The sequence below is a fragment of the Juglans microcarpa x Juglans regia genome, chromosome 3D (assembly GCF_004785595.1).
Source record: "Juglans microcarpa x Juglans regia isolate MS1-56 chromosome 3D, Jm3101_v1.0, whole genome shotgun sequence".
In the NCBI taxonomy this organism is placed as follows: domain Eukaryota; kingdom Viridiplantae; phylum Streptophyta; class Magnoliopsida; order Fagales; family Juglandaceae; genus Juglans; species Juglans microcarpa x Juglans regia.
The window spans coordinates 36,345,643-36,417,731 of NC_054598.1; the positions used below are offsets into that span (position 1 = coordinate 36,345,643).

The 72,089-nt window shown below is 35.8% G+C and overlaps 3 protein-coding genes and 2 pseudogenes across 3 annotated transcripts; 2 read left to right on the top strand and 3 right to left on the bottom strand.

Annotated features, from left to right (window-relative positions):
• The first annotated feature begins 30,304 nt into the window (after positions 1 to 30,304).
• On the top strand, positions 30,305 to 31,563 carry LOC121255280 (DNA-directed RNA polymerases II, IV and V subunit 11-like). Its single transcript, XM_041155552.1, has 4 exons — positions 30,305 to 30,357; positions 30,442 to 30,531; positions 30,612 to 30,689; positions 31,458 to 31,563. The coding sequence occupies exons 1-4, from the start codon at positions 30,305 to 30,307 to the stop codon at positions 31,561 to 31,563; spliced, it is 327 nt and encodes a 108-aa protein (XP_041011486.1).
• Positions 31,564 to 32,399: 836 nt separating this feature from the next.
• On the bottom strand, positions 32,400 to 34,242 carry LOC121255281 (annotated as a pseudogene).
• A 2,715-nt stretch (positions 34,243 to 36,957) lies between these two features.
• Positions 36,958 to 38,317, top strand: LOC121256618 (glutathione S-transferase T3). Its single transcript, XM_041157460.1, has 2 exons — positions 36,958 to 37,459; positions 37,594 to 38,317. The coding sequence occupies exons 1-2, from the start codon at positions 37,025 to 37,027 to the stop codon at positions 38,182 to 38,184; spliced, it is 1,026 nt and encodes a 341-aa protein (XP_041013394.1). The 5' UTR covers positions 36,958 to 37,024; the 3' UTR covers positions 38,185 to 38,317.
• Positions 38,318 to 38,542: 225 nt separating this feature from the next.
• LOC121255282 lies at positions 38,543 to 39,805 on the bottom strand. The gene is made up of 2 exons (XM_041155553.1): positions 39,614 to 39,805; positions 38,543 to 39,466 (listed from the first exon to the last, which is right to left on the bottom strand). The coding sequence occupies exons 1-2, from the start codon at positions 39,803 to 39,805 to the stop codon at positions 38,543 to 38,545; spliced, it is 1,116 nt and encodes a 371-aa protein (XP_041011487.1).
• A 2,461-nt stretch (positions 39,806 to 42,266) lies between these two features.
• LOC121255283 lies at positions 42,267 to 44,728 on the bottom strand (annotated as a pseudogene).
• Positions 44,729 to 72,089: the final 27,361 nt, after the last annotated feature.

The window sequence follows — 72,089 nt, forward strand, 5'->3', positions numbered from 1 at the left end:
GTATATTCTTGTAACTGCTGCATTAACTTTAACAAATTTGTAGCTACTGCATAGTTTTAGGCAAATTGATGTACATTGCCATAAATAGATTTTCCTAGCTATGTATATAAGTAAGCTCTTATTACATCAATAAAGTGTGTAAAAAATTCATTGAAAACAGCAGTGTTATTTCCTTTATATGGTATCAGAAGAGCCATTCTCTCAAGAGCATCCGATCCCAAATATGTCGTCCTCCTCATAATCCATACCACTCAATACCCATACCATTTCCGGCACTGATAAATAACTTATTGCCCTCAATATCACTGCCCAAATCAATGGAAAGTTAACATGACCCTCCACTTTTCCTCAATGGTGTGCTCAATTCGATGCACTCCTTATTGGCTATGATTTGCTTGACTATGTCAATGGCATATCTTCTTGCCCTCCTCCCGTCGGCACTTCAACTACCGATCTCAACAAAACTCATTGGGTTCGACAAGATAAACATCTCCTCAGTGCCATCCTAGCCTCTACATCCCCCACAATCACACCGCTCATAGCCACAGCAAAAACATCACACGAGGCTTGGAATAAACTCAACACGTTATATGCTAGCCATTCAAGAACAAGGGTTATGCAACTCAAGGAGGAACTCACCTTGATTCAACGTGGAAATAGGTCAATTTCTAACTTTTTGCATGCTGTGAAGGCTTTGGCGGATGAAATCGCCATCATCAATCATCCAATTTCTGATGACGATTTAACCCTCTATGTCTTGAATGGGTTAGGGCCTAATTTCTGTGAGATTGCTGCACCGATCTGAGCACGGGAGAAGTCCTTGGTGTTTGAAGAGCTGCACGATCTCTTAGTGGGTCATGAATCCTACCTTTAGCGTCTGGAAGTTGCTACTCAACAAATGGTGATGACGAAAAACTTCACAAACAAACGCCAACCTTCATCTGGAGTTGACTTCTCAAAGAAGTCTTATAAACCGAACGAGCCTCACCATAATGAAGGCCAAAACTCAGCCCGCCAATCAAATGGCCACCAACGTGATGGACGTCGCTCCAACTATGGGTCTGGCAAGCCCATTAACAACCAGAAACGTTACACGCTGCATTGTCAGTTTTGTGAGCTAATGGGCCATACCGCAAAGCACTGTCCTCAACTCCAGTCCAAAGATTTCACAGTCAACTACATAACCTCTTCTAATAGAAAAGACAAAACTTGGCTCCTGGGCTTAGCGGCCTCTCACAATATAACGGGTGATCTTGCAAATTTGTCCATTCACAATGAATATGATGGTACTGATGAAGTAATTCTTGGTGATGGTTCAGGTTTGACTGTCTCACAAATTGGTTCTTTGGAATTACATTCACCCAACAGCACTTTTATCTTGAGTGATACTCTTTGTGTTCCAAACCTTTCCAAAAATTTAATTTCCGTTCATCATCTTACCAAACAAAACAACGTTGTTGTTGAATTTCACCCTTTTCATTTCTTTGTGAAGGACAAGATCACGGGGGTGATTCTACTTCGAGGAGCATGTGAAAATGGTGTCTACATTTTTCTGGAATCAATGATGTCTCCCACCTCCAAAATGGTTGCTAATGTGCATGAACGAACCTCAATTGATCGGTGGCACAAGCGTCTTGGGTATCCATCACTTCGAATAGTTCAACATCTTGTTACGAATTTTTCTCTTCCTGTTGTCAAAGAAAAAAATATTTCTCAATTATGTAGTTCATGCTCCATTAATAAAGCACATCAACAACCTTTTCATACCAATAGTCTTCAAAGTCATGCACCACTTGAACTTATTTACACTGATGTTTGGGGACCTGCACATTATACCGGAATCGATGGATCTCGTTATTACCTCATTTTGGTTGACCACTTCACAAAATACATGTGGTTCTATCCAATGGTTACAAAATCTGGGGTGTCTACAATTTTTCCTCACTTCAAAAAATTTGTAGAAACAAGCTTCCAAACCAAAAAAAAAAAATTGTCCTCTGATAATGGTGGGGAATTCATTGCATTAAAATCCTTTTTATTGGTCAATGGTATTGGTCACTATACCACCGCCCCACACACTCCACAACAAAATGGTGTCTCCAAGCGTCGTCACCGTCATCTTGTCAAAATGGGTCTCACTCTTCTCCATGATACATCGCTACCTTTTTTATATTGGCCTCATGCTTTCCAAACAGCATCCTATTTAATCAATAGGCAACCCACTTCTCTTCTACAAAATCGTTCTCCTTTTGAAGCTCTCTTTGGTCAAAAACCAAATTACCTCAAATTAAGAAAATTTGGTTGTCTTTGTTGCCCACTTACCCGGCCCTACAACACTCATAAAATGCAGCCAAAATCCTCACCTTGTGTGTTTATCGAGTACTCTCAAACCCAAAATGCCTACAAATGTCTTAACCGTAAAACTCACAAGATTTACATTTCTAGGCATGTTCTATTTGATGAACCAAACACTCCCACTTTGTCTTCTACCAAACCGAAAACCCAAACACTAGAATCTCACAATGTCCCTCTGTTCTTCGATGCCCAGGTGACACCCGTGCCCTCGCCAACGCCGTCTGCCCTGTTGCCCGCATCAACGACTCTTAAAGGTGTAGCCACCGTCAATGTATCCTCCTCAGGTAATCTCGCCAACCCTCTATCTTCTTCTCTTCCGATTTCATCTGAAAATCTACGTCAAATTTCATTGGACTTGAATTCTTCATCTCCTACTTCTAGTCCCAACACTTGTTTGCATGATTCACACTCACTGCTTCCTCACTCCTCACTTGTTGAGCAAACAATAGGACAGGCAGAAAATTCCCAAAACCAGAATGCCCAAATTCCCTCAAACCCACCTGTTCAACGTCTTCACCAAATGACCACTTGGTCAATGAACAAAATTTTTAAACCCAAACAACTCAATTCTGTGTCTAAACATCCACTCTCTGAGACCATTGAACCAACCTGTATGAGTCAGGCCTTATCTCAACCACAGTGGCGTGATGTAATCTAGTGGGCTTGGGATTTAGTGGGCTTACATCTCTCATGAAGCATGAAACTTGGGATTGAGTACCACTCCCTTTGAACTATAATCCAGTGGGCTGCAAGTGGGTGTTCAGGGTCAAGAGAAAACCTGATGGATCAGTGGATTGATTCAAAGCCCGCTTAGTTGCAAAGAGTTATAATCAATATCCAGAGCTTGATTACAAAGAGACCTTCAGTCCAGTAGTTAAACCAGCCACCATTCCAACCGTTTTGTCTATTGCCATTGTGAATGGTTGGGATTTCAGACAAATGGACGTTAATAATGCCTTTTTACATGGTACATTATTTGAGACTGTATATATGATGCAACCCCAAGGTTTCAAAGATCCATCTAAACCCAATCATGTTTAGGCTCAAAAAGGCAAATATGGCCTCAAACAAGCTCCTAGGGCTTGTTACACTACACTGAAAAATGTACTGCTTGAGCTTGGGTTTGAAAATTCCAGAGCTGATTTGTCTTTGTTTATTTATCGAAAGGACTCTATAATCTGTTATTTCTTGGTGTATGTCGATGATATTGTGGTTATAGGAAATAACAAAAATTTTGTGGCTTCAATCATCAAGAAACTGGGAGATCGTTTCTCTCTTAAGGATATGGGTTTACTTCATTTCTTTCTTGGTGTGGAAGTTGTACCTACTCAAGCCGGACTATTTCTCTCACAACATAAGTACATTCGAGAGTTACTATCAAATACCAACATGAATAGTGCCAAAGATGTCTCAACTCCTCTTTCAACAACTCAGTCTCTCAAGTTACTTGATGGCACAACAAATGTGGACATCACAGAATTTTGAAGTATCATTGGCAGCCTGCAGTATCTTTCTTTAACGCGCCCAAATATTTCACTCGCGGTTAACAAGTTGGCCCAATTCATGCACAAGCCTACCACCACTCATTTCACAGCAACAAAAAGGCTTCTTCGGTACTTAAAGCAAACCATCTTCCATGGTATATATACAGCTCACAAAATCTAGACCTCCAGCTTTAATCACCTATTCCGATGCCGATTGGGCTGGAAATATTGATGATCAAACCTCCACACCTGCCTATATTAGCTTTTTAGGCCCAAATCCCATTTCATGGAGCTCAAAAAAACAAAGAACAGTTGCAAGATCTACCACTGAAGCTGAATATCGAGCCCTTGCAAATGTGGCATCCGAGACAATGTGGCTTCTTGGACTTCTTCACGAGCTAGGTTTTCCACTAAAAGCAGCTCCCCTATTACTCTGTGATAACCTTGGTGCTACGCATCTAAGTTTCAATCCAGTCCAGCATTCACGCATGAAACACATATAAATCGATCTCCATTTTGTTCGTGATCTGGTTCAACATGGTTCTCTCCAAGTTCGACATGTTCATACACAAAACCAATTGGCTGATTTGTTGACAAAGCCATTGTCAAGACAAAGAACTAAAATCTTGAGATACAAGATTGCGCTTGCTAATGGAAGCTCAATCTTGCGGGGGCGTATAAAGACAGATTGCAAGGATCAAGGCAATGATTGAACAGAGCACATCTAGCCTACGATCAAGCAAGATCATTCAAATCAATTTTGTATATTCTTGTAACAGCTGTATTAACTTTAACAAATTTATAACTACTGCATAGTTTTAGGCAAATTGATGTACATTACCGTAAATAGATTTTCCTAGCTATGTATATAAGTCAGCTCTTATTACATCAATAAAGTGTGTGAAAAATTCATTGAAAACAACAGTGTCATTTCCTCTATAGAGTGGTGGTTACAAAACCATTGGTAGTTACTAAAAGGAAATAGGTCCTCTCTCTACCCATTTAGGAAGTATTGTACGGTTTCCATCATTTATGAGTGAATGTAACTTTTCATTTAGAGAAAGGGTTAAGAGAGAGAAACTTATCTCATGGAGAATTCTACATTTTCAGACCAAGAATTAATTGAAGAAATCGCTATGAATTCCGGTATGTTATTTATGTTTATGAAAATCATGATAGTCAAGATCTTGGAATTTATGAAGCATTAAGTTTTACGCTTAATTTTTATTTACATGTCATCCATCTTCCCGAACGTCGGCTTTCCCAGCTGTATAAAGAGCTTATGGGCTCAACAAGGAAACCTCAATACTACATAAATCAGTGAGAATACCTCTAGTACTCAGGCCAAAGCCAGAGAGGAAAACCGTATGACAAAATTATAATTGATCAAACCCTTTGGAATTCTATATGTAACATCAATTAAATTATATATAGTTGATCAGCAATATCATATGATTCATTGGGCCGACAGAATTGATCGAAGGCTCGATTAGCCCCCTTGTAAAGCAAGCTATATATATATACGTGCAGAACCAAAAATATATGATCATTAGGAAGATACAGCAAGCTGTTTGGATTTCAATATATATCAACATATATGGCCATTTATAAGAGTAGTACTGTCATATTGATCACCATTTATATATATGAAGAAGATCGATCAAGGTCATTTTTATATAACTGTACGTGCGACGATCTACTCAATCGTGAAATTCAAACAAGACTGTCATGATCATGATCACTTTCAATAAATTGTCAAGTCATGTTTATATTTTTGTAACCAATTTGAGAGCTCCATGTTTGAGGCAAGTAGTTTTTAGTCGATATGGATGAAAAGGTTTTGGGTATACTAATATAATTAAAACCTACTGTCTCCAATCCCTGTAGCCCCTGCATGCAGTTGCTTGCATGGATAGAGAGAGAGGAAGGAGGAGGCCGGAAAGTAAACTATAGCAGGGACCTCTCTAACCCTAACGTACGGCCACCAACTCTTTTGAAGTTGTGGATCAGAACCTTCTAGGTCATAATGTTTTTAACATATAGCTAGGGTATTTGGTTTGGAGAATCACACATTCCATTTGTACCTCTATATCTCTTCTATTATATAAACGGCTATCGAGCAGCTACAATAATGAACAGTGAATTCTTGTTGATCCGTGTAAAAATTTTGTGTACTGTATTGTGTCTTTTTTGTCGTTCTTTTTTATTCCTTTGTGTCCGTTTTTGTGAGGATGTAAATGTCTTTTGAGTGCCAGCAGCTTTACCTTCTCTTCTCTCAGTCTTTCTACTTTCATGTTTCTCTTCCCTCTTCATTTTCTATTTCTTCTTCTCACCGAAAGTAAGCTTTTTCTCTCTTCTTCTTCTCTCTCTCTTCTCTGCATCTTCTTTTCGACTTCATCTATGCGTCATCTCTCTTCAGGTAGGTTTGTGGCTATTTTTCTACTATAAGTCCAGTTAAGCCCCCCGTTTGTGGCTATTTTTCTGCATAATATGAAATACAAATTGACACAAACAACTCTCCAAAAACCAAACTCCTTTCCTTCTTTGTCTCTTCATCTTCTCTTTTTCTCTACGTCTTGGTGAATCCTATCTGTAATCCCCTGATCTACTGAACACTGGTTCACCAAAGCCCACTGCTGCCTGCGATGCGGATAAATGTGCTGGTTTCATTGTCAAATGGGAGGCCTTGGTGTCGTCGTTGTCTTTGTGTAAAATAATTTTGAAGCTTTAGCTTTTGCATGTGCTCTTGAGTGTGTTTGAAATCTGAGTTTTTGTTTGAGTTGTGCATTTTGGTGGTTTTATTTTTTGTTCTAGGGTTGGTGGTGGATTTAGGTGGAGCTGCCATGGATGCTGATAAATCAAAGGCGGCCGGCACTGCACTACATTGGAAGAAGCTCACGATGAATATTAAGCGAGAGATAAGCTCTCAGATGTGAAATTTCATTCACCAACTAGCATACCATGGATAGTCTTGTAGCACCAGAGTTGATCTCTCTATTCATGTATGTAAATATCTTGCCTTTTCGGGATTTTATATTTTGAAGAAATTTGTGTTTTTTATTGGGTTTCTAGAACTGATGGTCTAATTTCAGGCACAAGCATCAATCTGTGTAAGCCGAAATATGAGATGGTGGGAGAAGAACCAGAAAGAAAAGAAGAAAAAAAGAGTAAGAAGACACGGAAGAAAAGAAAGAAAAAAAAGTTGCTTTCGGTGGAGACAGATGGAAGATGATTGAGTTAATGGAAAACCTCTTTTGGTGGTCTCGGCAGTTTCTGTGGGTAGTTAAGTGGTGGTCGGCAGCTTGGTTTCGGCACTTTGGTTACTATTGAGTTCTTGGGCAGGAAGAGCCTTCGTGGTAAGAGTTCCACGCTGTGTCCGTGGAGACTTGGGATTTAAGAGATGGGAGCCACCTATTAGGAAAAGCCAACCTCCACAACAATTTCAGTGCATCCTGGTGCTCCCCACGAGAACCATCAAAGGGACTTCAAGCCTTTACTATAGATTTCTAAGCCTTTCTTCCTACAAGGGACTAAGGGTGGGTGGAAGCAGTTTATTGCTTTGTCCTCTTTGGATGTTGGAAGAAAAAGCTAGAAGGCATCCAATTAGAGACCCGGATCCAAGGACAATATTTGCTAGAAAAATGCTAGAAAGCACGCCGGTCATGAGGCGTGAAACACACACCCTCCATGTCATCAATAGTAAATGTCTATTTTGCCCTTACTTGAATCCTTTACTTTCGTTTTGTGCCACCAGAGACCATCTCATTTCTCTCCATTTTGTCTCCATCACATAATGCAGTGCCATTAACTCCCATACCAAGTGCAGGAAGGAGCTGAAAGCAGCTTCGACGGAACCATTCTGAAACTCATACAGTTGGACTATGTAGAAGATGATCCACAAATGAAAAGATGTCTGGACTCTGAACTAAATTCTTGTGGACAAATTCCAGTTCAATATAAATTTCTTAGAAAGGCGATGGAAAGATCTTGAGCCTGCATGATGATTAATCTTCAATTTTGATCTATTTGTTTTGGTTATAGAATTTCGCTCCTACAAAGAAATTGAAAATATTATGAAGCGAAATGAAAAATAGGACAAGTAAAATAATTAAATTTAATTATACCTGATATGATGGATCCTCAAACATGTCACAAAGTTTTTCCCACTCAGAAGGTCGGACATCCTGAAAAGGATGTTGGCGTGCATCTTCCTTATTCTCAAACTTATTATAATGCTCAAGACACCTCGCTTTATATTTGTGAAATGCATTACCCATAAGCTCTTCCATAGTTTTACGCTCCTCTCTCCGACCAAAATTTAATTCGAAATCATCCTTGAAAAAAATAGTCACAAACACATTCTCATTTATAATATTCTAAATTTAAGTAAAATATAGAAATTTATTCTGCTAAATCAATATTTTAAACATTACCAAACAACGCTTCTTGATAAGCTCTTTAACATCTTGGGGGACTTTCTTCCATGAAGTCATTGCCAAAGGTGCGTAAGTTCGTGTAAGAGCACCCACATGCGATGCAAGCCAAGTTGCTGGTTGTCCTTCGCCCCCAGTATGTTCGTCAGGAATGTTAACCTTGATCTTACCCACCTTCCGATATTTTTCGAACGTCACCCCTCTAGTGGTGCCTCGACCTTGACGAGATTGTACTGTAGACTCTATAAAAAATAACATTGTAATCAATTTCATTTATATGTCTATTATAGGACCTTAATTAATAACTTTTATGAGTATTAGATTTTTACCTTGTTCTGTAGAGTCAATCTCTAATGGTGAGTCTGAAGGAGAGCTAGGAACAGGTGGAGATGGGTTGCGAACTTCCTTCCTCTTTGGCGGCATAATTTCAAACTACTGATACATTCAATAAGTAAAATATTTGTCATCAAGTGTAATGTTAACACATAATTGGTCAATCATAATTTGTATCAGTTTCATTTGACAATTTGCTCTCATCATCTGTAGATACTTCAGATGATTCAGCATTTTCCTCAACTGTCGCATCAACAATTTCAGCCTTAATATCTTCTCTATTTAATGGAATCATCTAATACTGGCTCAAATCCACAAACAAATTTAAAGCGGGTTGACTCTCTTAGTATGCTTCTTGAGTAGAGGAGTCATATTCTTCTTCATCTTGTCCTTCCGCCTGAGGGATAACATCATATATATTTCTTGGAGAATATTTTTATACTACTCGCCATTGATTTCCTAACTTAAAGTCATCCAAGTAGAATACTTGAGATGCTTGAGAAGCCAAAATAAAAGGATCATCTTCATACCATTTTTTTGATGTATTAATACTAAAAAAATATTCATCATCACAGACTCCAGTACGAGGATTGCTTAAAATCCCACCAATCACACTTAAACAGATACACCGCAATCTCTCCCAAATATTTCATTCCATAGAAATCAATATTTTCTCCATCATGACTTCCTTCGACTAGGATACCACTATTTTGGGTTTTCCTATAACAATCTCGATCCATTGTGTGATACCTACTTCCCCGATAAATACATGCAGAATATCGAGCAGCGCGTCTGGATGGGCCACGTGCCAATGCATACAATTCATCCGATATATCATTTAAATTATTAGCATGCATTTGTACAACCTACATATTGAGTAAAGCATATACTATATCAAAATTGAAATTAATATTTTTTCATTGGTTATTGAATAACGCATATGTAATGTCATTACCCGTTCTTCAAACCATCTCGGGAACTCCTCTTCATGTTTCTGGTTTATATCATTTACTCCCAGTTCCTTGAGCACATTAATATGATCACTGAAATTGATGATTACCACAAATTTTTTATATTTTTAGACTTTTTTAAAAGTAAATGAGGGAATTTAAATTAAGAAAAAGTTAAAAGTTACTTCAAGTAGTTCTCTATCTCAAGACAATTGTTCAGCACGTACCACTGAGCTTTCTCGAACTCTCTACTAGTCATAACCACGCACTGCACCAATTGGACGAACTTGTTGGGAAAACACAAAAAACACATTCCGTTGTCTTGCTCGGTCAACGTCAAAGTTTCTTTCTGGCCGATCAAACCGAGTGTTAACTCCGTGAAAATATTTGGAACAGAAGGTATGCCACTCATCGTCAATATATGCTTCTGCAATTGATCCTTCTGGACGGGCCTTGTTACCCACTGTACGTTTCAACTTTCCAAGAAATCGTTCAATGGGATACATCCATCTATATTGAACTGGTCCTGCAAGCCGAGCCTCACGTGGCAAATGAACGGCTAGGTGAACCATGACGTCGAAGAATGATGGTGGGTAAATACTTTCTAGCTTACACAATATTATATAAATTTCTCGTTCCATTCGATCCAAAGCTTCTACATTCAACGTCCTAGCACATAAGTCTTTAAAAAATGCACCCAACTCAGTCAAAGCCACGCACACATCTCTGGTCAAGTACCCACGGATACCAATAGGCAAGATATGCTGTAAGAAAACATGACAATCATGACTTTTTAATCTAGTTATTTTCCAATCATTTGTTCTCACACACCTTGTTATATTCGAGGCATAACGGTCCGGTAATTTTATCTTAATTAGCCACTCACAAAATGTAACCCTTTCATTCCTTGACAATGTATACCACCCAATCGGCATGTAGACAGACGAACCATTTTTTTGCAATTACATTTCCCGTCTTATTCCCAACCGCTTCAAATCCTTCCTTGAGTTTATTGTATCCTTTGTTTTTCCTTCAATTGACATCAATGTTCCCAATACGGATTCGCATATATTTTTTTCAATATGCATAACATCAAGGCTATGCCGCAATTTTAACTTCGACCAGTACGGGAGTTTGAAAAATATACTCTTCTTTGTCCAATTCAACTCATTCATTGCTCGTTTTCTCTTTCGTTGTCTTTTACCAAATTCATTACATCCAACATCTATAAATTGTGCAAGTACATCTTCGCCAGACAAATATGGTGGAGGTTGGCCCCATTCAACGGTTCCATCAAACATTCTAGAATTTCCACGCCATCTATGGTCACAGGTAAAAATCGACGATGACCCATGAAACATAATTTCCTCCCTTACGTAAGCCATTCAGATTTGGTATGTTTGTTACAAGTTGGACATGCCATTTTCCCCTTAGTACTCCAACCTGACAAATTTCCATAAGCGGGAAAATCATTTATTGTTCACAACACTACAGCATGCATCTTGAACGACTTGCCTGTTGACGAATCAAATGTGACAACCCCATTCTCCCACAAATCTTTTAATTCTGCAATCAATGGCTGTAAGTGTATGTCTATATCATTTTCCGGTGACCTCGGACCTGGGATGAGCAAACTCATCATGAAATATGGATCTTTCATACACTTCCACGGTGGTAGATTATACGGCATAAGTACAACTGGCCAAGTACTATGACTAGTACTCATGTTTCCAAACGGATTAAATCCATCTGTTGCCAACCCAAGTCTTGCATTACGCAGTTCTTCAGCAAACCATGGGTGTTCCTGATCAAATTCCTTCCACACTTGGGAGTCAGCAGGATGTGACAAAATATCATCGTTCCTTACTTTGTCTGATGAGTGCCATGTCATGTCTACAGCCGTTGCGTGTGACATAAATAATCATTGTAATCTAGGTATCAATGGAAAGTGGCATACGACCTTTTGCGGAACATTTGCCTTGTCCGATGTCCATCTTGACTCGTGGCATATAGGACACTCGTTCAACTGCTCATTCTCTCGCCAAAATAATATGCAGTCATTCTTACATGCATGTATTACGTTGTAATCAAATTCGAGTCCTCGTTTCAACTTTTTTGCTTCATAGAAGTTACGAGATAAAGTATTGTCTGTCGGCAGTGCCTCTTTAAACAGCTCAAGTAACATATTGACTGCCTTAATAGATAATCGACACATTGATTTTATGTTAAGCAATCTTACAGTAAATGACAACTTACTGTGTCTTCTGCATCCTGGATATAGCTCACGTTGTGAATCATTCCACAAGCGTGCAAAAGTGTTATGGCCCCCATCATTTGAGCTTGATGTGTTCGTGTCACCTTCATCCATAAACATTCCCGCACTGATGTCACCTAACATTTGCTCCATATCCTCATCGTATTCATCTCCAACAATCTCTAGTTGTACATCTTCATCGATCTCTTCTTCTTCATGTGGAGCCTCAAATGAAGTTGGATATGGTTCGCCGTGTAAAACCCAACCAGTATAACCCTTATCAATACCTTTGACAAACAGATGCTCTCTCACCAAGTCTATCTTATGAGAGTGCAAATTCCTGCATTCTCTGCATGGGCATCTGATACGCCCATCACTATCACATGTACCCAATGCAAACTCCAAGAATTTCTTAACACCTTCAGCATATACATTGTAATTCTGACCCAATCGATATCTAACTCTCATCCAACTCTTATCCATGCCGATTATATTCATTACAAACAATCATATGTGCATCAGCAAACTACCATGTATCATGTACCAATCAATGAGTATGCCACCTTTCACCGGGTAGTTGGTCCTATCCCTTTCGGGATTGTAAGATCATAGTCGCTAACCTATGATCTATTATCTATCACGTCCAACAAAATTTCGGCAGCATCTCCCCATAGTTCTCCAAATATGCTCGTTTGGTTGTGTGCACTGACGATTAACACGACTTTGCACCATCACCGAAACTGCATATCCGGAGAACAATGTATGAATCTACCAAAATCATAATGTTGGACGACAACAGATATAGTTCTATAGTTTGCAAGAATGATCTTACAATCCCAAACTGTCCACTCTGGACAATTCAAGAGTTATCAATCAAGCATTCATCAGGATTGATAACTCTTGAACGGGTCTAAGGTTTATTTTGATGAACAAATAATGCAAGATATGTTAACATATGTCAAATAATAACATATTATTTATACAACAATACAACAAAAACATAATTAGTAGGTATTATTTCAAGATTTATTCCAGATTTTAATTTAAATATTAGTTTTATTAATTTAGAATTAAGTATTTAAGTATTATTAAATCTTAACTATTTGTATTTTAATTTAAAGATTTAGTAGTATTTTAATTTACAAACTTCATTTTATTAATTAAGAATTAAGTATTTAAGTATTATTAAATCTTAACTATTTGTATTTTAATTTAAAGATTCAATAGTATTTTAATTTACAAACTTCATTTTATTAATTTAGAATTAAGTATTTAAGTATTATTAAATCTTAACTATTTGTATTTTAATTTAAAGATTTAGTAGTACATATAATTTACAACTATCCGGAAATATTTATATTCTAAATGTAAATACATTGATGTAATGTTTACGTTCGAACGATTCTAACCTATGTTCGAACATAATGAATACGTTCGAACGGTAATCCTAAACCGTTCGAACGTATTCATTCCAGTTTTCAGTCGTCTTCAACAACGCCAAAAACCCCATTAATCACAAACTCACAGCAACACAAACAACAATATCAAAGCATACGAATTTCTAACATTGCAAAATATTAAGATCAAACCATGCATGAGAATATAAAAGGTATACCTGAATTTTTGGAGATGAAAAGGGAAGGAGATGGTGATATGTCGTGTGAATAAGCTCCATTGCAAGTAGTAATCTGAGAATAATTGAGTGAGATGGAAATTTTTTTTGAGTTTGGGGGCTAGTTTGAGGAAAAATACCTCTAGTACGCGAAGGGGGTAAACTTCGGGCGACACTGAGAAGGGCGCGCGGGAGGAGAGCGACAATATTATAAGATTTATGTCCTAGATTTTCACGTTCAAACGTATAAATAATATGTTCGAACGTTATTGAATCATTCCCCCTCGAAAATTATCCGTTCGAACTTTTATTTTTAACTGTTCGAACGGTATTGTAAATGTTTATTAATAGTTTTTTTTCATTATACCTTTGAATAAAAGAACAATATTAATATATATAGACATATTAGATGATACTATAGTTTAATTAGCGGGATATGTTCCCACCACTGCAATAATCCGTTCTAACTATAACAAATTACGTTCGGATGGTAGTCCATCAGTCTTTAATTGGCGGGATGTTTTCCCACCATAGCAATAATCCGTTCGAATGTTATTTTATACGTTCAAACGCCAAATATGTGTCGGAACGGTTTACGAGTACCGTTTGAACACATCACCTTTATGTTTAAATATAATTTTTTTCATCATTATATGAAAAGTACTATAAGATCATATTTATTAGTTATATATACTATCATATGTATAGTAATCTATACTAAATATCTTCTGATATAGTATAGTATACTAGAGTATACTATAAACATATAAGATGATATCTATTAATAATATATACTATCATATATATTAGTAATATATACTATAATATATATTATACTATACTAAATTAGTATAAAGGAAAATATATTAGTAATGATTACGATATGATATATAATAATCTATACTATATATTATCCTATATTAAAGTATAGTGAAAAATATTAGATCATATGTATTAGTAATATATCCGGAGAACATATATATAGCCTCCAATATACTAAGGTCACATAATAAATTATAAATAAATTTATAAGATAATAGTATATTAGTAATCTATACTCTATATATATATATATGCTGTATAGTATCATATATAACTTATATAGTAAAGTATAATGGAATATATAGTATGATATATATTAGTTAAATATAAACTCATACCATATAGTTCTATATGCTATCATATATATATATATATATATTACAACCTCATATATAACACTTTGATGGTAAAGTATTATGATATATTACTATTATACTATAAAAAATACATATAAGTTATTATGTTTTCATTTAAAGTATTCTACTATCATAATATATATTATAATATATTATAATATTACATATATATTACAGTATATATAATCTACTATAATAGTATATATATTATATTAATTTATATGATTATAAATATAATATACATTTAATATAAGTTTTACTAAACTTAAAACAAATTACGTTCGAACGTGAAATATTCACGGTCGAACGGTTTTATATTACCGTTCGAACATAAAATATTAGTTTTTATATTACCGTTTGAATGTTAATATTTAACGTTCGAACGGTTATGCACATATAAGTTATCGCAGGCAGAGATTTCTCTCACGCCGCCGTCCCCATCGTTTGAAAAAGCGAGAAAACGTTTGAACGCACTATAATCACCGCCGTCTACCGCCTTAATCAGTACCTACGTCAAACACTCTCCCTCCCAAGTGAAGGTATGCATTTTCAAACTCATTTTACCGTTTATTTTATAATTTTATGGATTTATTCGTTTTTGTTTTTAAAAAATTAGATTTTTTTCATCAATAGTCACCGTAGAATATTATAAATCTACCGTAGAATGTTTAGAAATGAAGAGTACTACATATTTTGTCGAAGAAACCACGGAATCGATGCTATTTTAGGTGTTTTCATGGCCGCTGAGTTGACTCAGCCATAGCCGAGTTAGATCTGGTTTCCGTTCGAACGCGTTCGAAAGATTTAACCCTTACGTTTGAACCATATATTAAGCGTTCGAACGGTGTTCAGTTTCCGTTCGACCATATATTATATTCGTTCGAACGCTTTATATTAAATTCGACCTATTTTGTTTATATTAGATTATTAAATTGTTTTAATCGTTTTATTGAATTATTCTATCAATTAATTTATTAAAGTAGATAATTTTGTAAATCTTTTCGTCATAATTAGATTTTATCACTAATGTTGAATATATATTTTATTTTTAAAATTTCAGGTTCATAATAATGTCTTATCGGGACCGTAAACGTGATAGATCAGGAGAACCTTCCATCCAAACAGTTCGAGAGAGAACTGTTTTACTTGAGCGATAGGTAAAACTGTCTGATTTTGTAGCTCTTAAATGGGAGAGTCATTCCCTCCCATCAGTATTCAACGATCGTGGTTGGGCACCAATCTTAGATCAGCAAGAAGAAGGAATGGAGCTCGTTTCCTTCATTGATATTGTTACTCAGTTCTATAAAGAGCTCGGTGCTGCCAGCCCAAACGATGGAGGGGCATACAGGATCTGTGTCCAAGAAGATCCTATTATATTTTCAGCGGACGGACTCGCTGCATATCTGGGTATTCCTAGGCTTCTTGATGCCTATCCAAACCTACCGCCTAGATAGTCTGATCCTTCAGATGATGCAACTATGTCTCAGGACGAGGGACCAGATTACACAGATGAGATCGATACACTTGCTGATCATGAGGTCAGGGATTGATTGTTGGTCCAGATGCTCCAGTGTACGAAGGGACTAAGAGTATTAGGCAGGCAGATTTATCTTCTTTCTTCAAGATTATGAATTTGATCATTGCCAACAATATTAACCCACGGCAGCACAAGACCGAGGTCGGCATGGATCGAGCGAGATTTATGATACGGGTCGCTCGTGGGATCCCGATCGACCTCGTTGGTTATATATTTGAGACGATTCGATCAGAGGCACAGTTCATTACGACAGATATACTGCCATTTGGGATCCTCATCACTCGTTTTTTGCTACATGCCAGGGTCATGTCTGAACCTGCCGAGCTTTCCTGATTTCCGATGGCACCGATCAATAGCACCACCCTGTCACGGAGCACGGGACACTCGAGATTTCATTTACGTGGGGCTGTTCCTGAAAGGGCTGAGATTAAGAGAGATGCACAGTCGGGAGATACTGGAGTATCGGCTGGTGAGACATCTACACAGGCTGAGGCATCACGCACATCTATTCGCGAGGAGATGGCTGACATATTGCGTGCTGAGCTCGGCGTACACACATCAGCAGTGATTGATGCAGTGCATACTGCAGTGCATACTATCATGTCTGAGTTGCGTACAGAGATTATGGCTACCATCTCTGGGTTACGTACAGAAGTTAATGAGTTACGTACATCGATTAATGCCAATAATGCAACTCAGGTCACGCTCAGTACTCGACTGACACAAGTAGAGACACAATTAGCTGCAGTCGAGAATGTGTGTAGAGACCTCGCATCACAATAGTTTCTATTTTGTATTTATATTTTCTTTTATTATAGTTATGAACAATATATATGGTGTTTTGATAATTTTCTTTATTTGTAAATTAAATATAAAATCTTTTCTGGAGTAATTATTGATTTATATTTTGTGGTGTATGGTTGATAATATTTATTTAACTAAAAAATCTTATTTAACATAAAAGAAATCATTAAAATATTTTTAAATTAATTACATAAAATTAATTAATAAATTTGTATATATGATATATATTTTTTATATTTTGAGTTTTGTACCGAAATTAATATTATACCTTCGAATGTATAAATGTGGTGCTTGAATATGTTCTAACTAAATATATTCCGTTCGAAAGGTTTAAAAACCTTCTCGCCAGGATTTGCCACCAAATATTTTTCGTTCGAACGCAACAAATAATCGTTCGAACGTTTGTGAACTTTAACTGCCATAATAAATTAATTCTCTGCGAAATTTTACTGTTCGAGCGTATTTTTTTATGTTCGAACGGGAAAAAAATTTTGAGACGATTTAATTCGTCACAGAAAATTATGTTCGAACAGTTATTGTAACGTTCGAACGGTTTTGTAAAGTCATTAACTTTTTGAGATGAAATTTAAATTTCGTCTCAAGAAATGACTTTTAGGGACGAAATTTTTTCATCCCTAAATAATTTCATCCCAAAATCTCAAATTTTTTGTAGTGACGGTAAGCAAACCATATATACTATCTTAACAATTTCATCAAGAATTGTTTTACCACGAGACATGAACATATATAGATCAACATCAATCCATAAAAATCATGTGCGCATACATATATGTATATGTGGGTGTACATGTTTGTGTTTCTTATCTCATCAGGATGAGCTAGAAAGAGGTGATGTTTCTAAATCAATCCAATGTTACATGAATGATACCTGTGTTAGTGAAGAAGATGGTCGGGAGTACATAAGGTCTCTGATTAGTGCAACTTGGAAAAAGTTTAATAAAGAACGCACTGTTACTTCACCCTTCTCAGAAACGTATATTTAGATCGCATTGAAACTTGCAAGGATGGCCCAATGCATGTACCAATATGGAGATGGTCATGGTAGTGCAGAATCTGAAACCAAGGATCGCATGTTAGCATTGCTGATTCATCCCATTCCTCTGCCTAAGAATATTGATGGATGATTAATATTGATACATAGAAATACGTGATTGAAGCTTTAAGTTCACAATTATTAGTCATAGGTGACTTGTACAAGTAATCACTACAACAGATTGTATTTTTTGAGATAAAAAATTGTCTCAAAAAACACAATTTTCGTCCTAAATTAGATTTGGAGACAAAAAAATTTTGTCTCAAAATTGTCTCGGAAAGACCGTCTCAAAAAGTTATTGGAGACGAAAATCAAATTTCGTCTCAAAAAATCAGTTTTAGAGACGAAATTGGGCGGATCCAGTTGAAACTGTTCGAATGGATAATTTTTTTTTAGACGACCCGATTTTGTCTCAATATATTGTTCGAATGGAATATTTATCTGTCCGAATGGAGACGTCCATTCAAACAATATGAAATACTCATTCGAACTAATGTTCATATTTGATTCTGTTCGAATGAACTGGGTGTTCGAACAAATTTTATGCGTTCGAACTAATAAATTTTTCAAACGACTTGTGTTCAAACAAAACTTATGTCTATTCGAACAGAAATTTTATTTTCAGAAATTTTATTTGTTCGAACGGGGTTTTGAACTTAAATGTTGTTCGAACAAATAATTTATTATTCGAACGTTCGTATATCTCATTTGTCGTTCGAATGGGTTAGTTTTTGTTCGAATGGGTTTGTTTTGGTTCGAATGTGTTAATGGTAATTTATCATTCGAACTGGTTATTTGCCGTTCGAACTGTATTAATCATACAGCTCACAATTTAACTAAAAATACTATACTAATATTACACATTGTAATTCAAACATCAATTGTTCAAAGTAGTGCAAACTTCATAATATAAATGCAATTAAAGAAAAGATATATTTGAAGACTATGGTGGTGGCATAGAGTTTTGGGACATCATTGATTGGAATTGTTCAAAAAGTTTTTGGTTATTCAACTGCATCCTCTCTTCTAATCTCACCTCCAAATCCGCTGCTTGATCTAATCGGGTTAGCAACTCTTTTTTCTCGGACCTCAATCGTTCTATCTCAAGTGCTGCTTACTCCAATTCCTTAGTCTTGTCGTCATTCGATTTGGCTCGAGAATAGGATGATGATGATGGTTTTACGCAACGTCCTAAACCCCTCAAATATCCAGAACGTGATCCAAGAACTTAAGAAAGGATATGAGCATCGTTGACAAATGATGCATCAGATGGATCCGCAGCAGTTAGTATAAGTAACAAAAACATTATGTGACAATGAAATTAAAAAAACTTAAACTTACATAATTTGCCTCTGCTTCGGGACTGGCCCAAACACCATCACGATTTTTATGTGTTTTAGCATACAATTGGGTTAAATCATAGTCAGCGGGACTTTCTTCTTTTTGCAAAAGGAAAATCTATATTAGAACTTAAATCAGAAAATGTGTATTATATGTTAATATTTAACGGGCACTAAAATAACTTACCATTTTGTTAGAAAAACGATGAAAAGATCGAGAACCTGCATGATGGTTTATTTTTAAATTTGATCTATTTGCTTTGTTCACAGTATTCCGTTGCTAAAAGAAAAAAATATTAGTCTATATGTTTAATACATCTGTGATATATTATTAAAAAAAGACAGTAGCGATATTGTCTGATAAGCAGGATCTTCAAACATATCACAAACTTTCTCCCATTCGTTTGATGGAATATTTTGGAATGGATTTTGGAGCGCCTCTATTGTAGTATTGAACTTCTTATAATGTGCATGACATCAACCTTTGTACCTCTGAAATGCATTCGACATCAGTTCCTCAACCGTTAATCGATCCTCTCTTCTGCCAAAATTAAGCTCAAACTCATCCTTTCGAAAATTATAAACAATTACTATAAATACAAAGTAACTTGAAAGTAACATGTTATATACTTAGTTGCTTGAGATGTAGGTTATTACCAAACAACGGTTTTTACTAAACAACAGTTTTTTATGTGGTCTTTCACATCTTGGGAAACTTTAGACCAATAGGAAGTAGCAATCGGTGCATACGTGCGAGTAAGTGTACCAACATAAGAAGCAAGCCACGCTGTCGAATCTCCGGAGCCACCGTTGTGATCATTAGGAATGTGAACCTTGATTTTACCAACTTTTCTTACTTTCTCTATGCAGACACCCCTCATAATGCCTCTACCTATACGCTTGTTTACAACAGCTATATATACAGCAATTAAAGCATAACTTTTTAATTAAATTAATTTATTTTATAGATATATTACTTAAATTGAGTTTAAAATATGATATCTAATTTGATAAAATACCTTGTTCTGGACCTGGTGATGTTGGCTCACTATTGATGACAGGTGAACCACACGGGGAGTCAATAATGGATGGGGATGGCACACTTGTTGCTTTGCGTTTGGGAGGCATATCTATTTGAAATTGTAACAAATTATTTTTTAAACAAACGTTAAAGATATTTATATGTTAATATTACTTATAGAAATTCATGTTTGAAATTCATTCACTATTCGTTTTGCTGGACCAGTCGCCCTCATCCTCACTAGACACTTTAGTTGATTCATCTTCTTCCGATATTTCACTCTCAATTACTTCGGGTTGAACATCTTCTCTACGCAATGGAACCATATCATATTGGTTTAAATTAACAAATAGATTGATGCTTACTTCACTTTCTTGATATGCTTCTTCATTTGCTAGACTATCAACTTATTCATTCGTCTGCCTCTGGAATGTAATCATATACATTTCTTGGTGCAAACTTCTCCACTACCCGCCATGGGTTTCCGTAATCTGGATCATTTAAATAAAAAACTTGATTCGCTTGGCAAGCGAGAACGAAAAGATCGTCCTCATACCATGTGCGAGATGTATTGACACTCACAAAATAATCATCATTACGCACTCCCAACCTAGGATTTGAGATATCCCACCAATTACATTTAAACAACCAGACTATATATCCCCCCACATACTTTAATGCTATGATATTTCCCACAATTCCGTAGAAGTCAATATTATCATCCCCATGGCTTCCTTCGACTACGACCCCACAATTTTGAGCTTTTCTATATCTTTCTCTATCAGTTGTGTGAAATCTATATCCACGCACCAAACATCCTGAGTACTGGATGGCTCGTCTGGACAGACCACATGCTAAAGCATACAGTTCTGGTGAGATTTCTGATGAATTTTCACCATATTTCAATGCAACTTATATCAATAAATATTATTATATACAAAAAAAAGTAGAGTTTAGTGGTATGAAATTCGTATTATAAAATGGGGCTTAACAGTAATACCGTATGTTCAAACCACAAGGCAAATTCCTCTTCGTGTGTCTTTTCTATGTCAGTTACACCATTCGAGCGAAGTAGTTGTATATGTTTGATGTGCATGTTCATGTTCATGTTTAATTTGTATGAAGTTATACTATATTATTATACATAAACTTAAAGATAAGAGTGATTTAGAGAATCATCACTAACCTTAAGTACTGATCAATCTCTGCGCAGTTATTCAAGACATTCCATCGAATTCTTTTAAACTCTTGCAAACATAGATTGTAGCCCCCTTGTGCGTCCATGGGACGCACCGTCTGGGAAAATACAATAAATGTCGATGAGACTCCAATCTCTCGCCCACCTTTATAATTTCGGTCCGGTCTTGTAAATCTAGTATCAGCCCCAGGAAAATACATTGAACAAAAGGTATGTCACTCATTATCAATATATGACTCTGCAATTCAACCTTCTGGACGAGCTTTATTCCTCACAGATCGCTTAAGTTTTCTCAAAAACCGTTCAATAGGTACATCCATCTATACTTAACTGGGCCAGCGAGTAAAGCCTCATGAGGTAGGTGCACAGCCAAATGAACCATTATATCAAAAAATGAAGGCGGGTACAAAGTCTCCAATTTGCACAATATTATTGCAATGTCAGCTTCCATTTTTAACAATGCATCAACTTTCAACGTTCTACTACAAATGTCTCTGAAAAATCCCCCTAATTCTGTGAGAGATGTACGAACATCTCGAGTAAGCTTTCCACGCACACCAACCGGCAACAGACGCTGCAGAAATACATAACAGTCGTGACTTTTAAGACCAGTTATCTTCCAATCATGTGTTCGAACACATCTTGTCATGTTTGAAGCATAGCCATCGGGTAATTTGATTTTCATAAAAAATCACAAAATTTCTTTTTCTCATCATTTGAAAGTGTATACCATTCGATGGGCATATAAGCTGACGATCCATTATCTTGCAAATGCAACTCCGGTCTGATCCCCATCTCCTTTAAGTCTTTACGAGAGTTAGCTGTATTTTTTATCTTCCCTTCTATTGACATCAGAGTGCCCAAAATATTCTTACATATATTTTTCTCGATATGCATAACATCTAAATTGTGGCGCAGTGTCAAGGTAGACCAGTATGGCAATTCAAAGAAGATACTTTTTTTTGTCCAATTCAACTCCACTGCTTGTCGTTTTCTCTTTCGAACCCTTGAATCTTTTCCAAATTTATTTTCTAAAACATCCCCCAACTGGGCGACAATATCATTCTCAGACAACTCTGGCGGTGATGCCCTGCGCTCAACCCTTCATACACTTCCAAGGTGGCAAGTTATAGGGCATTAATATGACAGGCCAAGTACTATGAGAAGTGCTCATGTTGCCAAATGGATTAAAACCATCCGTTGCTAAACCAAGACATACATTGCGAGCTTCTTCAGCAAACCATGGATATTCGACGTCAAATTTCTTCTATTGTAAAGAATCTGCAGGATGTGAGAGAAAGTTTTCATTTTGGACTCTTTCTGTTTGATGCCAAGACATATCTTTGGCAGTCAACCGGGACGTAAACAATCTTTGAAGTCGAGGAATCAACAGAAAATGTCTTAACACTTTATGGGGTACATTACGTTTATCGGATGTCCATCTTGACTCATGACACACTGGGCATGAGTCTAATTCTGCATAATGCTGCCAGTAGAGAACACAATCATTTTTACAAACGTAGATGATATTATAATCAAATCCTAGCCCTCGCTTCAATTGCTTTGCTTCATAAAAATTACGGGATACTACGTTTTCCTGAGGAAGAGCCTCTTTAAATAATTCTAGCAACATGTCGATGGCATTGACAGAAATATGACAAATAGACTTAATATGAAGCAACCTCACCATAAAAGACAACTTGCTATGACGAGTGCACCCCTTGTACAAGTCTCTTTGTGCATCCTCTCACAGTCTTGCAAAATTATCATTACTCTCAAATGATTGTGCAGGTGTTCCTTCTCCATCTCTTATCCCAAATATTCCTGCCCCCAGATCGCCTAACATCTCAGTCATATCCTTTCCGTTATCATCACTGTCATCACGATCATTCACATTAATGTCGTCTATGTCGATGTCGTTACCCTCCTCCATTTGATTGGTCTGACTGCTAAATCTAACTCCTTTGGGAAATGGTTCGCCATGTAAGATTCAATGTGAGTACTTAGGATCAATTCCATTTACAAATAAATGATCCTCAACTACCACCAAGTTATAAGAACTAAGATTTTTGCATTTCTTGCACGGACATCTTATAAATCCTCGATTGTCAACACTTATGCGAGCAAACTCTATAAAAAACTTCACCCCTTGTGCATACTCCTTATAGTCTCGCCTAAGTCTATCTCCCAGTAGCATCCAACTTTTATTCATTGTATTTCCGTTACTTGTCGGATGTCTATCAAAAAACACAAAATTCATGGGATAAACACTATAAAAAAAATCCAACTTTTATAAGGTAGTTGATTCTGAGAGACTATTATCTATATCGCATATATACTCAGTCATAAACTCTAATGTTAGTACAAATTTCGACAACATTTCCCTACTATTCTCCAAGTATGCTAGTCATGATAAGTCGTTAACCCTATTAATGGGCTGAAAAACTTACAGATCACATATCTGAAGAATATAAGGAATCGCTGAACCAAAATTTTAATTGACTAACACAAGAGTTTAAACTGAATATATCTGTCGTATAGATGATAGAATCTCAAACTCTCCACTTTGGACAATTCAAGAGTTGTACCCAAACATTCTTTAAGAGAATATTTGGCCACAACTCTCGAACGGGTCTAAGGTTTAAGTACATATAAAAATAACCCTAAAATTCAAAACTATCTAACTCATAATACAATTATACAATGAAATCACATTCCAAATCACAAATACATTGCAACATTACATTTCTAATTAATCACCAATTGCTACATTCTAATTTAATTTTAGTGCATAATATGTTGTAATTATACTATATTATTTTTTAATTAAATTTGTTATAAGTTTTATACATTAATTTAACTATTAACAATTGCTATATTATATCTATATTTTAAGTTTCTAATTTAATTTTAGTGCATAATATTTTGTAATTATACTATATTATTTTTTAATTACATTTTTTATAAGCTTTATACATTAATTTAACTATTAACAATTGCTATGTTATATCTATATTTTAAGTTTCTAATTTAATTTTAGCGCATAATATGTTGTAATTATACTATATTATTTTTTAATTAAATTTGTTATAAGTTTTATACATTAATTTAACTATTAACAATTGCTATGTTATATCTATATTTTAAGTTTCTAATTTAATTTTAGTGCATAATATTTTGTAATTATACTATATTATTTTTTAATTACATTTTTTATAAGCTTTATACATTAATTTAACTATTAACAATTGCTATGTTATATCTATATTTTAAGTTTCTAATTTAATTTTAGTGCATAATATGTTGCAATTATACTATATTATTTTTTAATTACATTTTTTATAAGTTTTATACATTAATTTAACTATTAACAATTGCTATGTTATATCTATATTTTAAGTTTCTAATTTAATTTTATATAAACTATGTTGTAATTATATTATATTAATCTATATTTTTATATTTTATTCATTTATAATTTTTGTTATATTAGGATTCTGTTCGAACAATATTCTACTTCCACAGGATTCCGTTCGAACTAACGTTATAGCGTTCGAACGGGACAAATCTAGATTCCAGATACAAAACAGAGAAAACATTTGGCACAAAACACAATTTTCACAATCACAATCTCATAAGATATGTATTGCCAGAATGCCCATTTTAAATGGGATTGCACAAATACAAATATATACATGCAGTTTAACATAATTAATTAAAAACTATAAATTATCAAAAATCTAAAAATTATAAATATTATTTTGAATTTAAGCAATCCAAACAAAAGTATCAATCCACAATACCTACATAAGCAGACAACACATTATGAGAAAACCTAAATCATGTGCAATAAACTAACATTAATGAAACTCGAAATACAAAAAAACATAGAAAAAAAAACATACCTTTTGTTCGAACCTCTCCTCTCTCTCTCAAGAATCCCTTCTCCCACTAGGTCTGTGAGTATCTCTCTCTCCATAACACTCTCACACACACAAAATCACAAAGTCGTGCTCTGCCTCCTAAACATTCATCAACTGTGAAAATGAACTGGATGTTCAGGTATATGAATCTGTGAAGTCCCGTTCGAACTGGAAATTTACCCATTCGAACAAGAAAATTTTGAATAGGCGCCAAATCTGCCGTGATTTATTTCACGTTCGAACGTGTCAATTTGTTGTCCGAACTAACAAATCAAAATATTTATTGGCATATTCTTCAAATGTAGACCACCTCAAAGGGTATTTTCGTAACATTGTTCGACCAGAGCGTTTGAATGACGAATTTTGACGTTTGAATAAACTAACATTCAGAGTATTTGGCGCAAAATTTTCCTCCAAACACATTCCATGAGATAACACCGTTCGAACGGGACGTTATTGGGTTCGAACCAATCACAAAATATTTTAATATTATATACTATATAATAACTATATATTTTACCAACTATTTTATATTATAATTGATAATATATAATGTACTACAAGTCTAATAGTTAATATAATACTTATACTATATACTAACTATTAATATATAGTACTTATTAATATATATATACTTTTGGTCTTCTAATTTTGCACTATATATTATATAACTTACTATCTTGTGATATAAAATATAATAACTATAGTTATAGTAACTTATAATAGTAACTAGTAACTAGTTACTATAGTTATCATAACTTATAATACTTGCATTGAAATAGCTATAGTAACTATTTTAACTATAGTACTTATGATAACTTGTATAGTTATCAAAACGTATAATACTTACACTGTATTAGCTATATAACTAATAACTACTATATATATTAATTATTTTAACTTGTATAGTTATTATAACTTATAATTCTTACACTGTAGTAGCTATATAACTAATAGCTACTATATATATGTTAATTATATTAAGTTGTATAGTTATCATAACTTATAATAGCTATAACTATATAGAAACTATATAATACCTACATTGCAGTAGCTATATAGCTAATATCCACTATATCTATATTTATATTAATTATATTAACTTGTAAAGTTATCATAACTTATAATAGCTATAGCTATATAGTAACTATATATAATACTTATACTGTAGTAGCTATATAACGTATAACTACTATAGTTAATATAACGTATAACTACTATAGTTAATAACTACTATAGCTAAATAGTAACTATATATAATACTTACACTGCAGTTATATAACTAGTAACTATAGTTAGTATTATAATATTATATAAACTATAGGAGTATAGTTATCATAACTTATATATAGTACCTATATAATTCAACCATTGTAATAATACTAAGTACTTAGAGCATTGGCATTGGACTCATCAAATGAGTTCAATCTTCAAAATTTGATGAATTCATGTTTAAAATCACTGCATTGGATTCACCAAACATTAAAATCTGAAACTTTTACGAATTGTGCATTCCAATTCATCTTCAAATTTGAAGACTCACTATTCACACTCTATAACTATTATTTTATTTACTTAAATTATTGTTTCCCAATTTTGAGCCACAATATATTTAAGTTGAGAAACAATAATTTAAGTATCAAAGTAAATTATTAATTAACGTATAGTTAGTATAATTGTAAAATATGAAAAAAATAAATTAAAAATATTATTATTAAAAAAACCATATTATATTATTATTTTGATGAATCCAATGGCTAATTCAATATAGGATTATGGATATGGAGGTTTTGAGTTTATGGAAAATATGTATTTTTCACCAAATTTTGAAGATGAAAATTATGAATCCAATGTTAATGCTCTTAGTATGTACTTAGTATAATAGTAACAATATATTTAAAATAATATACTAAATATATTAATTAAAAGTATTGTAATACTATTATTAGTTTTATTTTTATACTTTCGTACTTTGTAATATTATTATTATATATTGTTATTAGTAATATAATTATAAATATATTAATATAATAACTGTTCGAACGGATATTTATCCAGTTCGAACGAGACACCATAGTCATTATAGACCCAGTTTGAATACAATGAAACAAAACTCTCTCATTCGAACCAGCAACCACCGAGAGCCTCCGAGTTCGCCCCTTAACTCCACCGCGAAAACAGCCACTCAACCGCTGTAGGAACCCCACATTTGAACTTCTAAGAGGTATGGGTCAACTCTCTACCTCTATTGTTTAGTTTTTTTGCGCGAATGGGATGTGTTTGGAGGGTATGGATTTCGAATCTGAAATCCACCCATTTTTGTGTATTTTGTAGAAATAATATCAAAATAATCAATAGAAATGATTGCGCTTCACTCCTTAATCATTTCTACTGATTAAAACAAATGATAACATCTAGATAGAAAGTCTTTCAGTTCTGGACTGAGTCGACTCAGCCATGGCTGTTTGGCTTCTTCAGTTCGAACAAACTCTAGTCCGTTCGAACTCCTAGTTGCCAAACATCATTATTTCTATTCGAACAAAATAAATTTGTTCCAATGAACAAAGAAACTCTATTCGAATGAACAGAACAGTCCATTCGAATAGAGTTTTCTAGTACAAACAGACTATGTTCTGTTCAAACGAATTATTTCAATTCAGTTCAATATACTATAATTTTTCAATAATATAATTTAAATATTATGATTAATTATATTATTACTTTCATTATGGTTGAACAGTATATCAATGGCATCCAGCAGAAGAAAATGTGCGAAAGATCAACCCAGCCAAAGTAGTGGATCAGCAGCTCATGCTCTGGAGACGAGGCCTACACTTGTCGAGCGTCCAGTCATTTTGCCTGACTTCTTCGATCTTTCATGGGAGGGACGGAGCATATAGTCCATCTTCACCGAGCGGGGATGGATACTGATCTATGAGCAGCGGGGGACTGCATATCCAGAGATGGTGGGTGAGTTCTATCGTGCCATTGGAGAACTTAGCGCTGATGCTCTGTTCTACACCATATCAGTCCGGGGAGTGAGTATTAATTTCTCTCCCCGCATTATTGCTGAGTTCCTTGACATTTCCCGTATAGTCGATGCATATCCTGCAGCGGCTACACGAGGACCAGCAGCTGCACCATCTGATTCTGACACACTGGCCGCATCCTCCACGCTAGCCCCGAATGTAGATTCGGATGCTACTTCGGATGGTAGTGAGGATGAGGATCTACCTGATGATGGTCTCACAGACGATCAGGTGCGTCAGCTAGTACGAGACCCATCGGCTCCTCCATAGGATGGGACCAAGGTGATCCGACAGGCCGATTGTATATGATTTTTTAGAATGCTTAATTTGATTGTTGGCTATAACATCGATCTGAAAAAATACAAGACTGATTTCGGGATCGATCGAGCCAGATTTTTACTGCGGATAGCACGGGGGGATCCCATTGATCTGGCATTGTATTTATTCCTCCGCATTCGATCGGAGTCACGCTTTTCCAGTGGAGGTAGTCTACCATTTGCATTGCTGATATCTAACCTCCTACTCCGATCGGGGGTTACAGTGTCAACCACTGAGCGGAGGTCACCACAGATGGGGCCCCTTAACAAGATCAAATTCAACAAGATACCAATTATCAACATTTGCTTTAAATTAAGGTTCCATGCATGCACCAGTTTATATTAATGAAGCATCATTGCCATCACTTAATTTTCTCCCGTCAACTTATCAACTTTTCTGGGGTAAAGATCTAGATATTTGTATATAATTTAGTAACACTAACAATCATTCATCATTAATGTTGCATGTTAGCGTGTTAGGGTGAACACCAAAACACAGTGGAATATTTTTTACCATCTTTGTGTAAATTAAATTGACAATCTAGTAAAGGTAAACTCACAAATAGAATAAAGAAGATCACGCACCACACAAGCAAGACACCAAGATTTTTGCATCGAAAACCCTCCAATGTGGAGGGAAAAACCATTGGATCTAGCCTGGTTAAAACTTCCACTATCAAGGGAAATACTAATACGAGCTAGAAATTCTACTTATTATTACCATACACCATATATTATCATATGATTTGTCATTTTTGTTCTTGTATTTAAACACACACATATTGATGTGTAAATATGTGTAAATAGAAAGAAAAAAATTACAAATCACATATTGGTGTGTGGTGTGAAATGATAAGGTGCATTTATTTACTAATCTATTTAATTATAATTATATAAAAGCCAAATTTTCAATTGCTGACATGGCATTCATACCATAAAATTTGGAAATGAAAGGGTGGAAAGAGAGACTTGTACCAAGTGAAAAGAGAAGGTGACCTGATTTTGCTTAGACGTCAAGTTGATATTAAATTTTCTAGGCATAAAAGGTGTTAATAAACGTTTAATGAAGTTATTAAACCAACGTTTGTAACTTCCTAGCAAGCGATTCAAGGTGACCGCTATGAAACGGTTAAGGTATTCAGTTCATATTATGATCTTTTGCATTTATAGGACTTCGGTATTAAAACTTGGCAAGTCCTTAAAAATTTTTATGCCTTTAGGTTTAATCCTCTTGCCAAGCGTATGGCTTATTGAGCGCTTGCCAAGCCAATCGATATACACACCCCGACTAGTTCAAGGACTTCGGTTCAAGGTTTCTAGGTATGACTTCTAAAATTTCCTTACCTTTTCTAAGATAGACGTCAAATATCGAATGAAAGGCATCATTCAATATGGTGTAGCATAGCAGAAACGTATGACTTCAGTTCCGTGAGAGAGCGTTAATAGAGCAGAAACAGTGGTAGAAGAAGAAGAAGAAAAGATATGAACGGTCCTGACCACTATGAACATTTTGTCGTCCCTCAAGGCACCAAAAAGTATCTCTCTACAAAAATTTATCTCTAAACCCCTCTCTTTCTGACCCTCATTTTCTTAGTTTCTTTGAAGTTTTGATTTTTCAGGGTGTCGTACGAGACGGACCCGAAGATAATCAACGTTGTGTTGTTCACCATCAAGAGGGAGGACCACACAATCGGCAACATTCTTTGCATGTAATGTCTTCGAATTGCCTATTCCATTATCTTAAGTTAATAAAACTCCTACTTTTCTTACTTTTTTTTATCTTTATCAGGCAATTGCACAAGGACCCGAATGTTTTATTCGCCGGGTACAAGCTTCCTCACCCCCTTAGCATAAAATCATTATTAGAGTTAGTGATTTTTTTTTACCTCTTCCCTTTTTATTAAAAAAAAATCTTTATGAAATTAGTGGAATTATATGATTCCGACGTGACATTCTACCCATAAAAGTAGACTATTATTGTCAATAATTGGAATAAAAAATAGAATCTTGAAGTGTTATATTTATGGAGAGGTAATCCTTTTAAAAGTAATCTTATATATAAAGATATGAATTAATTCAAAACTCCACCCAAAGGCACTATTTCAACTTTTATGTTGTTTCATCAAATTAAACCATCCTATAAACCATTTGGATTTTCTCCACTATAAAATCATGTCTCTCTCTAGATCTCTCTCATATACAACATACATAATAATCCGCACATTGCGCGGGTTATAAGCTCGTATTAATTATAAGGTTGTTTCAGTAAAATGCTAGGTGCGTCCTTTCCACCCTTTTTATTTTTTTTGACTAACTTTCCACCGTTAAAATTGGAGAAATTATACCCGGGAAACTAATGGAAATGCAAAGCATACAGTTTTATTTTTCAATCTTTTGGTTTTATTAATTTTTTCTTCATCAATCAGTTTATAGCGGCCTGTAATGACATGGCATGAAGTCGTGCAATCATTATTTACGAGTCAATTATATTGGGATACTGATCTTCCAATAAATCCCAGACAGCTTATAAGTTTGTTATGTGATTATATATATATACACACACAAACTTGAGAATGCACCACTAGTATATATAGCTGGTGTTGATCTATGTATTTTCAATGCATTAATCTTGAAGGCTCGTTGTTATAAACCCATTTAGTACTACCACGTTATATGCAAGAAATTATAAGCTCTACATGATGAAGAACTTGCCCACTGAAACATATATTCATGGTGAATAAACGTACAAGAGGAGTTATATATGATACAAAAACGAATTTTAGGGTAAATAATGATTATGAATATAAAAGTCAAGTACATACCCGATCCCTAGTTTCTTTATGGTATCTCACGATGTTGAATAATTTTCTTCGAGTGTCAAAAGCCTTTAATCATTAGATAACGACTGAGTTAATTTTTCTTCGAGTGTCAAAAGGAAACATGTAAAAATGATGATTTGTGGGTGAAAAGTGGAAATGAAAATCTGCGACAATTTGTGGGTGAAAAGTTTAATTTCCCCATGATTTGCATAGGTAAAAATGATGAATAGATATGTTTTTACTTTATCATTTTTTTATAATAAACTCTAACGTAGTATATATATATATATATATATATATATACATATATATGATATATCAATATTTTAAATGATCAACTGTTGTAGTTCTTTAAGTTTTTGGCTTGATGATCTTGTGAGCGAATTTCTTTCTCACAGTAAAAATTTATGCATAGAATCTAAAAATTCTGCCCACCATCTATGTGCCGATAAATGCATTGGGCAATCCTTGCACGATTCATTTTGTTCAAAAAATTTAAAAAAGGTCGAGTAATCAGTTTCGTTTCGGCATCATCTAACAGGGCAAAGTCAACTAAGAAATGTAGCATGCAATAATATATCTACAGTATAAAGCAGTAGTCTTTTTTATGTTTAAGCAAACCAAGCTAGATTTGGTTTGGCTTTTACGTACATCATTTATTTTGGTAAGGGGCTAGTGATGACTTGTGAAGTACAGCTGGAGTAGTTACCATTTGAAAAGAAAAAGGAACAAATGAGAAAGGAAATATTTCTATGTAATTTTGAAGTTGAACCTTCAATCACATGTGCGAATATATCAGTCATTCATCCATCCTTAGGTAGAGGGATGGGATGAATCAGCAATGCTAAGACTCGGTCCTTAGTTTCGTGATCTTCAACGCCGTGCCGGCCATCTCCATGCTGGTACATGCATTGGGACATCCTTGCAACATTCATTCCAAGATGAATAAATGTTTCAGAAAAGGGAGAACTTGCAGCAATTTCTTCATTATACTTTATCCATGTTGCACTAATCAAATTCCTTATATAGTCACAAGCATCGTCTTCACTAGCACCAGTATCATTCATGTAACATTGAATTGATTTGGGAATATCACCTCTCTCTAACTCTTCCTGAGTTTCAAAATAAAAATATTATAAACATGTTATCCTATGTTCATGTGAAGAAGCTTAAAAATTTATTGTTGAAAGACATGGGATGGTGTGGTGTGCAAACCTTAGATGTTCCAAGATTGCTGGCCAACGAAATATATTGGGATAGTCTTCCAATAAATCCAAGGCTTCCTTTGTTATGGGATTTGTGACAAAAAAATAATAATGCACCAATGTATTCTTGAAGGCTTGGTGTATATCTGCTATAATACCACTTCGCCTCCAATAGATAAGATCTACATAAATCTGCCCACTGAAACATTCATGGTGGATCAATGAACCAGAAGAGTTATAATATATAACAAATACTCGACTATATAATGATGAACATATATAGAAGTGAAGCTCATACCCCCTTTTTAAGGTACTGAATGGTGTTGAATCCGTTTTCCTTGAGGGTGTCAAAAGCCATTTCGTTAACGGAGTTGTAGAGGGTAAGGAAACATAGCTGCATATAGTAAGGAAGTCGTTCCATTTCATTGACATCCCATCTACATCACAAAGATTACATAAGTATTTGCGTTAACTCTAAGCTATTGATGAAGCAATATTAGAGATGTACTACTAATTGCATTAATACAAACCTCTCAACAACATCCGTGAAGAGCTCAAGTTCATCCAAAGTACCATATACATCATACACATCATCTATTGTTGTTATCATTGCATAGATCCTTGTTGACATTTTCCTCAAATATCCAAATTGAGGTTGAAATGATGCGCCAATTGTCCACAGAAAATTCTCCATCACCCTATCCCTCACAAAACTCAACTCTCCAAGGCCCGTACTCCTCCACCACCTTTGTATGAGCCAAAGAAACAATATCAGTTTTAAAACTATAGTAACGAAATTTCTTACCTTTCTAATCATGTGTGTGTGTGTGTATATATATTTATATATATATCCAATAATTCTCCACATAAATGTTTTGCATGGGGGCCGAATTACAATATTACGAGTATAAACATCTCTTTTACCTTGAAGCTGCTTTTAGATCTTCTTGGTGGACTGCTTGTACCATGTTGAAATCCAATTCTGCAAGCTGAAGTAAGATGGGGTTCATATCTTCTCTACTTCTATATACATCAATGAACCACCTTACTTCCAATCTTATCATCCTCCAATGTAATGGAAGCTCTAAGACATGGTTCACCATAGCACGAAGATTTTGATCTTTGCTTTTCTCCACATAATCTTTAAGATGTTTGCTTGCAAAATCTCTTGCTTCCTCTAAGATGCTTTCACCTTCTATCAAGAGGAACGAGGCTTCGTACAAAGCCAACATTCCCTTCGGATCATCACAAATACATTCATAGAAACTCCCCTTTTCATTGGTAAAATTCTTGAAAACCTTTGTAATCAACAAAGCTCACTAGTTGGTAAATGATGTCTGTTTATTTTTGTCAAGCATTAATTACTAGCATGCATGTTGTTTACCTTGAGGTACATTATATCTCTTTTGTCTTAGCAATCTGAATTTGAAAGCTGTGGCATATAAACTCTTCTCCTTGCAAACACCACCTCGATAATGAGTATTGTGTATTTTGTCCAATATCCTCGTTATTTCATCTTCAAAGTGGTAAGATACTCCAAGTTTTTGCAAGATATCAATCATCTCGACCTGCTTTAGAGGATCCACCATTTTGTGTAACATCTTTGTCACTTCTTCCTTCAAGTTATCAATTTTTCTAGTGTATGACTCCCCCTGCCAATCCGAATTTCACTGATTAGTCATGAGGCATTGATAATGCAAGAACTATCGAGATCAAAACTAAAAAATAATAGACATAGCAAGATTTACCACATATTCACTTTTTAATGACTGGATGTAATCATCATGCCAGATGGTAGGATGGAAATTTCCTGATTGTCGAACGACAGTGGAGTCGCTTGAGTTTTCTTCAAGGACCATGATTTGGAATGGACGAGGAGCATCACGATCTCCTTTTGTTACATGTGAGACAGCTTTCTTAGATGGGAGCAATGCAGCGAGATTGCAATGTCCGACAGAATCAAGAACGTTAAGACACATTGAGTAGGCCATTAGTAAAGCTTTGATTTTCGGATTAAATGGGTTAAGCTGTGTAATATATGATTCTAATATATGCCTTTATATATACATTCTAATACATGCTATCATCTCTATGTGACGGTATTAAGGGCAAGGGAGGGCAGCTATATAATGGTTGGCTACCTAAAGGACCTTTTAATTGCCACCCCCAATAGAAAGGTTGGTAGTGTGGTGCCTCGAATGCAGGTTGTTTGAGAAAAATCTTCCATGCAAGATAGGTGGCGCATCATGATCAGGATTCAGGGCCTAAAGGGATAGGCAGAGAGGTGAAAAGGTAAACTTTATTAAACTAAAAAGATGTATGTACGTACAATGGAACGCACACGAGAATCTGCGCAAGTACGTCTGCCCCTATATAAAATTTCATCTAAGTCTTGGATCTATTTGAAGACAAGGCAGAAGTACTATCTGGTGCACCTATAAGAGCATCCCCATCCGGATGCGTAAAGTGCTTTTATCCCCAAAATTTGAAGATCAAATTTAGGGGAAATTCAAAACGAGGCTCCCATCCCATTCCCTAAAATAGGGATTTGTTTTAGGGGATCCACAGTCATTCCCCATATTTGGGGAACCACTGTACATCCCCAATCGTACGAACCCTAAATTTGTTGCCGTTGGTCCCGCGTTACTCTCTTCCTCTCGATTCACAGCAACTACCAAAATTGTTCGCGCCTACCTTCGTTCATAGGTAAGATTCCATCTGTTCATCTTCCAATCTCAAGCAACTTTTCTATTTTTGTTTTCGCAAAAGCGGGTCGCACATATCGTTTGCGAGAGGTTTTGTCAAAACACATTGAGCTCAAAAGCTGTGCGAAATCATGAATCATTATCTCCTCTTGATGTAGTTTTTTTTGTTTGGCTGAGGATTTTTAATAGGTTGATTACATTCTCTGAAACCCATTTCCCCATCTGGGTTTCGGTTCTTCAAGTAATATCCTCTCTGATTTTTGTTTTCACTCGTTGTTTCCATGGAATTTGTTTTTTCTTATGATAATTTTTTGCTTTATTTCCTTTTGTGATTCTCTTCAGATCTGTCCAGATTAGATTTCTTTGAGTTTGACGAGTCTTGCTTGGTTCTGTTGGGTTTTAGTTTTCAAATGGAATACTCTTGTTTGCAGCATTCTCGTATAGTTGAACGAAGTTGAAATTTTTGGGTGAAAACATATTTTTTGTGCAATTCAGATGATGTAAAGTTAAGAACATGTTTGATGTTGTATTCATCAGAATTTTTGAGCATGTTTGTGAAGTATTTTGATTCGGACTAAGAGGAACTTCATTTTTAACTTCATTTCTAAATGTGAAGTATTTTGATTTGGACTAACGTATAGAGAGCTTAACTTTTCTGAGTTGGTTGATCTATATGTTCAGTTGATGATATAAAGCTTATTATGAGGCCTTTTTGGTTTTGAAGCAGTTTGGTAATAACGTGAGAAGTTATTATCAATGTAGTCTGTGTTTGGACTTGTTTGAAGCAGTAAAATAAGTGATTCAAGTCAACCAGTTTGGACTTGTTTGTGCCTTGTGTTTGCTGGTTTGAGCCAATGTGGTTTCTTTAATTATTGTTCTCATGGACTGAGCTCTGTTGGTTTGACAAAATGCGTATCTGTTTTTATGTTCTTTTGCATTTTGCTTGCTGCTTAGTATTGGATTTTCCTTCTCTAACCCCTCGGCTGTGAATTGGTCTGTGCTATTGGGACCTTTGCAGTGTTTGGTACTGATGAATAATTATTACTTGTGGGGGAGGGAGGGGGCTGCATGTCTACTATTAGGCTATGATGATGGTGTTTAGTGGGGTAATTCATAAGTGTTAGTGGGCCCCATTGTGATGGCGGGGTAATCCTCACCCGAATGACCATTTTGCAGTTTGTAATATTTTTCACAAAAGGCACGTGGGGTTTGGGTAAGGTTTTGCAGCCATTTGATGTTAGGCTCGTGTCTCACACATGATGTAAATTCTGTAAACCATTCTGAGCCATATTTAAAACACACAAGTGTTTAGGAAAGTGGATGGGAATGCTCTAATAAAAACGTTTGCAAACTAATTATGTTATTGGATTTGAGTTGTCTTAACCTCTCGGCTGTAGTTAAAAATCACTTGCAAATGTAGTTAAAAATTTTCTAATATGTGTACCACATTTCCATGTCTAAAAATTTTTAGAGATGGACTCAGAAGAGCATGGAAATATGTTCTTCACCAGCCTCCTGACTCAGGAGCCTGAACTTGACCACATTTATGTTGGTCAAGGTGAACATCCCATGACTTTGGATGACTCTCCACCCCCGCCCCAAGTACAGCCTCCCTCTCAAAGAAAATCAGTTAGGGGTGCAAACTTCACCCCCGAAGAAGACAAGTTACTTGTCTCTGCATGGCTGAATACTAGCATTGATGCCATCCAAGGAACGGACCAAAAACATGCCCAACTTTGGGAAAAAGTTAGTGAATACTTCAATGATTATAAAGAAAGTACAAATGAGCGGAGTGTTGGGTCCTTAATACATCGGTGGTCTGCCATTCAAAAGGTGACGAACAAATTTTGTGCTAAACTCACTCAAGTTGAAGGGCTGAATCAAAGTGACAAAACTGAGCAAGACAAGGTATAAGCATCCACTTATTTATTATTGACAACACTTAAATATCATTATAAAGCTAGTATTATGTTTCCTTTATCTTTAATAGGGTGGTTAACTATTTGATTTTCATTTTGAATTTGAAGTTTGAGAAAGCGAAGGTCATGTACCAATCGCTTGAGAAAACGACTTTTCAGTTCGAGCATTGTTGGCAGCTATTGAAGGATCAGCCGAAATGGAATCAGCGTTGCACAAAGGACGGGACAAAGCGAAGGTCGATGATGTCCCCTACATATTCGCGTACATCAGCAGTGGCAACTAATTCACCCATTGATTCAGTGGGTGGTACAGTGGGCGAGAATCTGGAAAGTAATGATGTCATCGAATTTGATAGGCCACTAGGGAGAAAAGCTGAGAAAGGAAAGCGTAAGGCCCAAGGCAGGGCCTTAGATGAGCTTGTGGAGCTCAGCAAGAAAAGATATAGTCTCCTAGAGGAGTCACGTGCTCAGGAGAAAGAATTTTTCCGACTCAAGGCTGAGAAGATGGCATATGAACGAGAAATGGAGGGAAATAAATCTAGACAAGAGGACGAGAGATTAAGGTTGGAGGCGGAGAAACTGGAAATCGCCCGGTTGGAGAGAGAGGAGCGCATAATGTTGCTCGATGTCAGTACGTTAAATGAAGTTCAGCAAGTATATTTCCAGCAACTTCAAAGAGAGATATTGGCGCGACGCAATGCATCCTCAGATTGAGGCATTTGTTATTGTTTGTAACTAAACCTTTATTCAGTATTAATGCTACTATGTATATTATGTACCACTCGCTTGTGGCACTTTTCTGCATTTATTGTATTATATAATTTGTACAATTGTAAAGTTTTATTAAGAAGATGGAAAACGTTGTCGTTGAGTTTTAGTCTAACATGGAACGGTGTTGCTTGATTGAAACTCGACATTACAAATCCTTAAACTATTACAGATAATGAAAATATTACAATAACTTTTGAGCATGTTCTTGAACCAAACATGTTTTTTGGAATGGAAATTCTAGAAACTTTCATACACCGTCGTTACTAATAATAAAATAGAGAATCTAATACAACCTTTTCTTCTATTGTTGGGAATATAATTGCCAGTGATGTTCAATTAAATCTGCTTGTAGTTGATGATGTGCCGAGCTGTCTCTAATTTCATGATGGCGCTGAATGAAGTTGATAAACTCGTTAGTTGGATTGCACGATAATTCTAGAAGATCATCATCAAGTTGATCATACTCCATGTTCAAACCCTGACTATCATCACGCTCGTCCTCAATGATCATGTTATGTAGAATAACACATGCTTTCATTATATTTGTTAGGTCATTGACTTTGAATAATCGAGAAGGTCCACGAACGATTGCAAATCGTTGTTGAAGTACCCCGAAGGCACGCTCGACATCTTTTCTTGCAGATTCTTGTGCTGTGGCAAAGTTTTTTTTCTTATTCCCTTGGGGTGATGGAATCGTCTTCACAAACGTTGACCACTTGGGATAAATACCATCGGCAAGGTAGTACCCCATAGTGTAGTCGTTGCCATTGATTGTGTAATTGATTGGTGGAGCACGCCCTTGGGCAAGTTCCATGAAAATAAAAGATCTCTCTAGCACATTAATATCGTTATGTGAACCGAGCATACCAAAGAATGCATGCCATATCCAGAGATCATATGAAGCAACTGCTTCTAAAATAATAGTTGGTTCACGGATGTGGCCAGAGTACATACCTTTCCAGGCAGCAGGACAATTTTTCCACTTCCAATGCATGCAATCAATGCTTCCTAACATTCCTGGGAATCCCCGTTGTTCACCAACAACAAGCAAGCGAGCAATATCATTGGCATTTGGAGACCGCAAATATTCATATGAAAAAACAGTTACGATTGTCTTGCAAAATTTTTTGAGGCTCTCCATTGCGGTGCTTTCTCCAATACGTATGTATTCATCCATAAAATCTCCAGTAACCCCATAGGCCAGCATTCTAAGTGCTGTGGTTATCTTTTGCATAGAAGATAAACCAAGTATTCCGGCATTATCTCTTCTCTAGACGAAGTAGGGCTCGTAAGCCTCTACCTCATTTAGGATACGGAGAAATAAGGGACGACTCATCCGAAATCTCCTTCGAAATAGATTGGAGGGATATACTGGATTTTCTGCGAAATAGTCACAAAAAAGGTGCTCATGCCCTTGAATATGATCACGCCGAATAAACTTACGACGTTGGCGATTGCCATGATGTCTCGATGACTCTCCATCAGCCTCGACATTAATAACAGCATCCAGCTCATCATCAGATGATAAGTATGTAAGTAATTTGCGAAAGAAAGAACGAGCCATTTGATGAAGGGAGTTAGAGATGTGACTTGGATTTTTGAGAATGTGAATGCAAGCAAAATGCGTATTTATAGAGAAAAAAGTTACCGTTACATATAAGACACAAAATGTTAACATTGAAGAAAAGACAAAAAAAGTTACCTTAGAGAAAAGACAAAAAAAGTTACCATTAGAGAAAAGACAAAAAAAGTTACCGTTGGAGAAGAGACAAAAAAAGTTACCGTTGGATAAATGACAAAGCATGTATACTAATCATAGCGAATTCAAAATGTTACCGTTATACTATTCTGCAAAATATTTACCATCAATAAGCGAAAAATGCACATATTTAAAAAATTATTATTTTTAATATCGATATTGAATTGAAAAATAATACTGTATCTGGAAAAAAATCGTATAAGTATTTATAAAATGTGACATTTGAAAATAAGAGAATAAGATAAAATAGTTAGTAGTTAAAAATGGAAATGGAAGTGAGAGAAAAAAGTAATAAAGAAAGAATAGAAGAATATTATTTTAATAGAATAGAGAAAGGATAGGGAATGAGATGTAGAAGGTTTTATGAAGATGAGTAAAATTTAGGATAAAATTATAGGGAGTGTTCTTTTTAGCTAAAATTTAAGAAAAATTTTAAGGAACTAGATGGGGATGGTGCATGGCTTAAATATTACAATCGGCAATATAAAAATGTTGTGGCAGTTACGTACTAGAAATATTTATTGCTGCGGCGTAGATATATATCTGGAGTAAAAAGAGTTAGTCACAGTTTTGATTGAGAAATATTTTTAATTTATTTGATATCATCTCATCATTATAATTTTAATATATTTTTATATAAAATATAATAAATATTTCAAATTTTTTTAAATTTTAAAATAATAATAATATTAAAAAATAATATTCTAATAATATATATTTTATTCAACTTTTCACTTCTATAAATAGCACTGCTGGTAGACATTTTGTACACTTGAAAATCTATTCTACCTTCATTCAAATCTAGATAGTCTCTGATCTTTCGTTCTGTATACTTTGTAAAAGGATTTCTAGCATAGAGTTGTTAGTAGTACATTGAGATATAATGCAGATTTTGATACTTCTTTTAAAGCCTTGGTTTTAGAGTTTTGTAACTCAGGCTTTCTTTTTGTGCTTGGTATTCCTGCGTTGAGAATGACGACTATTAATGAAATTAAGAGCCGTCCCTCTTCATTAAAAACAAAGAACCTTGGTGAAAAAGATAGTATACTCTGATCACTTGGTTTGGTGGATGGGACGTCATGGATTTGAGTCTCTATGAGAAAGATGCAAAGAAAATCATACACATATCCATTATACCTTATACCCACCAGTTTTGTACCACATTAGTAGTACCATTGTGTGTGGTTGGGATCGATATATATGATCAGACTCATGTTTATCTTGAGAGAATATCTATGACTACCCACCATCTAGCCTCTCCTAACAGGATTCCAACGAGAATATGATGTTGTAATAGTCACATCCAAAAGGTAGGACTTTGCAAAAATCCAACTATTCGACTTCGATACTGACTCTGCACCCATTTGAATTGGAGTCGAGAAAACGGAGCCGGAGCCGAAGTCGGAGGTATTTGTGCAGTTTTTGTCTGAGTCGGATCGATTTTCTGACTAACTCCGAGTCCGGCATTCGACATCCGGCTTGAGACTCTGATTTCGCAACGACGTCTGTCTGACTTATGCGTCTGACTCCAAGATTAGTTGACATTTGTTATAAGAATATGTATTATTTATATAGTGATCATATATACTCATATTGAAAGTTTATAACATATATAGTTATATTCAATATTATACTAGCATTTGTTAATTATTATAAAATAATGTACTTATATTATTCATTAGTTAATAATAATAGAATAATAGTCTAGTATATGTACACATCATAGTATCAGTATCATGCATATGTGAGGATAGCTGAAACTTGATTAGCTAATAGTGAGTCATGTACCATGTATATATTGTAATACTAGCAATCTATTATCTAGTATAATAATATGTAATTAGAAAAATGTTGTGTAATTATACATATAGAGCAATTGATAATAGTTATATACTACAAATAATTAGTAATTAGATATACTCATAACCCAATACTAGACACTAGTAAATTAGTAATTGTTAATAATCAACACTAACAACTAAATTCAGCATTTAAAAAACTACAAAATCCAGTTTCTTAAATAAAAAAAATAGGCTTAAAACAAAGATTAAATTTATGGCTTAAAAAACATAGAAGAGATTTAGGATTTAGAAACAAAAAAAAAAAAAAAAAAATAATACATGGATTTAGAAAAGAAGCTAAACCCAAAATCTAACTAGCCCAACTTAACCCAAATTCAAGGTTAAAACGGCGCCATTTCGATAACAATTCTCGCTGCCCAACCTATTTAGAACTGTGTCTCTTCATTGTCTTGTTACTTTCTTTCCTAATTCTTCCACATTGCACTAATCAAAGATCTTATGTACTCACGAGCATCTTCTTCACTGGCACCAGTATCATTCATGTAGCATTGGATCGATTTAGGAACCTCACCTCTCTCTAACTCATCCGGATTTCAAAAATATATGTGAAGTAGTCCAACAATCCTAGATGAAATTCTTTGGATATATAGTATGGTTTGCACACCGTAGATTTTTCGAGATCATCCGCAAGTCATAAAATCATTGATGACCACCGTATTATATCTGGATACGCTTCTAAGCAATCCAAGGCATCCCTTATCACTAGATTCATGATACAAAAATAAGCATGCATCAGTGCAACTGGCACTGATATTGAAATCTATGCATTTTCAATGTATTCTTGAAGGCTTGGAATATATTTGTTGTAGTACCACTTTGCCCTTAACAAATAAGATCTACATAAATCTGCCCACTGAAACTTTTATGTTGGAGCAAATTACTAGAGGGTATTGTATACTGCATAACATTATACTTTTAAAAAAATGTTGAATGAAGAATAATGATGAATTTAGAGGTAAAGTTCTTACCACTTTTTTTTAGGTATCAAACAACATCGAACCCTTTTTCCTTGAGAACTTCAAAAGCCATTTCATGAATAGAATTACGGATAGAAACAAAGCATAATTGCATGTAGTAAGGAAGTTGTTCCATTGCATCGGCATCCCTTCTGGAATCACAAAGATTACAGTTGAGTTTTTACATTAAGGGTAAGCCATAGATGAAGAAACTTAGAGGTGTTATGCTTTTAATAGTCTAATACAAACCTCTCAACAGCATATGTAAAAAGCTCAAGCTCATCCAAAGTTCCGTATATATAATACACATCATCTATTGTCGTTTTCAATGAATTGACCTTTGTTGAAATTTTCCTATTATATCTAAACTCAAGTTGAAATGATATCCCACTGTCCATAGGAAATTATCCATCAACCTATCCCCTGCAAAGCCCAAATTTTCTCCAAGTCCAGTGCTACTCCACCACCTTGTTCCGAACGATAAGAGGAAAAGAAGACAAAAAGTGGAATAAATCACACACGATACAAAATTTACGTGGTTCAACAATGTGCTATCATCCACGAAGTTGTAGATGAATTTAGTTCAGATGATAACCAAAATACAATACAGTGATATTTGTACAAGAGTATAGTACAATATATAAGCAAACCCTAATCAGCAAGTCGGGCAGGATTAAAAGCTAAAACGGGTCAAAAAAAATTTCCTGGAGGCTTAGACCCCAAATGGATTCTTGTCAGATCAGATCATCAACTGGGCCGCCACAAACAAAAGAAGGCTTCACATAAAAAAGCCCAACAATTCCTTTGTATGAACCAAAGAAAACCATATCGGTTTCAGAATAATAGCTATGCATTTCTTTGCCTTTCGAATCATATATGTCAAGTAAAGCTCAAGATAGGTTGAGATCCAAATTATAAAATGAGGATAATCACGGTTAATTTTTACCTTATCATTTCTTTTATATCTTCTTGGTAGATTTCTTGTGCCACATTGAAATCCAATTATGCAAGCTTAAGCAAAATAGGGTTCATATCTCCTCTATTCCTATATACATCAATGAACCACCTTGCTTCCAACCTAAGCATCCTCCAATGTAGTGGAAGCTCCAAGGCATGGCTCACCAAAGCAGAGAGATCATTTTGATCTTTGCTTAGTTCGACAAACTCTCTGAGTTGTTTGGTTGTGAAATCTCTTGCTTCCTCCAATATAGTTTCAGCCTCCATCAAAAGAAATGATGCTTCGTATAAGAATAGCATTCCTCTGACATCCTCACAAAAACATGGCTTGAAGCTTCCTAACCTATTCTTGAAACCGTTGAAGATCTCTGCAATCATGTGATGGGATCTAAGGAGTCATCATTTGTAAATGGTAAGCTCCCATGTTTTAGTTATTTTAGTCAAACCATTTATTAGCTTTAAGAAACTTACCTTGTGGCAAACTATATCCATTTTGTCCTAGCAGTCTAAATTCAAGTACAATGGCATATAAATTCTCTTGTGCATATAAGCACCATGATTATTAATATTGTATAGACTTTCTAGAATCATCCTAATCTCATTCTCAAAATGATAAGGTAATCCAAGCCTTTGTGAAATATCAATCAGCTCACGTTGTTGTAAAGGATCTATAATTTTGTGAAACACCATCCTTGCTTCTCCCTTCAACTTATCAACTCGTTCGATCCATGATTGGCCCTGGCAATTCAATTTTTTCATTAGTTAAACTAATTAGCCAAATAATTCACAATCAACAATACAAGAACTACTATAAAAATGTATGACATGAATGCACATACCAGATATTCACTTCTCTACGATTGGGTGTAATCATAGTGCCAAATGGAAAGTTGGTAATTTGCTAGTCGACGAACAACAACATTGAAATGGCTTAAGATCTTGCCAGTGGCCATGCCCTTGCATCGAATGGGAGGTGTTGTGAAATGTTGTGCAAAACACACACACCAATGATAACAAATCAAGTAAAATCAATTACAATCAAGCAAACTATGCACAATAAACGTAGTTAGGCAAATTAACTATGTCCATAGAGCTGCAGAAATTTTATTAACCAGAAGAGATTACAATCACTCAATCTCAATTCATACTCTCTAGAGCTTTTTGCTCTCTCACACAATATGTACTCACTTGACAATTATTCTCTCTCAAAATATGCTGAGAGTCATACAAAACAAGTCAAATATGATAAATATATAGCAAACAACACTAGAAATCCTAATCTGGTGAAATCTGCGTTCTTCGCTCGAACAGCGTGTCCAGTGAGCCATGAGCGAACGGCCAAATCAACATTGGCTCGAGCGGAGGTTGAGCAAACACTAGGATTTGTGTCTCGCTCGAGCTTATTGTCGTGCAAGACTTGAGCGAAGTCACGGCTCGAGCTTCGCTCGAGCCCACTGTCGAGTGCACTTTGAGCAAACTTCACTTAAGCGCATTGTCAAGCGCACATCAAGCAAACATTCTGTTTCTCGATTTTTAGCTCTAAAACCGGTCTCCACATACACCCCAACAATCCCCCACTTAGAGACTGGGTCTCCACATGCCAACCACTATTTCCGCCAAGCTCTATCATCTCTGCAGCTCATAGCTCCCGTCTTCAAGCTAGAAGACGCACTAAAGCCAAGCCCGACTTCTGTCTTCCACGTACATCGTCCTTAGTCAGCACATCCACTAGCTGACTCATAACTCCCATTGCACCAGAAGTATCCGGTCTCGAACTGATCTTGGCAATCTCAACCAATTTTTCCAGGCTTTCATGAGGAATGACAACGTTGACTCTTTTTGGCTTCCTCACATGTTTCGCATGATCAAATCTGCATTTTTGCACTATTGTATTTTCCTGCACATCACTGGATCTTGATGTTGAATACAAAGAATTAAATCTGCTACCATGCGCTAAGACCAGCGCACTCTTAGTGATCTTCCAAGCTCCTATAGAGAATGCTACTGCAAAACTGTTGTCATCAAGCTGTCCCACAAGGATCAAGTCTTTCTTCAGATCTGGAACTTGTCTGACTTGTTGTAAAGTCCACACACCCCTGTTTGGAAGTCTGATGTGCACATCACCCACTCCTACTGCATCCAGTGCCTCTCCATCAGCAGCATACATCTTTCCAAAATCACTAGCAACATAATTCTACATGATTTTACGATGTGAGGTGCTATGGAACGAAGACCCTGAATCTAATACCCAATCATCAATTAGATTGGGCACTGCAAGAAGTAAGGCATCATGAATTTCATCTGCCACTATATTCATCGCGTCATCCTTAGCACTTCCTTGATTCTTGCAGTTTTTCTTAGTGTGGCCCGGCTTGACACAACTCCAGCACATGATATGTTGTCCAGATCTCGTCTTGCTCTTCTATCTGCTCTTGCAGTTTGACTTGTCATGTCCTCTGCCCCTATTCTCAATATTCAAGGCAAATCCTGAACTTGAGAACTAACCCGAGTCTCTCCTACATACCTCTTCAGTAAGTAACATGTCACGTATGTCATCATTGTTCAGTTTTGTCTTGCCGGCTAAACTACTCACAACCTTCCTCAAGGCCTCTGAACTATTTAGCAACGATGCCAACATAATCAACGCTCTGATTTCATCATCAAACTCAATCTCTACAGAAGACAATTGATGTGTGATCGTATTGAATTCATTCAATTGTTGGCTGCAGACATACCTTCTGACATCTTCAGATTGGACAATTTTTTCATTAAGTGCATTTTATTATTTGCCGACGGTTTTTCATACATACCTGACAAAGTCGCCATGAGATCCATCGTGGTTCTCTCTTTACTGACATTGTGCTCCACTATTCTGGACAAGGTTAGACGAACAAGCCCTAGAATCTGTCGATCTAACAGGGTCCACTCAGCATTATCCATGCTCTCCAGTTTCTTTTCCAACAGTGGAAGGTGGAACATCTTCCCATACAAATAGTCCTCCATCTGCATTTTCCAATACCCAAAATCAGTGCCGTTGAACTTCTCGATCTCAGGTGTGATCACTTTATCTCCAGCTATCATCCTCCTTCAGATCAGACCTTGGCTCTTGATACTATTTGTTATGCAAAATACACACACCAACGATGGAAAATAAAATAAAAGCAATCACAATTAAGCACGCAATACACAATATATATGGTTCGGCAAATTGCTTACGTCCACAGAACTGCAGAAATCTTATTAATCAAAGGAGATTACAATCACTCAATCTTAACTCACACTCTCTAGGGCTTTTTGCTCTCTCACACAATATGCACTTATTTGACAACTGTTCTCTCTCAAAATATGCTAAAAGTCATACAAAACAAGTCAAATATGACAAATATATAGCAAACGGCTCTAAAAATCCTAATCTGGCAAAATCTGCGGTCTTCGCTCCTGTGGCGTGTCTAGAGCGCCTCGAGTGAACAGCCAAATCAACATTGGCTCGAGTGGGGTGTCGAGCGAACACTAGGGTTTATGTCTCGCTCGAGCTCACCGTCACGCGGGACTCGAGCGAACTCAAGGGTTGAGCTCCGCTCGAGCCCACTGTGGAGTGCACGTCGAGCAAACTTCGCTCGAGTGCACATCAAGTAAACATTTTGTTTCTCGATTTTCAACTCCAAAACCAGTCTCAACATACACCCAAACAATCTCCCAGTTGGAGACTGGGTCTCCACATGCCAACCACTGTTCCCTTCAGATCATCACAAATACATTCATAGAAATTTCCCTTTTCATTGGTAAAACTCTTGAAAACCTCTGTAATCAACAAAGCTCACTAGTTGGTAAATGATGTGTCTGTTTATTTTTGTTAAGCATTAATTACTAGCATGCATGTTGTTTACCTTGAGGTACATTATATCTCTTTTGTCTTAGCAATCTAAATTCGAGAGTTGTGGCATATAAACTCTTCTCCTCGCAATCACCACCTCCATAATGAGTATTCTGTATTTTGTCCAATATCCTCATTATTTCATCTTCAAAGTGGTAAGATACTCCAAGTCTTTGCAAGATATCAATCATCTTGACCAGCTTTAGAGGATCCACCATTTTGTGTAACATCTTTGTCACTTCTTCCTTCAAGTTATCAATTTTTCTAGTGTATGACTCCCCTTGCCAATCTAAATTTCACTGATTAGTCACGAGGCACTGATAATGCAAGAACTATTTAGATCAAAACTAAAAAATAATAGACATAGCAAGATTTACCACATATTCACTTTTTAATGATTGGATGTAATCATCATGCCAAATGCTAGGATGGAAATTTCCTGATCGTCAAACAATAGTGGAGTCACTTGACTTTTCTTCAAGAGCCATGCTTTGGAATGGACGAGGAGTCACTGGTACTATACATAGTGCACCTATAAGACGATGGCTTAAATATTACAATCGACAATATAAAAATGTTGTGGCCGTTACTAAAAATATTTATTGTTGCGGCGTAGATATCTGGAGTACAAGAATTAGGCTTGAGAAATCCTCTCAATTCATTTTATCTCATCTCATCATTACAATTTTAACAAATTTTCATATAAAATATAATAAATAATTCAAAATTTTCAAATCTTAAAATGATAACAATGTTAAAAAATAATATTCTAACAATATTTTATTCAACTTTCAATTTTCCTCTTCTGTAAAGCAGCTGGTAGACATTTTGTGTAACACCCAGACCCAGTCAAGCTCAATGTTCTTCTTTTTCACTGCCACGACATGCATGATCTTGCACGTCTCCTTCCTATCTTTCTTTAGGGTTTTTCCAATCAACTCTTTATATACATGTACTCCTCTCCTGAAAAAAAAAAAAAAGTAGCCACAAACCTCCCACGATAGTCTTCATCCCAACAAGCCCAATGCCTCATTCACACAACCCGTAGCCACTCAGCCCAGCACTCGTCAACGTTGCACCCATAGCCAACCACCAGTGTGCATGATGAAAACCTAGAATAGCCGCTTCTTCTTTTTCTCCCTCCCCTCTCGGTTTCCCATAGTCATCTCTGCACCTTTTAGCCATCCCCTTTGCCATCCAACACCCTCACGGAAGCCCAAACGTGTGAGTCACCACTACTGCCCGATTCGTCCACCCCAACCTCCATCTCCACGTAAAACCAACGCCCAGAGCGACCATTGGAAAACACATTCAATAGCCACCATTAGTAAACCACAGCGCCCCACCGCCAACTGCTCAGCCTCAAGCAAGAACCACCAGCGGACGCCGGTCGTGCACCTAGGTCCACCGGGACCACCTTCTGGTAAGCTCACAAAGTGCCACGGCCTCCTCGCCGTTCTTTCCGTTCTCTCTCTCTCTCTCTCTCTCTCCCGCTCATTTCTCTTTCTGCCCCACGAGCTCAACCGCCCATTTTTCTGTCATAACCACCACCCAACTCGCCGCCCGTCGAGCTCTCAATCTTTCGGTGAGCCTCTGCCTCACAAACTGCTGTTTTGCTTTTACGTAACATGAGTTTTTGTCAAGGTAGTTTTTGTTAACATGAGTTTACGTAACTTGGTTAATGTATTGTTTAATTAAATAAAATTACATTATTACCCTTTGAGCTACAAGTTGCGTTAAGGTGTTTTAAACTTTTAATATGAGTTAGTAATCTCTAATATATTTATGTTTACAGAGATATCTTAAGTATTTTAACATGTTATTAAGTAAAGATTTATTTTAAGAGTAAACAATATTGGTGTAATGTTATTTGTACACTTTAGATATGATAATAGTTATGGTTTATTTTAAAATATTTTGAGATAATTATATTATCTAGTATTAAACTTTATAGTTTGTTTTCAATAATAAATAGGTAAGATTTTTAAATGTTTTAGTCAAAGTTATTAAATCAATATTGATGATTTTAGAAAGTGATGATTTATAATTTGAAGTTAAGAAATTTTAGGTTTTGAGGAATTAAATAGGTTATTTTAGAAGCTTAGGATTAAATATTGAAATACGTGATTAATTGAAAATTTACGAGAATTACGTGATTATTTTATAGGTAACGCTTAATTATTATTCGACATTTTTTAGGAAAATTCGGAAAAAACTAAGAAGTCCATGTAAGTAGGTTCCTATACCAGACTTTGCATTAAAATAAAATGAGCTGAGGTTGATTTTTTGAAAATATACATATTTGGTTATGAAAAGAAATTTGAACTAGCTCAGTTATTTGTTCTGCGTTACTCATGAGATTCTGTTTAAGAATAAAGTATTTTCTGGCATGTCTGGTGTAAACATGAGCTTATTTTTGACATTCTATTTCTGAACTGTGCAAAAGAGAGCAAATACATAATGTTTTGCATAAATTATGTTTTTGAGATATGATTCTGTTCTGTTCTGAAGATGTTTTGTACTCTGATATGATATGATGTGATTTATGAAAACCTTTGTTCTGGTTGGTACCAACTTTTCTATTTCTGGTGCACCCACTTTGAAAACAAAATGGTTTTCTGCGTGGTCTTTCCTATGTGCACACTCGGGGCTCCGAGAATGAATAAGGGGAAAATTCACATTCTATTTCTGCTCGGTTAGCTACCAGGATTTGCACAACCCTACCACGGGGGTTAAATATGGTATTTGTTCTGATATGATAAGATAAGATGTGATGTTTCAGTTTATGCATTCTGAACTCTGTAAATGCTCATGTTTACACACTAGTATATGTTCTCTGCTGACTGAGTTGTTGATAACTCACCCCTTATCTCCATATATTTTTCAGATAATTTTGATGCTTCAGCTGAAGCCAAATGAACATTAGCTCAAGCGAAGTGTCGAGCGAGAGTCGTTAGGGTTTGTGTCTCGCCCGAGCGGGGTGTCGAGCGGGACGTTCAGACTTGAGCTCGAGAGTCAGTCTCCAACTGTCGAGCCAACTTTCAGCAAACACTTTTTCAGCTCCAAAATCAGTCTCCACATATACCCCAACAATCTCCCACTTGGAGACTGGGTCTCCACATGCCAGCCACTGTTTCCAGCCAAGCCCTATCATTTCTGCAGCTCACAGCTCCCATCTTCAAGCTAGAAGACGCATTAAAGTCAATCCTAACTTCAGTCTTCCACATACATCACCCTTAGTCAGCATATTCACAGGGCAATTAGCAACTCCCACTGCACCAGGAGTTTCCAGTCTCGAACCGATCTTAGAAACCTTAGCCAACTTTCCCATGCTTTCATGAAAAAGGGCAAAGCTAACTTCCTATGGCTTCCTCACATGTTTTGTGTGATCAAGCTTGCATTTTTGCACTCTTGTATTTCCCTGCACATCACTGGACCCTGATGTTAAATATAAAGAGTTAGATCTCTTACTATGCGCTAGGACCAGTGCACCCTTAGTGATCTTCCAAGCTTTTCCAAAGAACGCTACTGCAAAATCGCTGTCATTAAGCTGCCCTACAGAGATAAGGTTTTTCCTCAGATTTGGAACATGTCTAACTTGCTGTAAAGTCCACAAGCTCCTATTTGGAGGTGTGATGCGCACATCACCCACTCCCACTACATCCAGTACCTCTCCATCAGCCGTATACATCTTTCCAAAATACCAGCAACATAATTCTGCACGATTTCTCGATGTAAGGTGATGCCTTGCATAATTTCTTATATTTTATCACTTCTTAACTTTAAACTTTAGTCTAAATACCCTATTATTGGACTGAAATACTAAAATGTTATTAGAAATCATTAGAATTAATGTGTATTCTTGAATTGAGTTTCTATTCACTTTGGGATACTCCTGAGCAGATTTTTCATATTTAATTTCAGAGTTTATAACAAAGCAAGTCCAAACCCAGTCGAATTCAAAGGACTTTCAAGTGGGCAAGACGTTAGAATAATCTAATAACTTTCAATGAGTGTAGGACTCTTCAAATAAGGATAATGATGGGGTTTGAGAGTAATTCGGATCAGAGTCCAAAACGCACTAGTAGACAGCATGGACACACTTTACTATTTTAATCATAACTTTCTGCTCTAATATCTGATTGATGCGATTCTTAATGTGTTGGAAAGCTATCCTAAAGGGCTACAAAGTTGTCCCGAATTAGGTTTTCTAAATTCGAACTCCGAAAGCACATACGTGGCTGGAAAGTTGAGTCCTAAAATTTAGGCAATTTTGTGTGCGGGAATATGAAGACATTAGGATTTCTTTCCTATCCTATTTAAGCATATCATTAGCACGAAATTGGAGAGTTTTTCAGAGGGGCATTTCTTTGGAATTTTTCGTTTCAGACGCTGCGGCTTGCGAGGGACGACACTTTGGACTGCGAGGAGTATTTTCAGTGTTCATTTTCTTCTATTCTTCTCTCTGAAAAATTATGGTGAATTCGTTTATGTTGAATTTAATTTTTAGCATGAACTGAATTTTCTTCATTCTAGGAAAACGATGTAATCTAGTTCCGAACTATGCTTGTTTTTCTATGTTAATTTCAAGTAATTCTCTTCTATGTTTGTCTGATTTATTCTGAGCTTATTGCTTCTAATTAACTGGCCATTAATTAGATGATTTTAATCTTGTGATTTGCTGTCGAAAGAGGGAATTATAGGATAGATCTTGGATATTTCGGCATAGATAAATATAGAGATTGAATGACTTATATGAGCCTATGTAGTATTTAAATCATTGATATTATTGTTTTCTTGTTTTATTAATTTGCATACTCTTGTGTAAAATGATGAACAAGAATAATTTTCAATTGACTGTCGAAAGGGGCTTTTGGATGTTTGTGGAGATTTGCTAACAAATAGAGAAAATTAAATTCAATTAATTAGATGAGTAAAGCATAGTGAGAGAATAGGTGAAATCGATTTCTCTAGGGTTTTCTTTCCCATTGAGTTGATCTTCGAACAAACAGTTTTCTTTTCCTTTGAATATTTTCTTTGAATTAATTTTATTTTAATTTACAATTACAAAAATCTTAGTGACCTTTCTAAATAAAGTCAGGATTAGTATAATTTCAGTATTTGTCAAAAGTAAGTTACCAATACCTGAGGACGATACTCTTCTCATCACTTTACAATAAGACTACGATATTGTGCACTTGCAGTTTTGCACCGATCATGAGGTGCTGTGGAACGAAAGCCCTGAATCCAACACCCAATCATCAATCAGATTGTGTACCGCAAGGAGTAAGGCATCATGAATTTCATCTGCCACTACATTCATAGCATCATCATCAGAACTTTCTTGATTCCTCCAGTTTCTCTTGATGTGGCCCGGCTTGTCGCAACTCCAGCATGTGATCTGCTACCCAGATCTCATCTTGCTCTTCCCAATACTCTTGGAGCTTGACCTGTCATGTCCTCTGCCCCTATTGTCAACAATCAGGGCCGATCCAGAATTTGATGACTCATCTGAGTCTCTCTTACGTACCTCTTCAGCAAGTACCATGTCACGTATGCCATCATAGTCCGGTTTTGACTTGCCGGCTGAACTACTCACAACCATCCTCATGGCCTCCCAACTATTTGGCAACGATGCCAACAGAATCAATGCTCTGATCTCATCATCAAACTCAATCTCTGTAGAAGACAGTTGATTTTGTGATTGTATTACATTCATTCAAGTGTTCGGCTACAGACATACCTTCTGACATCCTTACATTGAACAATTTTTTCATCAAGTGCACTTTATTGTTCGCAGACAGCTTTTCATACATACCTGACAAAGTCACCATGAGATCCACTATGGTTCTCTCCTTACTGACATTGTGTGCTATTGTTCTACACAAGGTCAACCAAACAAGACCTAGAACCTATCGATCTAATAGGGTCCACTTAGCATCATCCATGCTCTCTGACTTCTTTCCGAACAGTGAAAGGTGGAGCCTCTTCACATAGAGGTAATCCTCAATCTGCATCTTCTTGTACCTAAAATTAGTGTCATCGAACTTCTCGAGCCCGGGTGTGTTCACTTTATCTCCAGCCATTATTCTCCTTCAAATCCTACCTTGGCTCTTGATACTAGTTGTTGTGAATTGTTATGCAAACACATACACCAACGATAACAAATAAAGTGAAAGCGACACAATTAAGAACACGATGCACAATATACGTGGTTCGGCAAATTGCCTACGTCCACAGAGCTGCAGAAATCTTATTAATCAAAGCAGATTACAATCACTCTATCTCAACTCACACTCTCTAGGGTTTTTTGCTCTCTCACACAATATGCAATCACTAGACAATTGTTCTCTCTCAAAATATGCTTGAGGCCATCCAACGCAAGTCTAATATGACATCTATATATATAGTGAGTGGCGCTGGAAACCCTAATCTGACAAAACTGCGTACTTCGCTCGAGAGGCGTGTCGAGCGCCCCTCAAGCAAACAGTCAAATGAACATTGGCTTGAGCGGAGTTTCAAGCGAGGGTCGAGCGAACACTAGGGTTTGTGTATCGCTCGAGCGAAGTGTCGGGCGGGACTCTCGGACTTGAGCTTCGCTTGAGCGGTATGTCGAGTGACGTCGAGCGAACTTTGGTTCAATCCAATTGTCAAGCCAACTTTTAGCAAACACTTTTTTAGCTCCAAAACTAGTCTCTACATATACCTCAACAACATATATTGAAACACAAAAAGTAGAGATCCCAACTCGTGGGACAATCATGTCATAATTAACCTAATTGACGTAAGTACTATGATTACAAACTATTGATCACGACCGATCAGTATCATTTATAATAAACTTAAGATAAATTTTAAAACCTTAAAAACAACATGGTGGGAGTGTGTCTACATGTGTGTGTCATATATTGTGTTTATCCTCGTGATTATTCAGAGTCTAATCGCTAGTCTCTTTGTCACGCATAAATAATAATATTATAATTAGGTGGGTTTAGGAAAAGTAGCAAGTACTCCAAGTTAATTAGGTAAGGTAAAGAAGCTAGCCTCCATCGTCATCACCTAGATCATCCGCAACTAATTGAACTTTAAATCAATTAAATAGAGGCCGCCGCATACCATTTAATTTCATCTGCCAAATTAAGCATAAACTTAGCTATAGAGATATTGGAGACATGCATGCCTTACCATGATGTCGATCGATTGGCTAATTCGTTCTTGAGATTGAGCACTTGTACTCTCACGTTCTGTTTTCCTTTATTTTGTTTTAGATATTTAAATTTAGATCGATGCATAGAAGTTGACCCAATGAACTGCCAGTAACCGATCAGGAAGCCACCTTTGAAACCAATTCCTAAGAAAACTTAACATGAAGACCTAATTCGGATCATGCTAGCTAGCTCCGGTTAGGTACGTACGTACCAAAAAGTCATACTTGTATCAATCTTTCACGTGACGCAACAAGATCTAGCATGGATCATGCTCTCAGTATGAATAAGCATCGTCCATACTCAAGCCCGGTTAATTCCACCATGATCGCCATTCATGTACTTAATTGCTTTCAAACGTTCCATTTACTTTTCTTCAATTAAGTTATACTCCTAACCGCAAAATAGAATCTCTCTCTCTCTCTCTCTCCAAAAAGGATCCCATCTAAGTGGGGTAAGGAGCTCCGCCTCCTCCCTCTCTCTTTCCTCCCCCTTCCTTCCCTTCGCCATCCTCCTCCATGGTCTAGAAGCCATGGATGTAGAGCTTTTATTTGTTGATCTTTCTTCACTGGAGCCAAAAATGGCCAATCTATCATCTTCCAACCCACCTCTGACCTCCACGCTACACCTCATGGAATTGTTAGGAAACCAATCTACAAGGGGCAAAATGTGGTGTGGTAAGCCGATGAGCAAGTGTGCCTTACGCATTGCCAAAAATGGCACATCAATCCTAGGCATCACCTACTGGAGGAGCTCCAATGTCATACGTGATGCTCCATCAAATTCCTAGATCCATGTGCTCCTCGAACGCTTTCAAAGATGTGATCTTGTCATTCATCTATTCCCACTTATCTTATCGCTTTCCTTAAAACCAAGAGTTGACATATTCTAATAATTGGGATCTCCCATCCCCACCTACTGTACTTGGGATTGGTATTGTAATGAAATCCATTGCCAAAAAAGGCTTCATTTACTTCATCCTTTATGATAAGATTCTCGAAGGCTATGCCTCATGGCTATGAAGAACTCACATTTGAACAACTTTAAATTAGTTGTTGAAATATTGTGTACAAAAAGAATTTGAACCAATCAAGCCTACTTCCCTAGCTAATATGAAGTATTATCATGGAGCTAGCAAGTGGTTTTGAAAAGGAAACATGATTCTATAGATGATCACCTCATTTTTAATTAATGATCGATCAAGCTAGGATCCCCACCCTAAGTTAGCTGCATTACTTCAAATAGCGAGTGGCAAATTAATAAGTGATATCTCCAAATGTTGTTTGTATCGAACCTCAATTGTAGGAAACTAAATTCGTTGTAAGAAATGTGTAGTGCCACGCTTCAATGGTAATTGCGGTTAATTTCTAACACAAACTTGTGTGAGTGAATGATCGAGTGGAATCTATTTCTATCATAAAGGTTACAAGTTTGGAAAATATTGTTTTATTTTCTATTAGAGCTAGTGACTGGCATCTTTTAATTAGCTCCTACTTCCAACCACGGAATCTTAATTGGTGTTTAATTGATGATGATCACCAAAACAACACATGCTTCCTTTTCTCTCGAGACCGAAAACCCTATTGATCATCCCCTATAACCTTTCTTTTATGGCCACCGCTGCTCCGCCTACCCCGGCGATGACTCTGGATATATCACTCTTTTCTTTCTCCTCTACTCGGTTCTATATTGGTCGTATTATTGGTTTTAGTGTATATGTAATATCACGTGTATATCTATAGATCTATAGATATATAGGAAGCTATGGTTTTAGTATTATATCTTATTTAGCATTAAGGTATTTTCTTTAGTTTGGGATAAACTTGGTTTAAGTACATATCATCGTCACAAAAAAAAAATAAAAAAAAAATAACACGTGGGTTGACCTGATTGACCCATTTATTTTATATATGATTTATATTATAAATATTTTTGTTCAGTATACTTCCACGTGCAATATGCATAGACTGTAGATCTTTTGAAAATCATTTTTGTGATTCATGAATAAAGTTGTAGTGACTATTTTATGGTAAATAATAATGAAACGTTGAAAAATACCTTGTGCGTCTATTATGACAATTGAGTTAATTCAGAAACTCATAATTGTTAAAAAGTGATAATCTATGATCACTACAACATATAAGGCTTTTTGGGACGACAATTTTTGTCCCAAAAAACTAGAATTTCGTCCCAAAATACTTTTTGGAACGAAAAAAAAGTGTCTCAAGATCGTTCCAATAACAGTGTCGCAAAATGTATTTTGGGGTACCGCTATTATGGGGTACCACTATGTGATGCCCCGTATTTTAGTTTATTGTAATTGCATGAGTATTTTAATTAATTTAAATATTGGTTCTCTTGTTTTAAATTTATCATATTTCTCATTGGTTTATTTTTATGATTTTTAAGTTGTGAAATTTATTATAATGTGCTTTCTTGGTATTAATTATTGTTTTGCATTTAAATTGCTCTTTACTTTAAATTAGTTTAATGTTGGACTTTAAAATTATTGTATCGTTGGATTTTTATTATTATTTTATTTTAGCTAGTCATTGCATTTTAATTATTTTATTCAATTTACTGTTTTGAAATTATTTTCGTTGGATCAGTTTTGTGACCCAAGTTATGAGGATTGGACCTCATTTCTTTTCCTCACTTTTTCTTTTTCCCTCTTCCCTTTTCCCCTATTTTTTCTTTCCCTTCGTCTCTTCTTTTTCCCCGGCTTTTTTCATCCCGCACTCGAAGTTCTCCTACCCTCTCTTCCCATCCATTTTTTTTTCGACCAACCACAGCGCTGTCGTGCACTACCTGTTGCCGTCACCGCCCCTCCCATTTTCTTCCCCTCCGGTCGGCGACCTTCCCCCTTCATTTTAAGCTTCTCCCTCGCCACCGTTAGCCTCCACGCACGGATTCAGGCCACGCGGTCTATGTTTCAGTGCCGCCGTGGCACCACCTTTGGTAGCCATTCTTTCACCACCTCACCGGCGACCTCCCAGCTACCTAAGCCACCCTTCCTTAACCCTGATCTGGCACCCTTGAAGCCCCTCCATCCCCATTTCAGATGTGAGTGTTTTGGCCTTCAAACGCTGCCCACGCCACCACCCACGACCAACTGCCACCACCACTAGCCTCACCAACACCTCTAAGCCCTTCCCTAACTGTCCCAAGTCTTCGTTTGTCCTCGTTCAAAAGTTGGGTTCTTGAGACCCACGACCATAGTCCAGAATACACTGTTACGTTGTTGTGCCGTCATCTCTTGCACCTCTTTCATCATTCGAAAATTATATTTTAGCACTGTTAGTAATTTTTCAAAGAATTTCTTGAGATTTCAATATATTTTTGCACTAAAAAATCTTTTGCAGTCTGGTTGGTTATGCTGGACATTGAGTCCGAGGAGTATGAGGGTCAGTTGGATGTGAGGATGGTTATTTATTTAATTGAATTATGCATGCTTGCATTTATGTTGTGTTTGGCATCTTGGCATCTATTGCATCATTTCATGCATGCTCATGTGATATGAATGAAAACTGGATTTTCATGTGAGAGATGATTTTGGGTATGTTTGAAATGATTGGATTGAATGGTTTACAAGAAGATAAAGAAACTGTAGGGATGGTGGTAAGCAGGGACGGTGGTTGAGTCCCTCCTGTGATTCCCGCCTACAGTGCTTTGATAGGTACCTCTTGTGTGGAAAGGAACTGTAGGGATGGTAGTAGAGTTCTGCCTGTGATTCCCGCCTACGGTGCATGCGGTAGGGATGGTGGTAGTCCCGCTTGTGATTCTCGCCTACAGCGTGAGCTATAGGGATGGTGGTAGTCTAGCATGTGATTCCTGCCTAGGGTGCACGCAGTAGGTTTTTGGTTCACATTTATGTTTCGTCATGTGCACACATGTTTGTTGGTTGCATTAAAGCATTTTTATCTCTTGGGTTGCATTAAAGCATTTTTATCTCTTGGGTTGCTTGGTTGATTACTTGCTTAGATTCATAGTCTCACGGTACTCGATACCTTGCGATACTGTTTTATGGTATTCTAGATTTTGATGCAGATGAGGACGAAGAGCCTGAGGATTCGGCTCCGCCGGATAAGTGATTTAGGATCACTTGCTTGTGTATTGGGATTTGTCTCCCACGTTTTGGTTATGTATTTGGTTTGTATTATATTTATATTGGATAACTTTATAACTTTTTAAAGGCATTTTATTTTGGAAAGCTGTATTTAAATTTCTGGTTCTTAGTTGGCTAACTTTTAATTAACCACTGTGACTTTTGTTGTGCACTTTTGGCATGTTGCATACACTTGAGCACTTATCATTGGGATGCGTGACCTGTGTTGTCATCATCCCGACGTCACGATTCTCACGTTTCTGTACTTGGGAGTCAGGGCATCACACGCTGCTCCGCCTGCCCCGGAAATGACTCTCTTTCACTCTTTTCTTTCTCCTCTATTCGGTTATGTGGCCCTAATATTACTGATTTTAGTATGTAATATTAGGCCTGTGCAAATGACCAGTAAACCCGATGGAACCGCTTAAAGTCGCCCGACCCGACCCATATTTGACGGGTTATTATATAATCGGGTCTACAACTTGACTATTTAAGGGGTTTGTATCTTGATTTCAACCCGTCCGAATATGTGTTAAGTTGGCGGGCGAAGCTGGAGAAGTTGTGTTTGAAATAGTTAGGCAGCAAATCCTTGGCGAAATCTGCAGTTTCCACACCACAAAAGTTGTGCCACTTTCACCGCACAATACGTCTTTGTCAGGAATGGCACCGAAACTGACCTCTGCGCCATTTTGTCCTCCGAATTTTTTCCCTCACCGACATACCTTTGAAATGATCTCCCTTAACCTGAAACAAAAAGAAAACCAAAAAAAGAAAAGATGCAAATCTAGAGAGAATGAATAAAATGAAAACGAGAACGATCGGTTTCTCCTACAGCGATTAATTTTGAATTTTTCACAATTCATGGGAGAGAGAAAACAAAGACGTGGGGTTCTAGGCATCTTGATAAACAGCATTAGAAGAAAGACAAAAGCCACAAACCATACTGTTGTTCAGCCGTTTTTCAAAGGTTAAGTTGGAAGAGAGAGAAGATAATTATGAAATGGGAATTGGATGAATTCTAGACTTTCTGTCGTGAGGGAAGCTACCAATACATTTCAAAAGGGATTTGGGGACGAGTGCTATTTGAACACATGGATTGCATCATTTTTACTTTTTCCAAGAAGAAGAAGAAGAAGAAACAAAGAAGAAAGAGCAGCTGGTCAGGTCATACAGGTTCAACTCGGTTTTATTTTGATCCGGTTGGATCGGGTTGGCTCCTTCCATAGCTGCGTTCCGGGCCGGGTCGGGTATAAACTTGACTTTTCCAGGTCGAGTTGCAAACCTACTATAATATCACATGTATAAGTCTATAGATATATATATATATATATATATATATATACACATATAGGAAACTATAGTTTTAGCATTATATCGTATGTAGCATTAACGTATTTTCTTAAGTTTGGGATAAACCTGGTTTAAGTACATATCATCGTCACCAAAACAAAAAAAAATAACACGAGGGTTGACGTGATTGACCCATTTATTTTATTTATGATTTACATTATAAATATTTTTGTTCAGTATACTTCCACGTACAATACGCATAGACTGTAGATCTTTTGAAAATCATATTAAATTAATAATAGTGATTCATGAATAAAGTTGTAGTGACTATTTTATGATAAATATTAATGAAACGTTGAAAAATACCTTGTGCATCTATTATGATAATTGACTTAATATTTCAAAAACTCATAATTGTTAAAAAGTGATAATCTATAATAAATGGTGAATAATATGCAAGGAATATATATATATATAATATATATATATATATATATATATATATATATATATATCTTAGACTAAAGAACCTATAAAAATCGGAAATCCCAAAAATCGAAACTCTAAACAAGTGTAGAATCTCCATATATCCAAGGTTTTGACATTGACTACTAAAAGATGATAGTCAAATTAAGTCTGCTCCGATAAGGATCCTAAAAGCTATATGCTATATTTTCATTATGAGTTTTTGTAAAAATAAATAACAAATATATTAAATACCTAATCTACATTTGAATTGCTTAAAATTTGAATCTTTTAGATTTATTATATATTTTTAATTTTATGGATGTTGTCAATATATATAATGGTTTGCAAAGGAGTTCTGAACCAAATCCATAAACTTTTTGGTGAGAAGCAGGTATACTAATTATGATGAAAACGATGTGTATAAATATATATTTATATATATCCATTAAATTAAAAATGCATCTACAATTTGAAGAGTCGTGAAAAAAGGTTGACCCATCACGAAAATGGAATCTAGATATATAGAAATTAAGATAACTCGCAGAAAGATTTGATGAACATCTTAACAATATTTCATAAACAATACTACTAACACACATTGTAACGCCCTGATCCCGAAGGTCCGGAGTGTTAACTCATATAACCTGATAATCAACTCCAAATTAATAAATCATATATTCTCACATATCAAATCCTCAATCCAACAACCCAAATAAATATCAACTTTTCTCCGTGTCTGAAATAATAAACTAGAATAAAATAAAATTGACATAAGTCTCCATAAACCGTCTAAATCCATTGAAATCAACTTAATAAATAAATAACATCCAACAGCAGCACTAATACCACGAGATACCCAAAACTAACCACAGCTACTCTTGTCTACAAACTCTAATACAGATCTTCAGCTGAACCATTAATGTCATTTGAAAATATTATGAAGATTAAGGGGTGAGTTATGAACAACTTAGCAAGCAGAGAACATATACTAGCATGTAAACATGAGCATTTATAACGTTCAACAAGCAGAACAAAACATTTTCTTTCAGAATGCAGAAACAACATATTTACTTTCAGATTGTGTAAACAAAACTTGTTACAAAACATCAGAGTGAAATTTTCAGAAAACAAACTTGTTCCCAAAAAGAAAATCCTTTGGCATATCCAAATTGAAACATTATATTCATATCATCTCATAGCATTACATCGGGACAAATACCATGTTTAACCCCCGTGGTAGGGTTATAAACCACCATTATACCCGTGGCTGGGCCGTATTCCATTTTTCACCCCATGGTATGGTTATAAACCACCATTATACCCGTGGCTAGGCCTTAACAGAAAACAGAAGGGAACATCATCGGAATCAGATCACATTCATATACAGAATCATAACTTAATGCCAAGGTTTTCAGATGACACATCATATCAAAACAAAATACTGAATAGCTTCAGATCATTTCACATGTTTGAAATAAACAAAATCCAAAACATCTTCATTTATTCATTGCAAAAACTTTTAGATTTTCATATTCGCTCTTTTTGCATAGTTAAGAAATAGAATGCATAAAATTAGCTCATGTCTACACCAGTCATGACAAAAAAATACTTTCTATTATATAGAATTTATGCATATGCAGAACAAACATCTGAGGTCGTTTTTAGATTTCTTTTCAAAAACAAACAAGCATATTTTCAAAGTCAACCTCATTTCATTTCTTTCATACAAATCTAGTATATAAACCCCGCTTACTTGACTTCCGTGTATTATCAACACCTTGAGTCGGAACTCTAGTAGTAACATCACCTAAACAAAATATATACCCAACATTTAATAAACCAGTCCAGTAAGCTACCTTTTATTGAGTAATAAACCAAAACAGCCACCTTTGATCAATACCAAACTAACCATAAATATTTCCAAAACCAGCAACAGCAACTCCTATGACTAAAACATAACACAAACAATACGTCAACTCCAACCTTCAAAATAAAACTTCAACGCAACCATCATGTATTTTAGTCATTCAACAATTCAAGACTTGGGTACCTGCGCCACTCATAATACACCCAACACATCCAGCTCAAACACCCATTGCACACACAGTCAATAAACCACCTCGGAACAGCCCTCAATCACTTCCATACGCCACACACATCAACCCAAAACACCACACTTTAACATAAATAACTAAAATAATTAAACTTAAAAAAAAAAGAAAGAGAGAGTAACGAAGCTTACCAACGTTGGACTCTAAGACAACAACTGACAAACACAAGGGGCACTGTTCTAAGAGGCAAACGCTCTGTGAAGATGAGAGAAGAAAAAAATAAACTGAGTGTGTGCGCAACGGAATGAAACAAAGAGAGTGTGTGGAAAGAGAAAAGAAAAAAAATAAGTCATAGAAAATAACGTACAAGATGGTCTGTGTGTGTGCAAAAGCAGGGGGTAGAAGTAAAAATTAAAAGTGAGATCAGTGAATGGGAGGGATGATTACCGAAAAGAAACTTCAGAGAGAGAACTCGACAATGGCACAATATTTCGAGACCCACGAGGAATTGAACACTGCCATTACCCAAAGAAAAATCACGAAATCGCCTAAGAGTAAAGAGAAACAGAAAAAAAAAAAGAGCGATGGCTCACCGTTGTGGAAGAAAAAAAAAATCAGCCAACGGCGACAAGATTTCAAGTGCTCACGGAAACGCAGCACCAGCCAAGGATGAACCCAAAGATCTGAGTAAGAGGGAGAGTCTGAGAATAACCATAGGAACGTGGGAAGAGTCACACGGAATGGAGAGGTTTTTGGGAAGAACAGGAAAGCTGGGAAAGGAAAGAAAACCAGGAAAGGAAAGAAAACCGAAGAAGAAAAGAAAAAGAAACCGACGGGAAGATGAAAACAAAGAGGGAAAAATAAAACTCACCAACGACGCCATTTACTGGAGTCTTCTGAGCTGGGCTTCATCTGTACCTGGGCCTTGGGCCCGGGTGTTACACACTCATTTGTGGAAAATTTTCAAGGCTTCAAGTAAATAAAATGGGTACCAAATTTGTTCCTGTGAGTTTGGGTTTTTTTAGTTAGAAAGTTGAAGTTTAGCCAAACTCAAATCATTTCCATTTCCATTTTTTAATTGGATAACATGTGTAGGAATACTTTGTCGCTTCTTTTTTTTGAAAGTGAGTTCACGATTTTTTAGGCTTCTGAGTTTTTTTTTAAAACATTGGTTATAACTTTTTAAACCTTTGAATCTTTTAATTTTTTTAATATTTTAGCAATTTTATATACTCTATGGTTATAACTTTTTAAACCTTTATGTTAATCATATAAAAGTTGTGGTTTGTTTCTGTTTCTCTTTTGATGAGAAATGCAGGTGGATTTGTGAGTGAAATGATTGCTAGTGGACCTGAAGGACCCATACCATCATCTATTTCTGTTTTGGAAAAGTTAAAAAATTTGTGAGTGAAGATATTCTCGATCACTCTGTCAGATGATACATGTATTCGTAGTTCTTTGTTAGTTATACTGATTGTGATTTTGTTTGTGCATTCCACCCTGTTTGTGTATCCCATTTTACATTTATTTCTTAAACTTTAATAATTTTTATCTCAAAAAGGTTATTAATGGAAACTGGGTATGTCCATTTGCACTGAACTAGATCTTTTTTACAATAACTTCTTAGAGAGTTCTATGCCACCATCATATCACAAATTTGGAAGCTACTTGCTGGAAAGCATAATCTTACATCACCAATTTCCTTGTATTCTCGACCAGAGGTGATGACAAATCAGTCTTACTTGTTCGCTCAATCTATGAAAGCCATGTCACTATCCATTATTTGCAGCCTAGAATATTTTTATTGTATAATTTGTTGACATTATACTACTGAAATTGTCAAAAGTGCAACTTTTGAGGTATGCAACATACTCTCTATTTCTTTCATTTCGCATATATTATATGTGGAGTAATGGAGTCTTCTACTTCTTAATGCTTTGTTACTCTAAATGTTAAGGAATTTAAAAGCACAGAGTGATGATGAAGACGAAGTTTTGGCTGCTTCCAGAATTGCATCCACTATTATCGATGCTTCTAATTCAATTGAAGTTTCGAGTACGTACTTTCGTATCTAAGCATGTAATACAAATATTGAATAACAATGTGCTGCTTATGAATGCTAGCATCATTTGTTAGTTTGACAATAGTCTAATAATACTTTCATGTGATGGTTTCAGGAGTTCTAGTAGCATCAATGATGAGACAATGGATCCATGCTGTACAGAGACAGAAACTAATGAGGTTGAAAAAACCTTTCAGGGAATAATGGAACAAGGAGTATGAAAAGATACAAGACCAAGCTTTGTAGTTTATTATTGTGTATGAAAGTTTGATTAAAGCAGTGTATGTGTTTTGTAATATTCTTAGCAAATTAATTCGAACAGTGTTATATGTAGTGAATTACATCATATATGTCTCATTCATTTTCATTTGATTTGATTTTATAAAATCATTCTATTCATACATCAATATAATATAAACAATATAGGCTTTTATGTAAAAAATAAAATAAAAAATTAACCAACTCAGGTTAACCCGGAATCCGAGTTTTAAAAAATCCAAATTCATCCGGGTTTTGGCCTGCGTTTGACCCGGGCTAACCCGGTTTGGGTTCTGGCCCAGGTTTGAAACCTTGGTTTAGGTCTGTGTATACTTAGGTTCCCAAGCTGGAACCCGAATTGACAATCCTAATTATGGAATTAATCACAAAGATCACACTTAGGTTTATGGAAGGTGTATATAGTACTGCCATTGATTGATAAAAATCTCATACAGAATCCGTGAAGGCCTCGAGTTCATCAAAACTATTGCCATGCTTATATATATATATATATATATTGATATGAATGTATGTTGATATTATATACTTCCAATTAATTTGAATTTTCTATGATCCTGAAAAGATAATTATGTAAGTGAGATTATTTTCTGTGAATAAATTATGCAACATGTGAATTCATAGTATGTTTGATTCCTCATTTCTTTTAATATGTTACTTATTGTATCTTTTTGTTGTAATTGCAGATAAAAATGATTGAGATCCAATTAGCCTCTGCAGAATCCTCTCCTAGTGACATAGACACATACAAGTACTCAGGACCAAGTCTGATTTGGTAAGAGGTTTGGGATGTTCTTTCAAGCATGTCGGTTCATCATCTACGACCTTGATTTCGGAGGTTAACAATCTTACCAAAGATTTAGATGCAACGCGCCAAAAAATTGAGCAGATGAAGTTGAGGCAGCAGAAGTTGGAGTCTCTCTTATCGTGATAGTCTGATTTAGAGATGTGTTTGCAGGAGCAACAAAGAGACTAGAAGGAGAGAATACCCATTGAAGTTCAAAAGCAAATACAGAGGGAGATGATGGTCCAGATGGAACGTGTTATTTCACTTCAGGATCGCATTGGGGAAGGAAAGAAGAATAAGTGAATATATCATTATCATTATTAGAAACTTTTATTGCTATTTTTGCAACTCTATAAGACATTATTAGTTGTTATATTTATGGTGTAATATGAATCAATTTGTAGGTTTGTTAATTTTATGAAATTACTATTTCTTATCAGAATGTTTGCATGCAAAGAACAAACGTTCAAACATGGCTTCACATTCGAACCAACGTTCGAACATAATACTACTGAATTCTAAGAAAACGTTCGAACGTAAGTCACTACATTCAAACGTTTTCACGCACAAACAATCTAAACGTTTGAATGATTAGAATAACTACGTGTGAACGACAACCCAACACCCGAATGTTAAAAATTGTACGTTTGAATGCTTATCCACTAACATCCGAATGTTACATTCAAACGTCTCCTAGCAAACGTTCAAACTTTGTTACATATGAATGTAAATATAATTTGTGAGAAGTAAAAATAACGACCGTCTAATTTTTTTACGTTCGAATGTTAATCGGTCAGGTTAGCGTTTGAATGTCGGTTTTTACGTGCGAAGTTACGTTTTGTGAAGGATTTTAACTGTCAAATAAAAACATCATGTTCGAACGTTACATGTCACGGAAGACTTCCAACCGTCACAATAAAATTTTTTGTGATGGTTGGAAGTCTTCCAGCGTGATGCTACATGCCAATCTTTTATTAAATTGATAATATTGCCCATAATTTGTTCTACAGTATAGAACACAGTGCACCAAATGTGTATCATTTACAAAATCTGAATCATGTCTAAAATTTATGAGTGACATTTCTTGTATTGATATATTATAATTATTTTTCTATAGTTTATTTGAACATGAAATTGTCACATATATGAAACTGTTTAAATGATGACATGATGTGATTGATGATAAATTGTTTTGCTAAGTGATTATTTCAACTCGAAATTCTATTTTATGAAATAGTTTGGTGATCACCAAAGTGATCCAACTAGAAAGTCATAGGTTTCAAGTTGTATTTTGGATCTTAATACTCATATCCCAAGTATAAAGAAAATGACTTTGCAAATTTTTGAATAGATATTTATATGTGTCTTTGATCATGAGAATATTTTGACCTGGACCAAAGGTGCACCACTTTTCTTGTGATTAATATACTAAAGTAAAATAATTAATGTGTATCTTTAATTGAGAGTTGGAATCGGATACTCAAAGGTAACGGACCTATCGCATGATGAATACATTATTAATTATTTTTTAGTACGTGAAAGGGAATCACCATAATAGTCAAAAGCTTAATTTTGTATGCTGTAATTTTCATCCAAAGATGTGTTACAGCAGTACTATTTATTGTTTATTATTTAACTCAAAGCATTAATGTGTGAGCATATATTTAATTGCAGTTTCAGTTCCTGTCAAAATATTTTATGGATTTATTCGTTTTTGTTTTTAAAAAATTAGATTTTTTCATCAATAGTCACAATAGAACATCATAAATCTACCGTAGAATGTTTAGAAATGAAGAGTACTACGTATTTTGTCGAAGAAACGACGGAATAGATGCTATTTTAGGTGTTTTCATGGCCGCTGAGTTGACTCAGCCATAGTCGAGTTAGATCTGGTTTCCGTTCGAACGCGTTCGAACGATTTAACCCTTACGTTTGAACCATATATTAAGCGTTCGAACGGTGTTCAGTTTCCGTTCGACCATATATTATATTCGTTCGAACGCTTTATATTAAATTCGAACTATTTTGTTTATATTAGATTATTAAATTGTTTTAATCGTTTTATTGAATTATTCTATCAATTAATTTATTAAAGTAGATAATTTTGTAAATCTTTTCGTCGTAATTAGATTTTATCACTAATGTTGAATATATATTTTATTTTTAAAATTTCAAGTTCATAATAATGTCTTATCGGGGCCGTAAACGTGGTAGATTAGGAAAACCTTCCATCCAAACAGTTCGAGAGAGAACTGTTTTACTTGAGTGACAGGTAAAACTGTCTGATTTTGTAGCTCTTATATGGGAGAGTCATTCCCTCCCATCAGTATTCAATGATCGTGGTTGGGCACCAATCTTAGATCAGCGAGAATAAGGAATGGAGCTCGTTTCCTTCATTGATATCGTTACTGAGTTCTATAAAGAGCTCGGTGCTGCCAGCCCAGACGATGGAGGGGCATACAGGATCTGTGTCCAAGGAGATCCTATTATATTTTCAGCGGACGGACTCGCTGCATATCTGGGTATTCCTAGGCTTCTTGATGCCTATCCAAACCTGCCGCCTAGAGAGTCTAATCCTTCAGGTGATGCAGCTATGTCTCAGGACGAGGGACCAAATTACACAGATGAGATCGATACACTTGCTGATCATGAGGTCAGGGACTTGATTGTTGGTCCAGATGCTCTAGTGTACGATGGGACGAAGAGTGTTAGGCAGGCAGATTTATCTTATTTCTTCAAGATTATGAATTTGATCATTGCCAACAATATTAACCCACGGCAGCATAAGACCGAGGTCGGCATGGATCGAGCGAGATTTATGATACGGGTCGCTCGTGGCATCCCGATCGACCTCGTTGGTTATATATTTGAGAGGATCCGATCAGAGGCACGGTTCATTACGACAGATATACTGCCATTTGGGATCTTCATCACTCGTTTTTTGCTACATGCCGGGGTCATGTCCTAACCTGCCGAGCATTTTCGATTTTCGATGGCACCGATCAATAGCACCACCCTGTCACGGAGCACGGGACACTCGAGATTTCATTTTTGTGGGGCTGTTCCCGACAGGGCTGAGATTCAGAGAGATGCACAGCCAGGAGATACTGGAGTATCGGCTGGTGAGACATCTACACAGGCTGAGGCATCACGCACATCTATTCGCGAGGAGATGGCTGACATATTGCGTGCTGAGCTCGGCGTACACACATCAGTAGTGATTGATGCAGTGCATACTATCATGTCTGAGTTGCGTACAAAGATTATGGTTGCCGTCTCTGGGTTACGTACAGAGGTTAATGAGTTACGTACATCGATTAATGCCAATAATGCAACTCAGGTCACGCTCAGTACTCGACTGACACAAGTAGAGACACAATTAGCTGCAGTCGAGGATGTGTGTAGAGACCTCGCATCACAGTAGTTTCTATTTTTTATTTATATTTTCTTTTATTATAGTTATGAACAATATATATGGTGTTTTGATAATTTGCTTTATTTGTAAATTAAATATAAAATCTTTTCTGGAGTAATTATTGATTTATATTATGTGGTGTATGGTTGATAATATTTATTTAACTAAAAAATCTTATTTAACATAAAAGAAATCATTAAAATTTTTTTAAATTAATTACATAAAATTAATTAATAAATTTGTATATATGATATATATTTTTTATATTTTGAGTTTCGTACCGAAATTAATATTATACCTTCGAATGTATAAATGTGGTGCTTGAATATGTTCTAACTAAATATATTCCGTTCGAATGGTTTAGAAACCTTCCCGCTAGGATTTGCCACCAAATATTTTCCGTTCGAACGCAACAAATAATTGTTCGAACGTTTGTGAACTTTAACCGCCATAATAAATTAATTCTCTGCCAAATTTTACTGTTTGAACGTATTTTTTGATGTTCGAGCGGGAAAAATTTTTTGAGATGATTTAATTCGTCACAGAAAATTATGTTCGAACGGTTATTGTAACGTTCGAACGGTTTTGTAAAGTCATTAATGTTTTGGGACGAAATTTTTTTCATCCCTAAATAATTTCGTCCCAAAATCTCAAATTTGTTGTAGTGACGGTAAGCAAACCATATATACTATCTTAACAATTTCATCAAGAATTGTTTTACCACGTGACATGAACATATATAGATCAACATCAATCCATAAATATCATGTGCGCATATATATATGTATATGTGAGTGTACATGTTTGTGTTTCTTATCTCATCAGGATGAGCTAGAAAGAGGTGATGCTTCTAAATCAATCCAATGTTACATGAATGATACCTGTGTTAGTGAAGAAGATGGTCGGGAGTACATAAGGTCTCTGATTAGTGCAACTTGGAAGAAGTTTAATAAAGAACGCACTGTTACTTCACCCTTCTCAGAAACGTATATTTAGATCGCAATGAACCTTGCAAGGATGGCCCAATGCATGTACCAATATGGAGATGGTCATGGTAGTGCAGAATCTGAAACCAAGGATCGTATGTTAGCATTGCTGATTCATCCCACTCCTCTGCCTAAGAATATTGATGGATGATTAATATTGATACATAGAAATACGTGATTGAAGCTTTAAGTTCACAATTATTAGTCATAGGTGACTTGGTACAAGTAATCACTACAACATATTGTATTTTTTTAGACAAAAATTTGTCTCAAAAAACACAATTTTCGTCCCAAATTAGATTTGGAGACAACAAAATTTCATCTCAAAATTGCCTCGGAAAGACCGTCTCAAAAATTTTTTGGAGAAGAAAATCAAATTTTGTCTCAAAAAATCATTTTTAGAGACGAAATTGGGTGGATCCAGTCGAAACCGTTCGAACGGATAATTTTTTTTTAGACGACCCGATTTCGTCTCAATATATTGGTCGAATAGAATATTTATCTGTCCGAATGGAGACGTCCATTCAAACAATATGAAATACTCATTCGAACTAATGTCCATATTTTATTCTGTTCGAACGAACTGGGTGTTCGAAAAAATTTTATGCGTTCGAACTAATAAATTTTTCAAACGACTTGTGTTCAAACAAAACTTATGTCTATTCGAACAGAAATTTTATTTTCAGAAATTATATTCGTTCGAACGGGGTTTGAATATAAATGTTGTTCGAACAAATAAGTTATTATTTGAACGTTCGTATATCTCGTTTGTGGTTCGAATGGGTTAGTTTTTGTTCGAATGGTTCTATTTTGGTTCGAATGTGTTAATGGTAATTTATCATTCGAACTGGTTATTTGCCGTTCGAACTGTATTAATCATACAGATCACAATTTAACTAAAAATACCATACTAATATTACACATTGTAATTCAAACATCAATTGTTCAAGGTAGTGCAAACTTCATAATATAAATGCAATTAAAGAAAAGATAAATTTGAAGACTATGGTGGTGGCATAGAGTTTTGGGACATCATTGACTGGAATTGTTCAAAATTTTTTTGGTTCTTCAACTGCATCCTCTCTTCTAATCTCGCCTCCAAATCCGCTGCTTGATCTAATCGGGTTAGCAACTCTTTTTTCTCGGACCTCAATCGTTCTATCTCAAGTGCTGCTTACTCCAATTCCTTAGTCTTGTCGTCATTCGATTTGGCTCGAGAATAGGATGATGATGATGATGAGGATGGTTTTACGCAACGTCCTAAACCCCTCAAATATCCAGAACGTGATCCAAGAACTTAAGAAAGGATCTGAGCATCGTTGACAAATGATGCATCAGATGGATCCGCAGCAGTTAGTATAAGTAACAAAAACATTATGTGACAATGAAATTAAAAAAATTTAAACTTACATAATTTGCCTCTGCTTCGGAACTGGCCTAAACACCATCACGATTTTTATGTGTTTTAGCATACAATTGGGTCAAATCATAGTCAGCGGGACTTTCTTCTTTCTGCAAAAGAAAAATCTATATTAGAACTTAAATCATAAAATGTGTATTATATGTTAATATTTAACGGGCACTAAAATAACTTACCATTTTGTTAGAAAAACGATGAAAAGATCGAGAACCTGCATGATGGTTTATTTTTAAATTTGATCTATTTGTTTTGTTCACAGTACTCCGTTGCTAAAAAAAAAAAATATTAGTCTATATGTTTAATACATCTGTGATATATTATTAAAAAAAGACAGTAGCGATATTGTCTGATAAGCAGGATCTTCAAACATATCAC

Bases quoted from the DNA above. Each gene is read 5' to 3' on its own strand.
- LOC121255280 (XM_041155552.1), top strand. From the start codon at position 30,305: ATGAACGGTCCTGACCACTATGAACATTTTGTCGTCCCTCAAGGCACC. The intron at 30,358-30,441 runs GTATCTCTCTAC...TTGATTTTTCAG, and splicing joins GTCCCTCAAGGCACCAAAAA to GGTGTCGTACGAGACGGACC. The intron at 30,690-31,457 runs GTTAGTGATTTT...TTAATCTTGAAG, and splicing joins AGCATAAAATCATTATTAGA to GCTCGTTGTTATAAACCCAT.
- LOC121256618 (XM_041157460.1), top strand. From the start codon at position 37,025: ATGGACTCAGAAGAGCATGGAAATATGTTCTTCACCAGCCTCCTGACT. The intron at 37,460-37,593 runs GTATAAGCATCC...GAGAAAGCGAAG, and splicing joins ACAAAACTGAGCAAGACAAG to GTCATGTACCAATCGCTTGA.
- LOC121255282 (XM_041155553.1), bottom strand. From the start codon at position 39,805: ATGGCTCGTTCTTTCTTTCGCAAATTACTTACATACTTATCATCTGAT. The intron at 39,467-39,613 runs GTATATCCCTCC...TCTATGCAAAAG, and splicing joins ACTATTTCGCAGAAAATCCA to ATAACCACAGCACTTAGAAT.